We start from the raw sequence: 51,725 nt of genomic DNA, 5'->3' as shown, positions 1-51,725 counted from the left end.
GTCAGAAATCTCGCGAACAGTACTTGGTTGTGCCCAGTTTGGGGAACGTGGTTTTAATTCTTTGGGATTATCGATCGTGCTTACTGGATCATTCAGAGGCTTAGAAATATGTCTGTAACCAAGGCCATCAGTATTTTTTGCAACAATAAAGTTGCAGAGGTCAATGCTTTGACCCATTATACGATGCTTCTTGTGTGATACCTTGGTAATGAGAAACCTTTATTTATAGGCCATTGGGAATAAACCTGCAGATATTAATTTGCTCTGACAGGTGGCATGATTGTTTTCTAAATACTGACAGATTTCAGCAGGTTTCTTAGCTTTCCGTGCTCCAATTAGGGATATATTTACAGAGAAAAACATTGACGCATTAAATACTTATTTCCCCCTGTATCTGCAGATGCAAAGGTTGTTTTTCCTATCACTGATGAACAAAAGTGTTGGGCTTGTAACAATCATAATAATCAGAATCAAATATCCAAAAAAGAAATACAAATGCAAATGATATAAAATTAAAGTTTATTTGTAGTGAGTTACAACTTCATGAAAGAAAAGTTCGCACTGTGCCTTTAATTATTCCTCTGCAAATTGGGCATTTCCGTAAGGATGGTGCGCAATCCTTGCATACAACCAGATGCCCACATGGTATAAAGACGATGGACACTTCTTGATCCATACAAATTTTACAGGTCCGCTCTTCCTGCAGCCTCCTTAACTGCTCCTCCATTGGCAAATCTAAAAAGTAAGAAAAAAAAATAATTAGTAAATGCTTTTGGTAAAGTATTTGCGGGTATTATACAAAATGTCATCCGCACTGGATCTTACACTACTTGTTAAGTAGAACCCGGGCTTATCATGCTCAGGTGTAGTAAAGGAAGGAAAAAGCTTGTACCTAATGGCAGCTCCCACACATTTTTATCCCGACAGTCTCAATTTAGGCTGACAAAAGTACAGTCTGAGGAAATAGATCAAGAAACATTTCCCTTGAAAATAACTGTACATAAAACCTTTGGATCAGGGTTTCTCAACCGGTTTAACATGGGATAATGAAAAACTTTGGCCTTACTTTCACTTCAGTGAGCACAAATGCCAAACATGTGGCATACACCTCATGTGTGTTTTTTTACATTAGTATGTGTGTACTCATATTCTTAAAATTTGTTTAGTGACCCGTGTTAATTTTATTAGAACATTTGTGTCCTCTGAATTCAAGATATAATGACCACAAAGTTTGTAGGTTGAACATATAGTTGTGAAAGTTAGTGGTTTCCTTATGGCTATAAGACAAGTCAAAATGTTTACCTGAATAGTCATCTGTTGCTTGATTTTTCAAAGATTGTTCAACTGTAAAAAAACAAACAAACAAAAAGGTTAGTTTAAAAACTCCATACTACAGGAAGATATGAATATACAACACATAGATGCTGGGAGGACATGTAAACATTCTTACAATATAAAAACGGGTTTCCATATACAGTACATTTATTAAAATGTACATATTGCAAAAACTTTCTGTTAAACATGTACCTGGAAGATTCCAACAAGGGAATGTCTGATATCTGGTTTTATACAAAGAGCATGTGGTAAATGTGGTCACCAAAATTGCACAAAACGGTCCTAGATTTGTCCATGATTTATGGACACTGCTGCACTCTCTTGAAATCTTATTATATACAGGAATGGAGGCTCACAGAGCCAATAATCATCACACTGCTGTCAGTCATTTAGACAAATTTGCAATATGTCTGATTGGTACACATTTTTTTTACATTTTAATGCTTACTTAGAATGTGAAACCTTTTCACACTTATAATGAAAGTGCATATAGTGAGCTTAGTGGTGCTCTCACAAATGCAGAACCAATTCATCTGCTGTGACAACACCTCAAATTAAACACTCCGCTAAGTAACTTGTAACTGACACACAGATAAAAGGTCACTGACATTAGCTTTGCATCAGCATTTCGTTGTTTCTGGAATAACTGGAGATCCTTACTCCTGCACATCAGACAAGGAAACCAGACTTGGTTTGCTGAACACCAAGGTCTGTGCTGCTGTTATAATGTAGCACTACATACATGCAGCGTACTGTGCTACCACTGAAACCAAATGACTGCAATATGATAATCCCATAAACAAAAACTGACAAGTGGGAGACTTCTATACACAAGAGCACATAGATCATTGTATGTATTTCTTATAAGCAGGGGAGATGTCAACACTTACTGAATAATTCTTTGTAAATCTCTGGATCGTGGATATGAAGGCTCTTTTTGAAAATTTCAACTATATTTTTTCCTTTGGTCAAAACTTTATCAAGCAGATCCTGAGCTTGTATGGTAGGTGTTTTCTTGCTCTTGATTGCATCATACTCCTCATAGGTTATAACCTGTGCAGCAAGCAGATCATCCATAATTGACAAGCAGAGACAAGTTGTCAATCGCTGCGAAAGGGCAAGGTAACTTTTCCTTATTACAATGATTTCATCTGCAAAAGAGAAGAAAAATGTTTTGTCAGTTTCACCTATGCTTGTCAGGGCTATTAAAACATGACTATCCCTTTTTGAACATACATGCGTTACATTGATTCTAGTATGCTTTGTAACCATAGCACAGCAAAGCACCATGCTATTGTTTGTCATTAAGCTGAATGAGAATCTTAAGATGACCCTGATGAAGTCAGACCAAACTGCTGACATAGTGGCAGGGAAGCTTTGGAGTCATCAGTTTCACTACATAGGATGTCACCCCGCACAACTAGCACAGGCAATAGGTGATCTGTGCATTTTTTAGTCCTTCTGGATCATAAGTATTCATCCCATGCATTTTGCAGCATTTGTGCCTTTAATACCTTATTTAGTTTTACATTTAACTCATCTTACAACTGCTGCTGGGGATACTGTTACAGGGGAAAAGAATAATGCGCATTCTCTTCAGCTCTGCTTACAAAAGTATTAGCAAACCTTTTTTTGGAGTTTGACTTTACTGAAGCATAACTGCTCTTCTAATGCCAGGATTAAAAAATAAAAATATTAAATAATTAAAAAACTTTTATAAAAGTGTGAGGAAGAATCCTTTCATATTTCTAACAAGCTTTGTACCCCACTGGATAGAACCTTTTTGATTTGTTCTGTAAATTACTGTCTGTACCACATTGTTTTTAGCTTTCTGTAAGCCGTTCCCTTTATTAGGCCATGAATCATATTCACAAGTGCATTCTAGTAATTACCTGCTGAATTTTGCTCCAACTGTCTGTCTCTCTCCTCTTCAGTCTGCTCTTTCTGGGCACACAATAAATCTGTCACCAGGTCAGCTGTTTCCTTGTAACTCTCACCGGTGGTCAGGATTTTATTAAAAATAGTTTCTTTGACCAATCTGCGATTGAAGCCCATGGACAGAACATCTTGGACCACTGTAGTGTTCATGTAAGTCTCATCATCCTGGTTACCCTCCTTATCCAAGCGAATAACTGGAATAGTACAAAGACCACATTAGAAAATCGTACTTATATGACTTCCTCTTCAAGAAAAGATGACCAAAAACACATTTAATCTCAAACACCCATTTGAAGTACTTTACAATTGGCTGTTTGATTGGAGCCAAGCAAGCCAGAGTTACAAAATACCTTAGCCTGTGCATGTAAAATGGGGTTTTGGCTATAAAACCAAATTCAATTTATTGGGATTTTTTTGTGTGTATATAATAATTCTATTACAGATTATACCATTAAAGCATAATCATGTTTGCATGTAAATGTAATTCATTGTGAACTGTTTCAAGCTTTAACATCAGTGTCCAGTTTTATTTATTTTCTTCACAAAAATATACTCACTAGGTGGATACTGGGCTTCATTATTTTGAGTTTCAGACGTAGACAGCAACTAGAAAAAAAAATAAAAAAAGTAATTAAGTTGTGCCATTAAAAGTAGACAGCATGCACTTTATTTTATCGTTATCCAAATACAGACAAAACACGCTTTTTCTAATAATTTTTTTTTGCTGTTGCCCTCCCCTAACAAGATTGTTTAAAAAATTCTTGGTCTAAACCCAACACTTCTTTAGATAAAGATAACATGAACAAAAATGTACAACCAAAAAAGCCTTTGCCATTTCTGCCCCTTGATTAGTAGCTTTTCCTAACATTTTAGGATTTAGAATTTGTTAACCAGGGTTACGTGGATCCCTAGGGTTGCTCCAGTGGTTGCTAGGGGTTCTTGTCCTTGACTACCAGACCTTTATTAAAATGTCTTCTTAAGGAAAAAAAATTCAAAACTATTCCATGCCCCACATGGTGAGGGTAAAGCGTGCAGGCAAATAGATATGCAGTTTATATTTCATATCCCTAGAATGTTTAAATGACTCCCTTAAACAGAAATAAAACTTCCCAATCTTTCATAACTAAAAAGTAGTAAATTTCATTTATAAAATATACCAAAAATGCTCAAAACCTACCTGATCTAGAAGATGTGGATACCGTTCTTGAATGTCTCTGACAAAACTCTGACCTTTAATATGCAATAGATATTCACATCTAAAACGAAAAATAGCAATATAATAATTACAAATAGAAAACGTTCAGGGTTCACATACAGTGACAGGTCATATTTAAAAATAAATCTGGTTTGCTGTATACATGAACTACCACATAATAAACTGGTGTTTGCAGTACTTTGTATAGATTTATACTATGGATACCCAATTCCGAACATGTTTATACAAATGAACAAGTTTCACATTTCTAAATCACTAGCCAGAAACACGTAACCAGATCTGAAAAATCCGGAAAAAAAATAAAACTTCGGAGTAAACATAGTAGTTCTGATCTGATTGCCAATTTCTGGGCAACATAGGATCATGAGGACCAGGCAACTAGCATTTAGGAAGTCTGCCTTCATGTCTCGCCTCAAAACATTTGTACTTGAAAGCTAAAAGGATGGTTTACTAATTTTACACTGGTTAGTACACCTTACCCTATTATTATATTCCCCCTCCCATTATCTTGTTATTGCTCTCATCACACTCATTTAACACATGCCAAGCCTCTAGAAAAAAAATAAATTACAGTATTGGTTGAAGGTCCAATTGAAGACTGTTCTCACTTTAATTACATGCTTTATAAACACAGGAAATATTGTACCTTGGAAACCATTTTGCATGTTCCACCCAGGGGTCATCTCCAGATTCCCAGCACCTTAAGCCACCATCACAACAAAAGCATTTAACGTCATCATTCCGTCCTGCAATAAAAGATGAATGAATTAGAAAAAAGGAGAGAACTAAAATGGCTGTAAATAGCATGGTATTAACCCAGAATAATAGTTGTGGTTTGCTGGTCCCACTCAATGCAAATCTACAATTCAACTAAATTACACTTGCGGTGTGGCCAATATTTCAAAAAGGTAGCTACTACATGGACTCTACCTCACGGATTGCAAAATACAAATACATTTATTTATGGGAATTATTGTGAGTCTGTACTCAGATTAAAGTGCAGAGCCTTCCCCAGGACATTCGCACCAATTATACAGAGAAGGTTGTGTGGCGCCAGACGGGACCACACAGGTAAGATGGGGCTGCAAGTTATATACCTACAAGGAAACCCACTAAAGAAAGGGGGGGAAGTCCATATGACACTAAAGAAAAAAAATCAGCCTCCAGTATGTACTTTCCTGCTTAAAAGGGAACTTAAGTTTCTTGTTTAAAAATTTTTGATCGGGTAGGTCATTATTGCAAAAAGAGACAGGTGATGTAGCGTGTGCAAAAATCCCTCCTATCATCTTGATCGCCCAGTAGAAGTGTCAAAAAGACAATGCTACACATCCCAACTTCCCCTGCACTTCCAGAGACAAAATGAACCCATTCAGTCTTCCCAACCCAGCCAACCAAATTAAAAAAAGATTGTGTGGGAAAAAAAAAAGAAGTAGGAGGAAGATTGCAGTACTCTGCAAACAAGAAAGGGTGGGTTATCCAGGGTTTAGTTCTGCTTTAGTGCACAGTACTGTTACAATTCTTTTCCTAACTATTAGTAGAGACTTTCGAAAGTTTTGAAAATACTAAACTTTCTAGCAGAACTGTGTTGCAAATCAGTTGCAACATGCATAATTTTTAGCTCTTGCAAATGAATCTAATGCACAGTGCAAACTTCCAAAACAGGATGCTAGTGAACAGAAAAGGATGTGAGTACTGTATCCTTCCCAGTATGCATCCGAGGAGGGTAGTGGGCAAAAGTAATTATCACACCATACTTCCTAATTGGTTCTGTAGTGATTTTATTACATTTTTTGTAGGTCTGTAGTTCCCTAATAAGCTATTTTTACCAAGTATACCAACTCTACTTACCAACATAGTAAAAACCAGCTTCTGCTAGTTTTTTGGGTGTCACAGGGATCCTGGAAGGCCAATTCACAAATGTTTTCAGCCGAGAAGATGTGGTCTGCATGCAGACATTGGAAACATTGGACCTCAATGATGGTTTTGCACTGGCACTCACAAAAGAACAATCTGGAAAGTGTCTGCGATGTTCTGCCAAGGCATTATCATTCGGCTCCCAATTATTTAGCTTCCCATCGCAAGCAAAACAAGCTACTTTATCTCCTGGACCTACGTAGTAAAATCCAGCTTTAGCAAGGTCACTGGGGCTAAGAAATGTCACAGGCCAGTTTGTGAATGTGCGAAGCCTGGCTTCCTCGGTGTACATGTAGTTGTTGTCGTCATTGCTCCTCAGGTGGGACATATCCTCCACAGACCTTGATGTAACTGAATCATGAGGAATACTTGCATAGGCTAAAGTGATAGTACCTTCTTCAGAAGAGCAAGACTGACTGCTTAGAGAATTTGGAGGAGAGAAAGCGGAATACAACGATGCTCCGAGATTGACTGGCGATGCGTTCTGGATGAAGCTGCAGCTTGGATATAGTTTCTTGTGTTTTTCAAAGGGACTGTCCCCCCTTTTCCAATTGTCTAACATTAACCCACAGGTGAAGCATTTTACTTTGTCTTCGACACCGGTGTAGTAAAAACCAGCTTTAGCAAGGCTTCGCTCAGAGACCAGCGTATTAGACGGAAATTTAGAAAACGTAGAAAAGCGGTAAAGTTCGCATGATAATTCCAAGGTTATCATGCCCATAGCTGGGGCAGATTTCAGCAGCTTTGCCAAAAATGGGCTGCTGTTTAATTCTTCCATTATGAAGATAGGGAACATAGAAGTAGGGGAAGTCTTCCTCTAGGAGGTAGCTCTGTAAAAAAAAGTCCTCACTGAAAATGGTTCTTACAAATTCAAGCTAACGCCAGTAAAATAAAATGTCAAAGGATGCCTACATTAAACATGAAAGCCTTTGTGATACATATAATGAGTAATGAAGTTATGAATGTTGTATCGCTGCCTTTGTTATATTCTGAAGTTATTCTTGAGTCCTGCACCTCACAAGTTAAAAGCCTTTGATGGTGAACGCAAGCGTGTTTACTCCAGCATTTAATACAGGATGGCTCGCCAATGGAAAAGCAGGCCTTGAGTGGGCAAAAAAAAAACTTAACCCCAAAAAAATATAAGGCAGCAAATTAACCTTTATCTAGAAAATTATTCTGGCGAGATGTAGATAGCTTGGTGTAAGGTACTTTTTTACAGATATTGCTGAAATAATGCATCTGTGTAATATAATCTGTTTTACTACATCTATTACACATTAAACAGGATGACTCCACTAGACTGGATACTAGGCAGAACATATTGATTGGAATATAAAACTACCTCCTAGAGGGAAGACTTCCCCTGCGTGGGTGTTTAGCCTTGCATGGTACGCAAGTAGCCAAAATGAAAAAATAAAAAAAAAATGTATAGGCAGGTGGAAGGGGAGTTGTACGGTGTTACAATCTGAAAGAGAAGAGAAAAACATTTCATAAGTCAGATTCTCTATAGCGAAAAGTCGAAATTCATCTTGAGGAACGTATTGATTATTGTCTATTTACCTTATAGTAAATGCATGCAATATTATAGAGGCATTTTGTTGTAGCACTAGACTATATAGGGTGAATCTGCATGACTTAGCAAACCTGGTATGGATTTTTTAAAATCATTTCCTGTTTGACAAATGTTTTTTGACCCCATTCGGCCTAGGTTTGCTGAATCACCCAGGTTATCCCATGATAGTCAACTTTCTCCATGACCCAGATTGGAAAGCTTTTTATAAATCAGGCCTATTGGAGGGAGCTGCAACACTGCATGTGGATTATAGGCCGCCACTGTGACTCGCAATGTGTATTTATTACTCATGAGTGTTGAAGCTTCAATTTAGGATCACTACCAAGTGAGGAGATTGTCTTGGTGTTAGGAATGGACTAGCAGGTTTTCACATAACAGCTTCCTACAGATTTCTGACACTAAAGCTAAATCCAACTTCACTTTCGGCTTTGCACAGTATTAAAGACTCTTTCATTCTGATTTTACTGCATACTATAAGCTTCAGTCAGAGAGTGCCCACCTTTCTTGGCTGCAGGATATCCAGCATAATCTAAGCTTTCACAAGGTAATATCACTAGGCCATCGCACCTTGCTGCACTGGATTCTCAACTAGGATACTGCATGGGTTTCCTCCCATATCACAAAAACATACTGGCAGAGCACCTCACTCCACCCCAGAACTTTTTAGCTGGACGCCCCACCTGGCACTTTTAAGTAACCACCCGGCTGTTTTTGGGTGGTTACTGATGAGTTGGGTTCACGCCTACAGCTTCTTCCCACCCGGCTTAAAAAAAAAGTCTGGGTTAAACACTGCCCAAACTTTTGAATATAATATGAATGCTATGACTATACGTTTTGGTCTAACACAGCCTTCCTGAACCTTAGGGCTCAGGGAACCCATGCTATAATTATTATATCCACAGGTCACAGTACGTTAGTGTGGTGATCAGTGGGAAGAATGCCTTTTAAGTTGTTGGCCAGTGGGATTAATGTTACAGATAGCCACAAAAATCATTTATGTCAGTTAATCTGAGGTACAAACTGCTCATTGCTCAAGGAACCCCTAGCAACTTCTGGAGGAACCCTGGTTGAGAAACACTAAACTGACAAGTATTTCAATGTGCTGAGTAATAGGGGAATGTTACAGTATTTCAATACATGACATCAATACTGTCCCTGTCCCATCCCCTTATGTCTTTTGAACTTTTTTTCTCAAGGAAGTTTAGCAAGACTTGAATAATACATAGGGCAGTCTTACAGGAATGCTCACTCCTCCAGACCAATATCCACCCATCAAGGGTTTAAATACAAAAGCAGTTTTGTTTTTAGTGCATACCATAGCCATCAATGTAACGCTTGTTTTGTAGTTTGGTTTAAGGTTCCTAAGTCCACAGAAACTAAATGCTAAGAAAACAGCAATCCTCTAAGGTTATGGGTGTGCACCAGGAAATGGTTGCATCATCTATGTGGTTTGTATATTCATTTCTCAGCTCTGGAACTCACAGGCAGAATCACCTAAGGAACTTAATTTTCAAAATCTAAAGTTTTACACCCATCTAGACAGATACAAACCCGCATCTAACTATGCATTTGCAATTTTTAATGACATAAAAAAGCTCATAAATCTCATTTAAACAAGGTATACACACTTTAAACTGAACTGGATGTCAACATTATAAAGATCTAAAAAAGCACAAATTAAAAAAAAAATGGTAAAGGTAATGAAAACCGAATGCAAATACGACAGAGTATCATCCTCTTGTGATCCCTTATACCAGGGGTGCCCACACTTTTTTGGCTTGCGAGCTACTTTTAAAATGACCAAGTCAAAATGACCTACCTACAATAAAAAGTTGGACTAACTCCTGTGCGCGGTAGAGTTTATTTGGAAAGGCCGGCTCCCTGATCTATTCGCATTGCCTTTGCAATCTACCAGTAGATGGCGCTCCATGTGTTGGGCACCCCTGCCTTATACAATAGGTCTGGGAGAGGGAGAAACGGAAAAATAAACTCTGCATTTACATTTATTGATTTGGGGGTATGAGTACTAGCTCAAAAAACGAATTAGCTTCTGCTCAAAAATTAACCTTAGATTGCATTAATGACATATGACTTTGGTAGGGACATTAGATTGTGAACCCTTTTTGAGAGACAGCTGGTGACATGACTATGGACTTTGTAAAGTGCGGAGTTTTATGGAGGCGCTATATAAATACAAGTTAATATTAATAATACGTATCAGTTAATCGAATAAATGAAACGGCAGAGTCAATGTGTGAACAAAACTATTAAGAATTTACCAGTCTTTGCAATCTAGTAATAAGCACCTCACAGGATTAAGAACAGGCATGTAAAAGCCTACCAACAGAGCAGGTACACTTAAATGATTTGCAAAGGTGACACCTTTCTGCGCCCCAAAACCTGGATGAATACCATCACTCTGCGTTCTGACTATAGGCACATTTGCATAAAGCAACCCTGATTTTCTGCTTCTTTCCCATTTCCAAATCTAAATGCAACTGTATAGGGGGTTGCAAGAGGTGAACACCAAATCAAATTGCACTCATTTAATTGTTTAGTTTTAATTTATAATATTTGTTCCGCTAAAGGACTACAGAGAAACTTTCCTCTCACTGAAGACGGGAATCTGTTACTAAGAATATTTAAATGTGCCACCAGCTGTTGGGATTGGTTGAATCTGACGATTTGTTTTGGTTTCCATGCCTGTACCGCCTCATTCTCTGCCCCCACACGTTCCCAATAACCTATCACAGCGATGGACTGTCTCACTAGCCAACATAAATGCGCAGGAGGCGGGTGGATTCCAACATTTAGTGGAAGCAGAAGGTATAAAAAGCTGCTGCAGGTATGTGCCAGCATTTCTAGAAATTAAAAATGACATATTGCTCATCGAACAGTTATTTATGCACAGGGGACCACCTCGCATCCCATGCTGAACCCATGTACAGATTCATATTTACACCCTGTGTTAAAAAGCTTTGGGATAATCTTGCCGTACAAGTGCTCCGAAAAGGTGGCCAAAAAGTGGGCGCGACAACATTCAGTGCTCCCAGTTATTATGGTCATAGAAACCTTGTAACCCCTATAATTCTGTCAGCTTTATACCCATATACTTTCTTCTAACTTTCTAATGCTCCAACTGTCAAGTGCCCCTGTATTGTGACCCAACTTTCAGGTGATTACTGAACAATGCTGGGTGGTGCACCCAAATAAAAGGGACTGGGGAGAACAATGTATATAATCCTCATTTGCTCCTTCTAGCTTTCAATAAACTTTGCTGGGGATTTGTCAGAGATTAAGAAAATTTAACTTTATGCTGATTCAGAAAGTTTCAGAGTCTGGTCATCAGTTTCAATTTGTATAAAATTTCTATACAAGTCAAATTTTCTGTAGCTTATTAACCATAACTAGGGAGAGGGGAAAAAGTATGTGTTTACTAAATATTCAAGAGTTGTGTTTGGAAGACAAGAGTTCATTTAAAGCACCACAACCTTCCTAGTTAATTGGAATGCTTATGCAATATTGTACTTATAGAACAGAAATACCAGTTTTGTTTAAAATAAAGTGTTTCTATACAATTGTATTATGATAATATAAGAAAAAATTTTATAGAGAGGGGTGAGAGGAGAGAGAAGAGAGGAGAGGGGGGAGAGGAGAGAGGAGAGAGAGAAGAGAAAAAGGAGAGAGAAGAGAGGAGAGAAAAGGGAGAGAGAAGAGAGAAGAAAAGAAGAGAGCGAGAGAAAGAGAGAGGAGAGAGAGAGAGGAGAGGAGAGAGAGAGAAGGAGAGAAGAAGAAAAGGAGAGAGAGAGAGAAAATTTTGTCTTATATTATCATAATAAAATTGTATAGAAACACTTTGTATCTTCTGTTGATTTCCCTCCATCCTCCTCTCCCTCCAAAGTAACATCTGGTAAATCATTTAGATACTAGTAACCCTTTAGTGTCTTCCCATTGACCTCCCTAATGTGATCAGGTATTCTAATACAGTATCCTATGTCCCCTCAAGCAAAAAAAAGAAATAATACCAATATATTCATTATTCACAAACAATGCAACATTGTTTAATTCAAGGCAGAGGAGAACTATAAAGCCCACCACACACATACTACTACAATCTCCATCAATGACAACGTATACAAAAATTCTCTAATTCTAGCAAGTGATTGCTGCAGGTAGAGGACATTGCACAATATACAGCATGCACAGTGCATGATCACCATGAACCCACCCCCATATCTACAAGCTTAGAATAGGCTCTTACATACCTTCCCTCAGGTTTGCATCAGTCTACAAACATTTATGAGCGCATTCTCCAACTCACAACTCTCACAGCGACAAAAAAAAAAGGAAAATAAAGCTATTATAAGCCAAGTTACACACATACAGCTAGCTCACACTTATATGCCACACTTGCTACGCTGTGATTGGCTGCCTGTGATGACCCGCCCACTCCTTTATAACGTAACCAGCCTCTCCCTACATCTCCTTATGTCAAGATTCGTTTCTCCATTTATAATTGTGTATTTTCCCGGCGGGGTCCCCATATTCATCTGTTGGTTTTTCAAATTGCTGAGGTAATTTAATTTTTTTGTATATATTTTTATCTGAGGTGATTGGAAATATTTCACGGTCAGGGTGACTAGGACAACCCAGAAAACCAGCGGTTCTCCTCAGGATTATCCCTCGTCAGACCGGCTCCCGTTATCTCCTGCGGTATACGGTGGTTTTTCCGGTGACTTGCCTAGCTCCAGACATGGCCGCGCGCCGCCGTCTATTTTCTCCCCTTCAGCCGCTCCAAGGACACAACAGCCAATAGGAAAGGACTAGGAAGAGCTCAAATGCACATTTAAGAAAGGGGGAGATTATTAGCATTTTTTAACATTTTGAATATTTTTTAAATTTATTTCGGTATTTTTCGTGTTTTGTGGTTTTGTTTGTTCGTTTGTTTCGTGTGGGAAAGGAAACTAAAAATATGATTGAACTGCGGAATCGAAAAAAACCAATAGAGGGCGGGAAAGCACCCGAGGGAGTGGAAACTCCCTTTGTCATTGTATAAATAGGCTGTGGAAAGCCCCGACATTTTGTTGTCCGACTGAACTTTAACCCATTATTGGGACATTTTGTCTGAAGCGCCAATGTCACTTACACAAGGTTCAGTAAAGTGGTGATTCAGACCATTATGTGTAGTAGTCATAAGCATCAGGAAATAGCTTAGTGTGTGTTCACCACTGATGTCAGATGTTATACATAAGGAAATCTTGGCATAGCTATACATAATAACTCACAAAGGTGGAATAGTTTGGCAATGTGCCCTGTAACAATAGAGATAAGCTTGTAGATGGAAATAAAGTTTCTGGGTGCAATGACATACCCAGCGTGAGTAATCGCCTTGGGCCCATTCACACGGGCGTGGTGCATCAATGAACAATTTTCCGAATATTTTAATAGGATAATGCAGCTTTATTTATTGAGGATTAGAGAAGATAGATCAGCCTTTGAATTTGAATATGTTTAACATAGGGAACTCTTTAATGACTTCAGGGAATGTAGGAAGAATGCCAGCCTTATAGATAGCCAAAAAAAATCATTGGTTTGACTAAATGAAAAGGTACAAATAGCTAAAAATAAGCATAGGGTTCCTGGTTGAGAAACAATGAGATTGTCATGGGAGAACCTAGTGGGTTCAACAAACTTGGAGTGCGCTCCAGGATTGAAAACATTTGCCAACTAGTACAGGTAGTCCCCGGGTACATGTCTAAGTAATAAAGAAGGGTGTCCCATGGACCCCAGGTTTTCCAGCTTTTTTTTTATTTTCAACTCCCATGACGGAAAGAACGTTCTCAGTACAGAAACAAATTGCTAGGCCATGGGGAAAGTTTCAAGAGAAGGTCAGGTCATGGCTAGACATAAGCTTTAAGATAATTTTTTTTAACAGCTACACTTCATCAATGTCCAATTACAATAACCAGCTCTCGCGTTTTTAAAATACCCTAATTATGAAAGTGGGTAAGAAAGACCCTTACCTATCAAGCTTACTAGGAACGGTCTGTGTGAGTGGTAATGGGTTATTCACATGTAAAAATGTTACATGAATTTTCATTTTATATAGGTTCCCAGTCCAGTAAAGAGTTTGTTAAGCAAATATTGTGTGGACTTTGTTGGGTTCAGATAGCTGAGACTGGTTATTACAGGCTTGCAAAACCAGTTAAATGTGCCTTAGGTCAAAACTAAATGAATGCTGCTGTCCATAATACCTGCAGCTTTAATGCAGAAGCTAAACAAATCCCTGTTCAACTATTGGCAAATATGCAAAACAGAAGAACCCCTCAAGGACAGCTGGCCTACTTTCAAAATATTAACATCTTACATGGCCAACCCTGTAGAGTTGGAATGGACTACTGTGACCCCATTACAGGTCTGTTGGCCTACGTCTATGATGGCCTAATATCCAGTTGGGATGCACAGAGTAAAGGCTGTTTAAGCTCAAGACATTAGGAAGTTCTGGAGCCTAGCCAGACATTCATTCTTACCCATGGACTTCATAAGGTTGTTGTATGACTGTTTATATTTTTGTTCTAGAGTCAGCTTCTCACTAAAGTCCATTTTTGGCTTTTGTCAATTCCTCATGATAAAAGGATTTAACAGTATGATCGCTCCTATTATAAAGAAGTCATTCCTGAACTGATGGAAACAGTTTTCAGACAATTGGTCTTTACCGCATGGTGGAGGTCGGACAGTGTCTACAGCTCGAAGCTGTGTGGTCTTGTCTTCAGCTATATCTATGCACACACATCAGGTGATTCTTATCCGAGATGAATGATTATGCTTGTTTCACTCAAAAATCTGATGTGTACAGGTGGGAGCAGACAGGGAATTGCAAAGAGCCTGCTGCACGGGAGCCCAGACCCTCCTCAGCCAAAAGGGTCCCTTATAGGTGCCCAAAGTCAGTTCTGCACAGGGCACACTGTTGGCAACGTTCACCACTGTGTACAGAAACGCCCTGGCTTTGTTCTTAAATCTGCCATAGCAAGGCGCTGCTCACTTGTCCTCCCCTTTCCATTGATCAGATTGACACGTATGTACATCAACACATGTATGTACAGTACTCATTCATTCACCTGCCAACATCAAAAGATTTTCCAGCAACAATCATCTGACGTTCATTTGAGACTAGACGGATGAAGATTGTGACAGCAAAGTAAACCATCTTTGAACCTACGCACATCCCTCAGCGAGGCTGTGAACTACATCCTATTATGAACATGAGCTCAAGAATCTTGTCGGAAAACCCAGACAATCCAAACAAACTGAGCAAGTTTTTAGTGTGCCCAGTTCTCATTCTTGACATTGTGCTCTGTTGTGTGCGCTGGGTTAAAATAGTGCAGCATTTTGTATGCTGCTCATCGTGTTATAACATGCTACAGTGCTTAGAAATAAAGCAGACCTTCCATTTGTTTGTAATGTCGACATCCCTGCCAGACTTTCTCCAACTGTAAAATATAAAGAACATAGGTTACGATGAGGGTGAAGTCACTGCTGCAACCAGCGCAGTAAATTCTGAGAGTTTCTAGGGTAAGTTTCACATTGAGCTCCCAATGACTGATGGTAATCAAGGAAGGTTCTGCTCTTAACTATCATTAGCTGATGTTTACCCCACAAACCCATAAGATTTTCCGCCTTGCTTGAAAAGGTGAATCTACTCTCATCTTCCGTACGCCTAGGTACTTTTTTATAATTCAGTTTACATATATTTGTTTATAAATGGCAACAGAGGGGAAGTTGGTGAGCTGGTAGAGAGCGGATTTTCCAGTTGAAAGGTTCCCTTTACACTATGTATAGGAGAAACATAACCAAGGCTTTCTGCAAATCTAATCATTTTAAGGCTGGACTTTGTACACAGAGCCTGATGTGTATATTTTGATATAAACACGAGCGCACGCCAGTATGACTCCTCTTAGAACAGAATGTCCTGTACACAACATTTAATCAGCACTCCCAACCCTCCATTAATTTACAGGCGTGCTTTTCCACTGCCTTTCTTATACCTTCACTGACATTATTTTCCTGCATTATGTTCTCTCTTACCCTAAAATTTTTGGTATACCCACCAAGCATTGGATGGTCCCACTCTTCCTGTTGCAGTTAATATGATAATTAAAAATTCAAGAAGGAAAACAGAACACACTTGTGACAGCCAGGCAGTTGAATAGACCAGGGAACGTACCAGAATATCCCTAGTCTAAAAAACAACTCTTGGTTCTATTTTACAATATTCACAATCAAACAACGCAAAGTTGATAAAATATATTTCAAATTCAGGCATTTACATTTCTCCACTTCCAGATTTATTTTTCTCACGTGACTAGGTTCCACAATCTGTAATTTATCATGTAATTCCTCTGTATAATATCTTGGTAGGTTGATGACATATCTAGGTAGATGATTATTGTGGCTTTAAATTGGCCATTGAGCTGATTTATTAAAGCACGAGAAGGTTTTGGAAGTTCCCAGTAACTGAGAAAGATAAAATTGTATCTGCTTCTCCCTCTGCTTTTATTTTATCTGCTATCTACTTCTATTTTCCTATCTGTAGTTTCACCCTTATTCCTTTATGCTGATTAATTATTAAATAAAACCTTTCACCTGTTTTTAATACATAACTTATTTTAGACTCCGTGATGTCATCATGGGTGTCTATGCTTCTCTTTCTGAAAATGGAAGAATAAATGGGCCAGTGGTAGTAAGGCTATAGAAAACCAGATAATACCTGAAACTGAAGTTCCACTTTAAAATTTGAGTTCAGGCAGGGCTTTATTGCAGAAATCGACTGGCAATGTCGCACTGTGGAGCTTTCAAAATTGCTTGGTGGCAAATGACCAGCCATGCAGGAGTTATGTCATCCTGGCTCAGTCAATTTAAAATGGCCAAACATCTCAAGAGGGAAGAAGATGGTGAGAGAGAGATATAGAGAGAGATGATTATCACAGGGTTTAGTTTCACTTTAGGTTGGGACTCCACAAAAGTTGGCTTTATTGTGCTGTGGTTATTTGCACAAGTTAGTATATATAAAGTGGAACTACAGTTCTGTTTTACTATGGAAAATTGTTATATTGGAAAAAATGAGTTCATCGGAAATTGTGTGAAAATCATGAAAATAAAACAGAACAGATAATAGAAATAGAATCATTTTGCATGATGAAGAATGATTGGTAAAGAGTAGGACTTTACTGGCAAGAAAGTACTTTAATTTATTTAATACATATCCCAAAAACATTGAAAAAGTCAACCAACTGCTGTAAAGTACTTTAATGTTGATAAACAATTAATCTCCCAAAAATGTACAGTATAGTAAATTTTTTAATGATAATATTTAATGCAGCCATAGATGTTATGCACCCTCTTAAATGCATTATTAGGGTATTATACTTAAATACTCTGAAAGTACAGTCATCTAAAGAAGATTATGCTGACGCGTTTCACAAAAATACTTTCTCTGCTTCTTCAAAACACAACAGCTTGTTGACTATATTAAAAATGTTGCCAGAGATAATGTTTTATATAGCTAAAATTAGCATTATATATCGAAATATTGAAAAATACAAAACAGGTTAAAACATATTATTTTCCTTAATCATGTAGTATCCAACCTATAGTATTGATCCCAAACAAGAAGGGATGGCCAACCAAAAGACACGCAAGAAAAGGACAATTTCCAGTGTTCTCCCCGGCCCCTTTTAGCCAGGCGCACCACCCAGCACTTTTCAAGAGCCACCCAGCAATCAGACAACTGCTTAAGCAAAATGATTACACTACATTGATTACACTATTACTTAATACAGGTGATACACTCTTTACAAAACATGGAACACTAGGAATCTGGGTCAAAATAAAAAAATAAAAAGTCAATGGAAATTGATTCACGCTAAGGGTGAGGATTACAAAGTGGGTGGTGGAAAGTGGCCACAGTTATGGGGGTTACTAGATACCCATTGCAACACAGGTAGGAACAATACATTTTGTTACCCCATCCACTATTTGACCATCCAGCTATAGCTTCTCCCCACTTGGCTGAAAAAAATTCTGGGAAAAACACTACCTGTTATATTATGTAAATACTTTTATATGGAAGTATAATTCATATCATTATAATTATGATCAGTTGCGCATATTTGTTATACAATGAAGGGTTAAGGATAGGATTAAAAAAAAGTCTAACTCCATTAGTGATTTATTGATGTATGTACTAACCTACACAATTTACATCATTTACTGGCAACTGAAAGTGATAGAAACTTATTTCATTTTATCCTAAATGAAAGTAAAAGATTCCTGTTTACCGGATGATGTGTGCTGTAAACAATATTACAAGAAAAACACACAAAAGAGAAATTATATTTTAATATAATAGTAAATATATTGTATGAAAAAACTAGGTTTAAATATAGCAAACTATAATTATAGTCTTGTTTTAAGTTAATCTGTTTCCTAGAAATGAAAAATTTACATATTAATCAAGAAAAAGCACCTGGCTGATGTTGCACTTTGCTTATTAAGTCCACAAGGTGTTGCCTTTCTGAAATAATTATTAACATACAGCTAGCAGATCCTTTATAATTATCAGCCTTGCAGTTTGTTATGGAATCTTTGCAAATATTCCAGAAACAGGTGGCAAGACAGGAAGGTTTATTTTGTATTTTTTTTTTTTTTTTTTTAACAAAAAGATTGTCTATGACAGAATCTCAATGATAAACTGTGTAACGTAAGAGCCAATAATTAATGTGAATCCTCAATATTTGTTTATACCTAGTGGAAAAATAAAAGTTGATGGGGACAGCTTGGACACACTTGACCCCTACACTAAGATGTTGTTCAGAGAAATGAAAATAATTGCAACATGGAATTAAAATCACTGCAGATTATTCATAGCCTTCACAAAATAGTTATTAGGTAACATGGTCACAATATATGCTTTACACACATCCTATATTATTAACCAAGCTCAGTAAAATTGGGGGAAGGCTTAAGTTTTGCTTCCAAAGGCAGCGTGGCTCTGCAAATGCTTCACCTATATAAGAACAATATCCAATTCCCTGTGACTATATCACTTCCTGTGCTTGGGACTAAAGGTAAAGTAGCAAGAATATCCTGGGTTAAATAATCTCCTAAAGTATTTTACTAAAGGCCTTACCTAATAAAAAAAAAGCTCCCTCAATAACACAGTTCCTCATGAACTTTCAGTAAACTACAATACTTCTAGGAATGAGAGCATTATATTCTTTCATGACTCCTGAAAATCCAGAACTTGCAATGTTATTCATAACTTTTGCACACATCACTACCAGTTGTAAGTTTTCTATCTATGTAACTTTAATGGAAACTTCTTGAGATTTGTTTTTGGCCACATAATGTCAGAATGGGTCATCTACATCCACAATCTAAAGGTCATTATGAAACAATTCAAATCCAGGTCAATATTCAGACTATTAATTTCATGTATTCAGTAAGTTTCATTGTAAGACACTTTCTTCCTCTCCAGGGGTTTCCCAGACTGTTCTAAAAAACAATAAGTCAATTCTCCTAAACATGGGGAATAAGGAAGTATAGAAGCATTTGAGTAATAACAAAATGTTTGGGGAAATGGTGTAAGGAAAAAGACATAAATGAAGAGATTATAAAATCGAAATGTACATAAGGATATGCTTTGTTCACACGTCAGATGACTCTCACAGCAGATGGTCCCCCACTGTCGTTCATAATTCTACTGCAGTGGATTGATGAACGACTGATCAGGAATTACTTTTATTCAGGAATTATTTTTTAAAAAGGAGAGCACAGTGGGGTTCTGTTTGTTCATCCCCCCCAATAAACAGAATGGTGCTGTGTGCGCAGTAACCGTTCGTTCACCTGTCACTGGAAGCAATCATGAAAGATCATTTCCAGTAGTAATCCTCTAATGGGCTTTAGGGAAGAGAAGAGAGATAATTCCTATACAGAGGAGATGGCATTGATTACAGAATATAAGTCCCAGCTGAACAGCCCTCTCTGCTAGCCTCCACCTCTCCTGGACATTCTCAACTCTCAATTTATACCCTAAAAAAAAATTTTGGACCAAGAAAAAAAACCCCTTGTGGGTTTCCTCTCCTCAACATTGTAGAAATTTTTGTTAGCATACACAGTAGTTGGAAAACTTGGCTTGGGTTTACCGCATTATTGTACTTGATCCCAGAATTCTAACCCCTTCTTCTAGACCTTTTTCTTGGGGATCACCTGGGATTGTTAATACAGTCTCTACCCTCCCCTGAGGAAGCCATGTGGCAAAATGTGTTGGGCCACTGAGACAATCCTATTTCCCAACAATTTTTCTGTGATTCTGTTTTATTATTAACCTGTATTCAACTGGTTTGTATGCTTTCTCATCACTAGCTTAATCAAGCTATGTTTAGCTTAGTTTGCCTATTTGCATGTTTTGAAGTAAACTGTTTGTACTTGCCACAAAAGCCTTTCTTCTTTCATTCTTCAACAATTTCTTTCACTATTTACCTAAGGCTTTGCAACCATGTTTAGACAAAAGAAAAAGGTTTTTGGGTTCTTTCTTCCCTAATATACAGAATATAGCAGCCAATATAAGGATTCACTTTGCCTCATTGAGACCCATGACCATCTTCTGTGTATCTACAGATTCAGCCGATTTCTTGTACAAGAACGGACATACAAGTCCATTTGGGTTCTTTTTTATTTCTCTGTCTCTTTTGAACAGTTAGGTATATGTATTTATATTAATATATTTAAAAAATGGCATCAAAAATCCATTGTTGAATGGAAAAATATTTGTGAGCACAAAACCAGGATATCCGGTTTGCTCAAGCGGTGAATGCTAAGCATTGTTTTTAAACAAACATTTATAAAGCTGGAAGAACTTAAGTTCCTAAGTTAAATCTGACTAATCAGATGTATTTTATATGTTATGTCTATTCATGCTGTCACATATAACACAGGTATTGCATTTTCAACATCTTGATTCTAGCTATAGTGTTTTACCCTCTCCAAACTAAGCCTTGGTGTGACTTTTATGGCTGTTACGTCTGGTCTAAGGGCTAAAAACATTAAATACAGTTTTGACTGTTTTTAAGTATTGTAGTCTGATTTGGGAGGAGTAGAGACTAAAACTAATTTCAGACTTGCATTGTACTGCATTCCCAACCACTCCCATAGAGTTGAATAGGAGCAACACTTTGTGCATGCAGTTGGTTGCAGCACAGTTCCTGAAAGCAACAAGAAAGCAATCACTAGTTAGATTGGACTCTTCCCATCCAATGCAGGAATGTGTTACAAATGCTTTCTGGAAGATCAGCCTTTCTTGACTTTTTTAACATAAGAGAAGCCTTGAATTAATATTCAGATCTCAGGGAACCCCTGCTATAATTACTATATCCACAGCTCACAGTATTTTAGTATGGTGGTCATTGGAAAGAATGCCTCTTCTATGGAGGAAGAATGTCCCCCTTCCAGACAGTCAAAAAGATAATTAGTGTAATTTACCTGACCTGGGAGGTACAAATTGCCCATTGCTCAATGAACCCCTAGAAACCCCTGGAGGAACCCCGATTGAGCCGGAGCCGATAAAAAGCCGGAGCCGGAGCCGGAGCCGATAAAATTTGATAGGAACTAGGTCACTCAGTGTGCTCTCCACAGTGTTATGGGTTTCAGCATTCATCTCTTACTGCACCAAATATTTTGGTAGAGGGGGGCTGCCACAGTGCCTGAGAAATACATTTATTTGCTTTGTTTTTGTAGAGTGTGTCTGAACTGTGGACCAATTTTGGATTTACTTTATCTGTTTTTTGATATCTAATTGCTCTATTTTTCATTTTTTTAACTAGCAATAAAGTGTATATGTTTTTCTAATTGTAGTGTTTCTGTAACCTTTCAACTATAGGTAGTCCCTGGGTTACATACAAAATGGCAATTGAAGGTTTGTTCTTAAGGTAAATTTTAATATATGCAATTAGGACAGATGTTTGCTCAACATATTATTAGGCAGTGTGGTGTCAGTTACTGTATAATATCCTCACTGTAAGCTAATCACAAACAAAGCAAAAAAATCTATATAGAGCCTAGACATTCATTACCTTCTGGAACAAGCTGTGCTTTGATATGCAAAAAGAAACACTTGGGAGTTTGTCTTGGTCAAGAGTTACAAGATGTTACATATCAGCTCAGCTTTTAAGATCACCCACAACTTCAGCTGTGTTTACCAAAAGATTTCTTCTGCAAGTCATGCAAACCGCCCCCTCCCCCCATCAAACCTCTGTCCTGCACACGAGCTAGCAGGGAATCCCCGTTCATATCTAAGAGTCATTCGTATGTCGGATGTCCATAACATGGGGACTACCTGTACTGGCTGATTTATGAATCCCCTTTTCATGCTGTTTTCTGTTGTACTCTAGATCATTTAGCGTGAGCTTTGTTGAGAATTGTGTGAGAATCATGTTTGTGACCATGTGTTGGATTGTTGCTTGCTTACTAATATTTCTATACCCGTCTTACCTGCCTGATCATGTCTGAAATGTAAAAAAGCTGATCTGAGCATGCACAGCTTCAACCAAGGAAACCCGTCAATCTCTTGTGTGTTTCGGGGATGAATGAACTCCCACGTCCCTACACGGCAAATCCAAAAACAATGGCTGAAGATCATCCATCGGAAGAAGAGAAGACAGCAACTTGTGATAGAAAGAGGACAGGTGAACTGAGCAGCTTTAGTGCCATTTAGTCCTGCTTTTACAAGAGCAGGATTAATCTTCTTCAACTTTGCGCATCTAAATATATTGTAACAATATTATTGTTCCAGCGTATGTAAAGTTGCTGAATTATAAACCCTAAACAGCTATAATTCATTTCTTCATTCCCTTTTGCACATATAGCATTTTGTTTTTACTATTTATATGTAAACTTTTGTTTTCTGTTATTTTGTTCATTTGGGCAATGACTATTGCATTTACAAAATACAAAACTACACAAAACATACTAAAAAAGTTTTAATGCTTTCTCTAGCAATACCCATGTCTTGCTCATACCAGAAATTTAAGTTAGGAGTCATTTTAACTGGTGGGTTGACACATATGCAAAGGTGAAATACCACACTTTATTCTCGTACTTGAGAGAATGTTCAAATTTTCCATTTTCTGCTTTTAGGTTCCACCAAGTCATATAGTCTGCAATTGTGAACAGCCAAAATCGGTGTTTGTATGATTTATCATGTTCTTCGTTAAATGTGCTTATCTGTATTTACTGCGTGTTATTCCTGGAAGGGCTCTTATCTTAATGCGTGTAATTGCACAAAATAAGGAGCTTCTATTCACAAAAAAACATAAAATGGCACAAAATAGTCTAGCACAGGGGTCCTCAAACTTTTTAAACAGGGGGCCGGTTCACGGTCCCTCAGACTGTCGGGGGGCTGCCGTCCTAGTGGCTACTCTAGGGTTGGGCCTGGTACTCACAGGTAATACGTGTTGCAGTTTCCTAGGCTCTGATTTATGAAAGCTCTCCATGGCTGGAGAGAGTACACTTTCATCAGTGAAGCTGGGTGATCCAACAAACCTGGAATACATCTGGTCCAGGATTCAAAACGTTTGCTAGCAAATAGCAAATGATTTTAAAAATCTATTCAATGTTTTTTGGATCACCCTGCTTCACTTCTGAAAGTGTATTCTCTCCAGCCTTGGAGAGATTTAATAAATCAAGCCAAGTGTGCTGCCCAGTCCAGCTCCCACCAGCATTACAGCCTGCACTCGGGCTCAGATTTTGACAGCTATCAGGGTCTCAGTCCCACGGACCTAGACTTTGGGAGACCTCCTTGCAGAGACCTCCCAGTCCACAGGCTGCACACAGCCTCACCACCTGGCCTCGGGCTACCATTTACCCCTGACACAAAAGCAGATGCCTTTTTATAAATGGCCAGGTGCTCCAGATCAATTCCTAATCTCTGTTTTGGAAAAAGAAAGGCGTGCCTGGCCCACCCATTCCTTCCAGGATACTCTGGGCCTGGATCCCAAGTAAAAAACTGCAATTCTGCAGCAATATTTCAATACAAACTTATCCAGGCCCTTTAATCTCTTTTCCAGGGCAAATTAGGATAGATCATGCCAAATACCCTGTAACTGTGGCATCCTATATTTCATCCCGTCACACAGCTTTAAAGTAAAGGATGCAACTTCAGATCTTGTTATACACAGAATGAAATTGTGCAGAAGTCACATTTACTTGCAATTCATGCTGACATGCATGTGCCTTGTGATGATAGTGACTACAGATGCTCGCTTTTAATGGCTTGAGACAAACCTTTGTGATTATCTCATGGAAAAATCTGTCATCTGTGCAGTTGTTAGTAATCCAGTTTGCTTAATCACTAAATTATGTATACAAATGAGTGCTGCTGTTTTATTCCAGGGAGAATATAGTGGAACCCCTCCCTTTGTGTTCCCCCGTCACCTCTTTGTAGAATTCTGAGCTGTGTGTACAGAGCTTGTTTGTTGTTTTAAAACAATTCCAAATTCTCTCCAGACCAAATTTGCTGGGCGAATCACCTGGCAGTTTTCCCATCAGGATAGCTGGTTGTCATCACACAGCTGCTCAGTTTGGGCGTTTCTGTGGAGAGAGCTGTTAGTCAGTGTGGGCAGTCAGCCAGCTTTACTTGTAGAATCTGGATGATGTATAAATATATATAGTGTTTCTTTTCCTTTTTCTCTCCTTTTCAACACTGAAAGCAGAACTGACAAGTTGGGCTCTCACTGCAAAATCCTGGGGTAGCTAGGTGTAGGTTTGATGTATAAGGGCTAATTTGGGCCTGCATTGGGAGCACGAAGTCCTGAACAGATCCCAGTGGTTGGCACCTTGCAAGCTACTCAGTGCTTGTTCTGCAGTGCTGATTCTTAAAGAAGTATCGTTTGCAGATTTAACAGCTGTTGGCAGTGACTCAGAATTTCGTGTTTTTTCTGAGCCTACATGCAACATTTAAAGCATTTCTAAACTCAGAATTTGTACTTTACAATAAAAGGGTAGCCAACCCTTTTATTTGTGAGATTGGCATGTTTTTTCCCAATCTACGTCACTCAATTTCGTGCCTGCGCAGTGCAAGATTAGGTGACGTAGGAGAAAGAACACGTAGAAGAGAGGAGAAGATGTTGGCGCTGGTCCGACGACGGATACCGGGGCGACGTGGGACCGGATGGAAGAAACCTCCCAACAGATAGACTGATCTGCGAGAATAAAGGTAAGTGTGTTTTTTGTTTTGAGTTAGTTTTGTGATTACTTCCACTTTAAGGGTGCTTTACAGCCATTCATATAGATTTGAATTGGAAGCACTTGTTACCAGTAAGACATACTATTTTTAGGCACCTGTCCATTGCTAGTAAGATTTTTTTTTACCACTACTCTGAACTAAGCCTAATATATTACACTACATATATTACACTATTACACTACAAGTGATTACACTCTTTACAAAACATGGAACTCTAGGAAGTTGGTCCAAAAAAGGGGCACTGGACAGCTGGGACATAATACAAAGATGATGATAATACAAAGAAAATGGGACGTATTACAGAGCAGGCATTAACAGGTTCAAAAAAGTATAGGGGGCAGTACAAACCTAACACAATGATTGGGGTTACTGAATAACTTTGACACAAAGAACCGGGAGCACTAAATTTGTTGTGTGTTGTCCTGCCCACTTTTTGACCACCAGATACCCCTACCTGGGGAGAACACTACAATTACCAATGACAGATTCCAGCAACAAAACAGGCAAAAACAGACATGCATAAATAACAACAACTCAGAAATATAAATCCTCACATACAAAATACAAAAGCTCACATATGTATCTACAATTAGATATTCTTTTGGTTACAATGGTGAATCTTTCCCTGGTAACAATAATCAATATATTGCTTACAGTGTCCAGTGAAAGCTCACGGGTCATGTTTAAAATGAGGATGAGCAAATTAGAGAGAGAAAAACAAGGATCTGCTTGGCAGGATTAACCGGTGTTTTTTTAGCTGACTCATTTTGTAATCCTAATTCTGGCCTTGTCAGCACAAGAAGTACATATTATAAATTGGATAAATATTTAGGTGTCAGCTGTAAAAGTGTCAGCTGGAAGAAAAACGTGATTTTTTTAGTGGAAAACACTGTCTGGTAATATAAATTAAAAAAAAAGGAAATGTCTGCCTTAACCACTCTCACATGGTTCCTCAAAGAGACACAGTTGTTAGCTTATCACGTATATACTCGAGTATAAGCATATTTTTTCCCCCCACGAAAAACATCTCATTTTACTGATTTATACTGTGTCCTCACTTTAAGTGTATAACAAATTCTTGCCTTTGGAGACATGTGTTTGTTACATACTTTACATGAGGATACAGTGCCTCCTACTGGTTGCCAACAATCATGCACCAAAGCTTATTTAGAAGCAAGTGAACCATTAAAACCAACTGGAAACAGACCTGCTCCCCTCCTATTTCTCATGGGTTGCTTGGGTCAACAAGCTCATGAGATTAGAGGAACTAAAACTGGGTACACACGTGCAATTATTGTCGTTGGAAAGGATCTTTCTTGATCCTTTCCAACGACTAAGCACTACATTATGCATGAACGAGTGCTGTACATACAGCACTGTTCTGCTCTATGGAGAGTGAAGGGGGAGAATGGCGGAGCGCACCCTACGCTCTCCACCTTCTCTTACATTAGGACCACCAGGTTCGTCTTTCAGACAATGGTCGACGGGTGCTGTACACACCGCAGATTCTCTTCCGATATCGGCCCTGAGCCAATTAATGGGGCGAGAACCATTGGACGTGTATACGTAGCTTAAGAGCCATGGATGATGACAACAATGAGGCATTTACCTCCTGATGGTCAATATGGATGATCTACTCCTTCTCCTCCTCACTTGTCAACAGACTACATCTTTGATTCCATAGTTCTCCTTTAGACTACGATTCCCAGGTTTTCCCACCCCCATCTCCCCAACTCTCCCTGTATTATTATTGTTTTTTATCAAATGTGTTTCTTACTATGGTCCTTATTGGAAGTACAATTGCTCGCATCCGAGGATGAGAGCTGCCGAGAGCTGGGCGGGGTATTCAAATCAGCCGGGCGGAGCAACCGGCTAAAAACCTCTGGGGAGAACTATGTGCTCTATTTTCATTTTGTTCTTTCTTGACTGTACTGTTGATATTTACCTTTTGAAACGCAACAAAAAATAAATTTACCCATAAAAAGATTGTGTAAAGATACAGATTGACTATTTATTACCCTTTTATAATAAATAAAAAAATAACAAATCTTGTATGTATTTGTTGCTGTTCATTTTATTGCTATTTCTATTGATTACCAATTTTAATTTTAGCAGCGACGACTGCATTTTGTGCTCTAGGTTTATACTCGAGTCAAAGCATTTTCCTGTATTCTCAGGTAAAAACATTTTAAGATTAATTTTAAGATCAGTTAATATCTAAGTATATATATATATATATATATATATATATATATATATTTATATAAGTCTAACACTTACTAGGGAATTTTGCAGAACTGCACCTGCCTCCTCAGTCTTAAGCATTTGACACTCCCAGGTGTGCTTTATTTCTGGATTCTCTCTTTCTGTTTTGTTTCTTTTCATGGCCCTACCCCTCAACCAATATGTCACTAGTGTGTCTCTTCAGATCTTCAGTTACACACTGATGTTGTGGAAGAGTTGTAGAAGAGTAAAGACTAGATTAATCATAGGCAGTACTAGTATTAGATACATAATCTGAAGTAAGAATGAATATATTCTAAAAACAATATGATTCATTTGGTAAAGGAGTTTAGACTGTTCACTTGCCAAAGTGCATGTTCACTCTGCAAAGGATATTTCACTTAGTTTGGTAAATGCTGGAAAAAATTTCAATCAGAAAGAAATGTAAAAAAAACAAACATAAGTTTGGATTGGATGGCTGAAGTCAGCAGAGCCTTACCTCATTCTCTAAACAAAGTGAATTATCCTTTTCAGAGTGACTATTCATTTTACTAGATCAACAGCCTCAACTTCCTTTGTCTTCCAATGTCTATTTAAGACACAAAACAGCCATCTATCTGATGGATGTCAGAGGATTGTTGCTGGAAATGATCTGATGATTCATGGTCGTTTCCAGTGACAGATGAATGAATAAGCACTCTACATACATCTGCATTCTATTCACTGGAAAGGGGAGGACGAGTGAGCAGCACCTCACTGTGCTCTCCTCCATAGGTATTAAAATCGGTCATTTATCAATGCACCATGGCGAATCAAAAAACGACTTTGGGGGACTGCTGTTTGAGCTTAAATCTGAGCCAATATTCACAATTTCATTCAATGTCAAAAGATACATAAATTGCATTAGAGTAAGTGAGAGACCTTATATCTGGAAACTGCATTCCTGAAACTGAGATGCAAAAGTGATGGAAGGCCTGAAACAAAGAGTCATTATATTATTATCTAATATAGTCATGGTTAAATTTTATGTAACTTTTAAAAGTTTCCAACCGATCTAGGTACTTCCCATCAGCGTGAGATAGGAATTGTATAGGAATTTGTAGATCACATTGAACATAAAGCGATTGTATTATGAATGATGTTTTTAGCCTATAACTTTTATTTTATAGTAAAGAATATTATAAGTTACATGAAATAAAAAATATACCATGTATGGTACAATTCAGGGGCTTCTTTGAGTAAAGGAAAATGTCTAGTGCAGTGTTTCTCAACTAGGGTTCCTTCAGAGGTTTCCAGGTGTTCCTTGAGCAATGAACAATTTGTGGCTCTCAGGACAGTTTATTTGACACCCATTATATTTTTGGCTATCTGTAAAGGTGACATTCTTCACACTGGCTATGATGCTAATAAGCTGTGAATATAGTAAATGTAGAAGGGGTGCCCCGAAGACCTGAAAGTTATTTCAAGGGTTCCCCCATGTAAAAAAAGGTTTAGAAAGCTTGGTCTAGATAAGAGTTTCTTTACCTTTTTAACACTGAGGAACCCTTCCCTTCCCTTAAGACCTGAAAGGTAATTCAAGAGGGTTCCACCTTTTGATTCATATAGCACAATCTCACTTTGTCCATGTGAAAGTTCAAGTGCAGTATCATCAGGAGCCAGTCTAGAAGCAAAGCAAATGCCCTGGAACCCAATCTCCAACATGAACAGATTGAGTTTGAGCACCAAGACCTTGGCTTTTGTGGCACACCTCCTGATGAAGCGGGGCCTGATCTCGAGCACGTGCAGAGACAGATTGGGTACAGGTCAAAGAAAATGGCGTTGATGGACCTGATGTGAGGCAACTTGGAATGTGAAGGAGGTAATTATGTTTGTTGAGACTTGAAAAAAAAAAATAGGTCATGGAAGTAGGAACTTTCCCGTAAAAATCTCCATAAGTATTGTTTATAATATAATATGTGTTCTGATAGATTGGTATGTGCATTAGTAACAGATTTCAAGTATATCTTACTCTTCTGATGTCTATGCACCTCGTGGGTCCCACTTGCTCCACTTTGCTGCTTCTACTCTATACTATCACATTGCATTTGGATGCACACTTCTCTTTAATGACATAAGCATGCCATAATACTTTGAGATGCTGTAAACTGGTGCAGTAGACTGGCCACAAAGAGATGTCCCAAGCTGTATTTGTTGGTACTTCCTTTTTGCGGTTCACAGTGAGAGTCCAGGATGACCACATTGCTGCTTCCCTCCCAAAAAGGAACATGAGGAATGGCCGATTACCGGCAAGATTACCATGTAGAAAACCCCATATGGAAGTAAACAGCAAGAATAGAATTATAGTGCTGGGTGCTACCTTATTTTTTTGTGATTTTTTTATCTTTTACATTTAAATAAAATAAAAATAAATAAAATAAAAATAGTCTGTCCAGGTTCATTTTAAATGAGGTGAGGGGCCATTGAAATAATTGGTCTTGAAAACTTGTGATCGTTATGAAACTCTTGACTTTCTGTCCAGTTTCTCTAGCCACTAACAAAGAAGTTTTTATCCAATCCTTCTCTATGCACCAAGACAGAACGTTAACAAACACTCTCGAACAAGAGCAGAGAATTATAAAACAGAGAAAGAATTTGAAGTTGCTCATTGTAGCAGTGGGTGAGGGGCCATAAATAAATGGTCTTGAAAACTTGTGATCGTTATGAAACTCCCTTATTAGGAAACGTTTGTTTGCAATTTTGGAATTCATCTAGGCAGCAAAGCAGCAATGAGCTTAGCTTTGTCTAAGGCACCCCACCGTTGCTCTACATACCACAAAGCTACTATTTCAACCTTATTGCCCTGCAGAAGAAATTTTAATTTGAAACGTGTTGTGTAATCTTTTTGTACACAATTCCTAAGAAAAAGGTTTACAGGAAATAGAGGTTTCCAAGACCTAGATTACTACAACCATCAGACTTTAAAGAGACCAACAGATCCAAGATTCCTCAACAAGTAGATTGGCTACAGAAGATGCTCTCTGATTGGGTCTGATTTATTAGAGAGCATATACCCTGGATCACCCAGCTTCACTGATAAAAGTACATCCTCTCCAGCCTTAGAGAGCTTTAAAAAATCAGGCTCAGAGTGTCCAGCACCTCGATTATGAATACCAACACTACGCGTATCTGAGATCAGCGCTCTTTTTACAGTTCAGGAAAGCCTCCAATCTTGGGCATATGCAGAAGAAGCAGCCCACAGCTCCCTGGGAAATGTGACGTATGTATCCCAGGAGGCTGCCGGTTTTCCCTTTCAGTCTTTACCACCACAGCCATGAAGACAGAAAGGGCTGGAAGCTAAAAAATGTTTTTTTAAAGCTCTCCAAGACTGAAGAAGACAGACTATCATGGTGGAACCTGGGTGATCAAGCAAATGTAGAATGGGTTTCCTAAAATGATTTTGCTATTAGTTGGCAAAAACTTTCAATCCTGGACCAGATCTATTTCAGGTTTGCTGGATTACCCAGATTCTACAATAGTAATCTATATGCCCCTATCTTGGAGAGCTTCAATAAATCAGGCCTAATGTTTATATTTTGATTATAGTTCTGCTTTAAATATAATAAAACTCAAAAAATATTAGGACAGGACTTTTTTGTTGGTAATGTTAATGCTTATATTATATTTTGGCATTTAGGTTTACATTTCCAACATGACTATGGACTATAAAGCAATGCAAAAGATGTTAAATCAATACATGATAACAAGAATTGGGTTTAGATCCTATTTAAGAGTTGACAAAAGTGATGTGAGACACACATGCAGATTTTTTTTTACAAAGGAATACCCCATCACTAGCTGGTAAATACTAAATTACTGGGTTACAATAAATATATTTCCCAAACTGTAATGGAATAAGCTGTTGCTTTGTGAAGCATCAATTGTGTTTGATATTAGTTACTATGATGCTGTTATATCAATCAGAGAACATTTGAGTCATTGTCTGATTTTCTCTTACTCATATTTCCATTAGGAAGTCAGGTAGGAAATAGGAAATCATCACAATCACATTGCATTTAATAAAGCTTTCCAAGACTGGGGAATATAGACTACTATGGTAGAATCTGGGTAATCCAGCAAACCAGGCATGGATCTGGTTGCCAACTAATAGCAAATACATTTTAAATAAATCTATTCTAGATTAGTTTGCTGGATCACCCAGATTCTCCCATGATAGTCAATCTTCCCATTGCGTAAAAGGGCAGCTTTCCCTTTCTTGAGTAACTTTTTTTTAACATTTTTCAGCTGTTAGCCTCAGGAATGGGCTTCCTGGTCCTATTGGCTTGCTTAAAGCATAAACCTCATGCAATCCCTTGTAGAGCTGACTGGGATTAGGGGACAGTTTCAGGAGCCCATGGTTCAACGCATGCACTTGTACTTACAAGGGATGGGCTGATAAGAGCAGAATGAAGCAGAGTGACAAAAAGAGGTGAGATGCTGCTTCTTTAGTGTCCAATCAAACACAGTTTTCAAACACAAGAGTTTTCTGGGAACCGTTTATTTACTACTGCTTATTGCAGCAAAGAAAAGACAGGTCACTAAGATCTGCTGTGTTTTTTGAAAGGGCAACTACCCTTTAGATATTACTGTGGGAGTTCTATCATACATTCCAATATAAGGCTTTGCAGTGGACGCTCCTTTGTTTGCCAGCTTTTATGTGTAATTATAATAAATGAAAGAAGTTGTGGCTGAACCCTGTGATGGGATAAAAGCTGAATCCTTTGAAATGTATGCACTGACTAAAATTGTCTCAGGAAGAGAAATCTTTATACAGAATGTTTTTCTTAAGCTTTCTGAAGCTGTAACTTCATACATTCCTTTAAGTGCAAAGGTCAGGACATGGGCTTTAAAATCTAGTTTCCTTATATGATCATTGCTGCCCTTTCTTTTTTTTGCACCTAGTCATATATTTTCCAAGCCATGACTCACATCTTTATTGTACTTTGTAAATAAATATAAATGTATGTATAAAATGTAAAACAGCTTGTACATTGTTACAGTCAAATAAATACAAATAAAACTTGGTAATATGGTTTCTGGGACTTTATGAGTCTCTAAGCCAGTGTTTCTCTTCCTTGAGCAATGAGCAGTCTGTGCCTCTCAGGCCATTGGCATTGGATGGCGTTTTTCCAGAAGGCCAGCAATGTTAGAGGAATTCTTCCCGCTGATCACCAGGCTTATAAAGAGTGAGCTGTGGATATAGTAATGTTAGAAGAAGTTCCCTGAAGTTGAGAAAGTCTGCTCTAGGCAACACAGGTATAATATAGCTTGTAGGAGGGGTGAGCATGGTGCCGTACATTACTTCCCTATTAAACATCCCACAACCTTACCTCATTACCCCTCAGCCCTAAAGCACACAATAGGCAGGCCATTTGGAGCAGCTTTATAAATGTCAAAATTCCTGTTGGGTGGATGTCAATCTGACATAGTGGGGTACATTTGCATGCAGCATGGCCCAGATAACATGCACGTAATTCTGAGCCTTTATGATTGAGAGAACTAAAATTCAATGGATGAAAGGAGCAGGTCAGTAAAAGCTGGGAGGTCTAGAAGATGCTGGATTTCCTCCAGCCAGGAAATGGGGTAGGCTGTGTTTAACTTACTGCAGGTTCTAATGAACACTGGAAGAAATTTGCAGATTTGGAGAGGAACTGGTACGATTTTTCAAGACTCAATTAAGGGTTGGACTTCAGGTTTCACAATTACCCTTTTCCTATATATACCTTAATTTTCAGATATTCTTTTTTGGCAGTTACTGTAAGACTGTTACTGTAAGTCTTTTTCTGTGTTCCTTTTTTGTACAGAGCAAGGGAATCTTGACTAGGGCAGTTGCCTTTAAGCACCAATTAAGATTCCTCTTTCACTCAAAATGAAACATCTGGTTGCACTGGCCATGTCAACTATTCATCTCATTTACACAACACCTTTCACACATATGTATAGAATGTACTGTAATAAATCTTTATTGTGCTGTTTTGATTACTGGCCTAACAGCATTGCACAGTACTTAGCCACACACTTGTTTTTCCGCGTGCCTCTTGCATATCACTGCATCCACTGTTGCCCCAGGTTGACATATCTATTCTTACGGTCAACTGCTACTACTTGGATTTGGCATAAAGACAGTGGAAAAAAGACCATGGTTTATTCTAGTTCTGTATTCCCAGTTTCCTAAAAACTGCTCTCAGAGGCTGTATGATTGTCCCTCAGTTGGGCAACAACGCTTCCTGTGCTCTGCCATGGCCTCCTATCTATCCTCTTTAACGATCCTTCCCAATGACAAAAGACCAAAAGATGAACGAACAAGTGCTATACATCAGAGGTCCCCAACCCAGGTCAAAGGAGACATTGCAGGCTCGGAGAGGTGGACGGGAAGTTTTTTCCCCGTTGAGTGACACATGGCTCCCCGCGCATGCGTGGTCCGGAGTCCATGCATTTAGTGATCCGTAACCTGAAAAAGGTTGGGGACCACTGCTGTACATACAGTGTAGTTCTGTTCTATGAAGAAGGTAGGGGAAAGGACGAGCGAGTGGCACCCAGCTTCGCTCTCCTCCCTTAACTTCCATTGTGGTCGATCATCTTCCAACGTTCGTGGATCCACCAGGACGGATCCATGAATGACATTGGATGGCTGCTGTGCACATGTCAGATTCTTGTCTGAGACAAGCCCTGTGGCTCATATTGGAATCATCTGATTTGTGTACATAGCCTAAGATTTTATAATCTAATCCTGCATGCTGTGTACCTAGTTCTTTCCTGTCAAGAATGTTTTCTGCAGTTAGACTTATCAGTTTCCTTCTTCCTCATCTAGCCACAGAAGGGGTCATGTTAAGTGCATGCCTACAAGTAAGGTAGTTCTTTCAGATCTTTTTTTTTGCCTCTTACAAAATTCATGGAATTTTGCCAAATAATGCTTTCATTTTTCAGGCATAATTTGAGGTCACTATCTTCTTCCTTACCCGAGATGCTGGTTTATAGATGACAAGTAAATCCTGGTGATGGCTGTGTTCCAAAACCTGTTTTATATTAGGCTGCAACCTCTCACTTTGGGATCTGCTACAAAATTGCAATGTTGTAGTCTGATTTGGAGAGAAAACTAAGAAAATGCTTTCATCTACCTAGGAGATTTATATCAAGAATAAAATACGGAGCATTTCTGTAAAAATTGTATACAACAGTTGTATAGCTGACATAGAATTTATTAATTGGACTTGTTGAGTTACTGATAGTATAGTTTCATGGGAACCTGCCAGAAGGCGTTCGGGAGCTGGCGCTGTTGATTTGGTGTTTAAAGAGCTTGGCTGGTCATCCTTTTACTGTTTGACTTATATCATATAATATACGCACATGATTAATATGAAACGGACCAGGCGTTATAGCTCAGAGTGCCTGAACATAGCTTTACACAATACCCTTGGTGTTCCAACTTTTTAAGACACTATACCAAGATAGTTATACTAATTTCTGGTAGTGGCTTCCCCATCATAGTGGTAGTCCAATTTATAATGTGCTTCACCTTAGACCTATTTAACTTGTATTGTAACCTGCACTTGTACTTTTTCTGGTATGTTTGCAAATAAAGTTTTCTAATGTAAAATATAAATATAAAAGGATATGCAGGAAGGAATAAGCCATTTGTTTTGTACGAGGAACAGTCAAAATTTGTTTTACATATCACCGTGTGATTCTGGACACATTAACAGGGGCAATAATAGGGAAGTGCAAAGTGTGCTGCTGCTGCACAAGGACCCCGAAGCCTCCCCAGCCAGCAGGGGCCCCAAATAAGTTAAATGGGGCACCCAAGTTAGACTTAACATGTGTTTTAGACAATACTGTGGACTGTGTTGTCTTGTGACACATCTCTAAACTAGATTACCCTGAAAGGATGTGGGGGGGGTACTAGATAAACCTGATACTTTGCACTGAATGGGAAAAATGCACATGAACTTTAAGAATACCCATAGGTACACAAATCTCTCATCACTGGTAGGGACTGAAAAATCTGGTTCACCTTTCATTATTGTAGCATTGCAGAACTTATTTCCTATTCATGTAACCAAAAGGACTCTCCATGCATAGTAAAAAGATGAAAAAGATAGTTTATTAGTCTCAATGGATATAATTTCAGTATTAGCAAGCCTTAAAAAAGCTCACTCATTAGGCCATGCTTTCAACATGACTTTGTAGTTTATAACTCATACAAGCAGAACGATCCAGGATAGCATACCAAACATAATGAATCACAATAGCATCTTAAATGTCAATTTTGTTTTCATGGTAATCAACGCTAAACAGCAACAGCACATATCACATCCAAACAAACCAAACTACAACAGAAACCAAAGCTACAGTATATCAAGGTAATAAACCAGCACCAATGTAAATATATACTTATGCTTATTTATAATTGTGTAAAGCCCAACGCAAACCTCCTTAACTAAGCAATGACTAAGCCTGGTCTATATAACCAATGGCAGCTATTAAACAGAAATGTTTGATTTATTTTTTTAAGTACCTCTGTATTCACGGTTATATTGCATACTGAAATACAGAAAATGTCTCTTCAACTTTATATATAAGATTGGGAAATGAAACAATTAATGACTGGTGGGATGAGCCCCTTTGCAGGGACATTTAGTAATATGACCATGGATTTTGTAAGGCGCTGCGTAATATGTTGGAGCTATATAAATTCTGTGTAATAATAAGGGAGGAATAGAAAGGGGTTACATGGATCCCAATGCAAAGTAAGAGAATCCAAATTAGAAAATCAATACGGAATGATAGATTCAACATTCGTTACATTCAACAGAAACATAGCTCTTGCAATATAATAATAAAAATTATTAAATATTATAAAATTATGATAAAAAGATGTGTAACCAGGTAAGGACCTTAATGAGTTGTCAAGTTAGGTTTTATTAGGTAACATTAGGACTCCACTTGCCACGTGGGGTATTTACACTTATCTAATACCTTGTTATCCTCTTTAGCAATAAAATCATGATCAATAGATGTGGAAATTTCTCTATTTATTTCCAGCAAACTCATAAAACTCTTGCACAGCTTGTACCTTACAATGAACTATGGGGTTGACTGACTAAAAGAAATTAGTTAATTCACCTACCAAGGCATATTATCACTTTGCAAAGTATCATTTACCTAGTTTAGTGAATGTAGTGATAGTTCACTTTGCAATGAATACCTAACCACATACAAGGTAATATTAAAAACACAGGATTTTTACTTGTAGATTGGTTAGAAGTTATCAGAGCTTCATCTCATGTACTAAGCTATGTGAAATATTCCCTGCAAGGCAATAATTCCCAAGTGCAAAGAAAATATTTCCTAAGTGAAGAGCAAGTACATTTTTAGCAAATCAACCCCATGTTTAACTTGCAGCATTTTTACATTACAAGTTTACATTACATAAATCTGTTTTTCAATACACAGGTTATATTTCAGCATTTCTCAACCAGGGATCCTCCAAAGGTTGGTGGGGAAAAGCTTCTGTTTTTACTCACATCATTGAGCAGCTAACAAATAACCTGCAGTGTGGCCTGAGGAAAATATAAGCAAATCACTGGTCCTTACTTTATTTTTATGCATTGTAGGCAGACCTGGATGTGAAGACTAAAGTCTCAGCCTTAGCATGGACCTATCAACTTTACAATTGTATGTGAATAAATTCTTGACATATCAATATAAAGCTTTATAAACAATATAAAGCAAGCTAATTTTGCCATAAAAAAGACAATATCCAGCCAAGAACTTTACCTAGGTTGAAATGATGCTATCAGTCTGCTGCATGTACGAGAAAGCATTTCCTCAGTCCCTTCTCCCCCAGTATTTTTTATTTTGTAGCAAGTCAGGGTGACAAGATGCAGTAGGGGTAAATCTGAGCTGCAGACACCAGGATTTGCATGACGGTATCCCTACTTAATGTACAGCGCTATATAAATATAGTTTAATAGTAATAATGGTATCGTTTCTGAATCAGTACATCAGTTCAGAAAGTAAAAGTAACCTAAGAAAATTCCTGAAAAGAAATAGCCCCATCCTTCTAGAGATAAAAGCAGTTGAAGGCATTTCCAGGGAGTACTGGGATCTCCATGAATGGTAATAAATGACTGTCAGAGTTATGCTTACACATTAGCATGCCAAAAAATATGTAATGCTGGGTAAACTTTTAGAGAGCTAGAAACATGCCATAACTCCTCTTCACATATCGTTCCTATGTTAGCATGCAGTTAAAATAAAATCTTTCTTATATATATTATATTAGTGAAGCTGTCTCTGCCTTAGTGTGGTAGCCTCAACAGTTGTGGATCAGAATGAACTGTAAAAAGAATGCAGGGTGTGCCTGGTGGATAACGGTACAAAGATGATATCTACATATCAGAACCCCAAATCCTCACAATGCAGCTGCTGCAAGTTAGATAGTAGGGATGGGCCGGCAATATTTTCAAAATCAGTTTCACTAAGGAATTTCCATTTATATTGAAAAGGGAATTTTCATTAAAATACAGCTAACTCCCACCATTTTGCAAATTTAACATGTTGACCTATTAATTGCAAATCCCCACAGTGGTCACTAAAACTACTATGGAAGTAAGTGGGGCCAGTGGGATCATGGTAATTTATTTTTTGGAAAATTTTTGCACAGGGGACATTTACAATGAGCTTGTAAAATGGTCAGGTTCATTTCATGCAATGGCTAAAACATTTGAAAAATATGTTTTTTTGTGGAAATTTGTTTTAATATAAATTTCTAAGTTTCATTCATCCCATTACCATTGTTTTGTCTGTCCTTGTTTTCAAAGGCCTTGTTGCCCCTGTGGCTGCTCAATGCATCACAATGAACAAAAAGATCAAAAGTGTGGAACTAAGTGTGTAGATCATTTTGCTGCTAAGTAATGTCAAAATTGAAACAACCAAATTCAATTATATATATATATATATATTTACACAAGGAGTCTTAAAAAAGTTTGAAACCTATAAAGTGCACCAAAGAACTGTGTTCTGTCATGTTTGTCATATGCCACCCACATGCTAAAGCCCACATATTGGAAACAATTAAAGTGGGAGGTTATGGAACGTCTAGCTTATAGTCCAGATTTAGCTCTATATAGTTTCCACCTTTTTTGGACAACTCAGAAGAGCATTAGTGGGAAGAAGCTTTTCATATTTTCATGTGATGATAATGTGAAAGCAGCGGTACATCAGTAACTATGCTCCAAAAACATTTTTTTGCTGATGGTATTAAAAAGTTGGAGCAACACTAGAAAAAAATGCATTGTAAAGGAAGGGGTCTATGTAGAACAGTGATGTCATTTGTTTTTCAAATTCCTAATAGAGTTAAAAAAGTACAGAATTTTTTTGAAGACATATATATATATATATTCCCAACAAAATCATCCCAAGATATTGTGCTCAAAAGAGTTCAAGGATTTCAAAATGCCAATAACCCTTCTGTACAGCAAAAAGTTGTGATAAAATAATCTGAAGTGCAACGATTCCAGGACAAACGAGTACTTTCACCACCACCAAATATCAGATCCACACTCTTTGGAATTAGGCGACTGTGATAAATACCATGCACAATAATCTCAGAAGTGTCAGCCTCAGGGTTGCCTCCAACACAAACTCAATCAAGTAATACCCAAGCTGAACAGCAAGCCTTACTGCCTCCATTAAGATTCCCTCCAAAAAACAAATCCAGGATGACATACATATATTAAACAGAACCTTCCTCCCATATGCACACAGATGTCAAACACAGAAATGGCCATGTTACGAGTTGCTGTGCCATTAAGTGGTAACTTAGAGTAACCCCATAGGACTAGTTGTTTAAAATTAGGGCAGACCCCATAGATGCAGTGGTTTTGAAATCACAGACCTCATATACCCACTAGCTTTTTGCAAAGATGACCATAAAGGACCAGTGGTTTAGAGCCATAGGAGTAGTGTCCTTTTGCTCTTATATTGGTCCTGATTTATTAAAGCTCTTCTTGGCTGGAGAGGAGTGGAATGGAAGTCATTTGCTATTTGTTATCAAATGTTGTAAATCCTGGACCAGAGCCATTGCAGATTTTTTGGATCACCCAGCTTCACCAATAAAAGTGTATCTTTTCCAGCCTTGGCGGGCTTTAATAATTCAGGCCCATTGTATTTTTCTAATAAAGCTTGTTATAATATTACCCTCTAGTGGCAGCTTCATGCAATTACTTTAATCATTTTGTGAAGAACCCGGTGGTTTAATTCCCATTTCCTAGCACCTCACCATGTCAGAGCTGAGAGGTATAGCTCTGCCCACTGAACCTCCAAACCGGCAATAAAAAAGTTTCTTACCCTCCGCAGCATGTTCCACTTTTGTTTTCTCCAGATCCGGGACGTTCCAGTTTATAAACTTCATATTTCTCTTCCACCTGGGTTCATCCTCTCCTGAAATGAAGGGGCAGGTGCCACGCCTAATAAGACTTTATCCTGCCCTACCTTGAGATAGAGTTATTATGGCAGGCCTGATATGCTGCCCTTTGTTTGTTCGTTGTAAGGCCATGCTTCTTCTGTCCTGGACTTTTTTCTTCATTCAGGTTTTCTTGGGATGGTATCTGATGTGATTCTGGTTGATGGAACACTTCCTGTGATCTGCTTGGTCTCAGGCAGCCATTTTCTTGTAGCAATTTTTTCTGCTCCGCTTGTTCCCCCCTTCCCACAATTTTAATGGCTACCTCTGTTTATTAGAGACTTGGTTGCTCATGGCGGTGACTAATTCCTCTGTGGTATTCTCACTGCTGTGGGTCTTTCCTTTAGTAAATTAGATATATCATTTTTGTCAGTCTTTCTGTAGTGGTAGGACTTCTTTTTTTTGTTTGCTTGCTGTTAACTTTATGTTATTTCCTTTTATTATCTCTCTCCCCCTAGTGTTGGTTTTGTTTATCTACAGAATCTTTTTTCGGCTCCCTAAAGCAAAAGAAGACTAAAAAAAACTCATCTTTCATTTCGCAGATCAGTCAGTCCCTCCAGAGGTTTCCTGGATCAGGTCCCACATCATCTTGGAGTTCTTCTTCGCCTCGAAGCTCTGGGTGCCGTCATCTTCCTTCTCCTTTTTCCGCCTACGACATCTGAGATCAAGTAGCCTGCCGTAGATGGGGGCAAAAAAAAAAAAAGGGGTACTGATCTCATTGCGCATGCTTGAGATCGGCATTTTTCCCCATTGAAGCAAAAGCTCCTTCTGCACATGCCCAAGATCGAAAGAAGCAGCCAGAAACGTCCTAGGATATGTGACGTGAGTATCCCAGGAGGCTCTGTGCTCACTTTCACTCTTTAACATTGCAGGGAGGAGCTTAAAAAAGGTTTTAAACCCCTCCCAAAAAAAGAATGTAATTTTTACCTTTCATAAAAAAGTTGTAGTGGTTTAGGTCAACTTTAAGTTTTGTTATTACTAAGTAGCCATGTTTCTTCTAGGCACCTACCATGAGTCTGCCCAGGCCCTGGCATTTCTAGCAGGAATCTTCAACTATAAGGTAGGAGTTTGTTGTCCTTTTTTGGCTTTAAAAATGAACATCTAACAAAAAATTATGTGTTGTTTCAGACCTGCAAAAGGTGAAAATGGAAGCCAATAGAGATATGTGCTGAGAAGGGAGAAGAGAAGTAATAATGAGAAGCATAGATGCTTGTTAGGGTGGCGCCCCCTGGCAGGTGATGCGGGATTACCTGGGGTGCAGAGTCTAAGTGTCTCCCAGTCTTCACCAGAGCACCCTGCAAGGGATGATGGGCCAGTGACCCTAATGCCTACCAGACTACTTTGCTGCAGGGAGCACACCAGGTCGTGGCCCCCAGGCTCTCCCCACCAGGGAAGCGCAGGACAGGGCTCCAATGTAGAGACAATGCAGATCAGGTACTAAGTTGGATGACAGCAGTTCAGGCAGATTGATGGTCAGGGCAGGCGACAGACAAGCGTAGTCCAGGTACAGGTCAGGAATCCAAAAGGTCATGAAATGTGTGAATGGGCAGCTCATAGGTAATAAGGCTGAGGATCCAGCAACCAGAGCCTGGAATTAGGGGCTATAAAAATAGGACTAGCAGCCAAAGACAGGACAAGGGTGGAACCAGGAATTACTCTGCCCACTGGCTCCTGCACGTTTCCTGAAATCCCCTTCACCTGTGAACAGCCTCAGAGTAAGTGCAGGGGATGCCAAAAAAAAAGGCATATCTTTGCACATCTAAAGGGAGGCTGAGGATGCTGCAGGCTGCTAGACAGATGATCTGCAGGTGGAGTGGTAACATTGCTCCCCCTGCCCGAGAGCAGCCTCCAGATGGCCCTAGATGTCTGATGGAATGCAGAAACCAACCTCTTGGCATGGATATCCCTGGATGGAGCCCAGAAGCTCTCTTCTGTTCCAAAGCCCTTCCACATTTTCTTCTCTTCTCGTCAGTTCTCTGTTTCGCCTAGGACTGAGCTTATGAAAGAACAGACTGGAGAAGCTTAACATTTTGGGATATGAAGTTGATTCTGTATTGAACCCCAGGTACCAAAGACTGGGCTGGGCAATTTGGCAAAACAGCAGGATGAAATCCAAAGATGTCCAAAAACAGAGACTGTGATGTAGAGGAGTGTACAGAGCAGCAAATTCTGCCATAGAAAGGAGATCGGCCCAGTTGTCTTGAGAGGCAGACAAGAAGCACCTCAAGTATTGCTCTAATGTTTGGTTTGTTCTTTCAGTCTGCCCATTGGTTTGCGGATGGTAACCATAAGACAGTAAGGACTGAATCTGCAGCTTCTTGCAAAGTTCTTGCCAGAACCTGGAAGTAAACTGGACTCCTCTATCTGAAACAATGTCATCAGGTACCCCATGAAGACCTACCACCTCTTTCATGAAGACTCCAGCGATAGTCACTGTGGATGGGGTGCCTTTCATAGGCAGAAAATAGGCCATCCTCATGAGTCTATCAACAATTACAAAAATGAAGGTGTAACCTTTCGAGGGAGGCAGCTCCAAAAAAGGTGGCCCCTAGGCACTCCCCACCAGGTGCGAGCGGGGCAGAGGCCTTCAATGTAGGGACACTGCAGATCAGGGACTAAGTTGGATGACAGCAGTTCAGGCAGCCTGATGGTCAGGGCCGGTGGCAAACAAACGTAGTCCAGGTACAAGCACAGGTCAGGGCCGGCAGCAGACAGAAGTAGTCCTGGTACAAACACAGGTCAGGGCCGGCAGCAGACAGACGTAGGCCAGGTACAAGCAGAGGTCGGGGAAGGTGGCAGACAGACGTAGTCCAGGTACAAGCACAGGTCGGGGAAGGTGGCAGACAGACGTAGTCCAGGTACAAACACAGGTCAGGGTAGGCGGCAGTCCAAGTCCAGTCCAAGTACAGGCACAGGTCAGGAATCCAAAAGGGCACAAAATGGCAGAGTGTGAATGAGCAACTCACAGGTAACCAGGCTGAGGATCTAGCTATCAGAGCTTGGAAATATAAATAAGACAAGCAGCCAATAGCAGGACTGGGCTGGAACCAGGAATTACTCTGCTCATTGGTTGAAGCTGGGTGCGCCAGCAAACCTGGAATGGATTTCTTCAAAGTCAATCAGTTTTGAATCCTACACCAGATCTATTCCAGGTCTCCTGGTTTATCCAGCTTCTCTGATGAAAGTGTATCTTCTCCAGCTTTGAAAAGCTTTAATAAATCAGGTCCTATAAGTCTAGCTTTAGCATACATAATAGATTTTAGATATTTAGGAATTTAGTGAAAATTCAGATAAAACCCCCTAGTCACTCATACTGCAGTGCTGGTTCCTAAAAAGCCAGCATCTGCACATTTGGCAGCAGTGAGAGTTACTGTACTGCACACTGCCACCCGTAAGCTTTCTCTGAGGGGCTGCCGTGGGTAGAAGTTGCAGAATATTCCCCGAGGCAGTGGTTCACTGGCATGAGGAAGCTGTAATCACACTGCATCCTTGTTACTAGCTTACAGGTGACGAGATGATAGGAGTAACTTTAGAAAGTGGGGGTAGTGGGGTGATTAGTTCAGTGTTTTAGGTATCTGTCAGCTATCCATGATCAGGATGAAGCTTTATTCAGAACTGGATGGAGAAGTTAGAGGTGAGAAAGTTGCAGAAAGTTGGAAAAATGAAAAGCAGTCGTCACATCTACAATACAAAAATAAAAATTCAAAAGCAACCATAAATCACTGGTGGAGTTCTTGGTTAGTTATCATAAGTGACAATTCCATGACAATTACCAAGACTGATTTGCTCTGTGGATCCAATAAAAATGTATTATACAGTATACAATAATATGCCCAAATCTATCCCTCTCAAAGGGCCTAATTTAATAAAGCTCTCCAATGCTGGAGAACATTCCCTTCTATCAGTGAAGCTGGGTGATCCAGCAAACCTGAAATGGATCCAGTCCAGGATTGAAACAATTTGCTAACAAATAGCAAATGACTTTTAAGAAATCAATTCCTTGTTTGCTGGCTCACCCAGGTTCACAGAAGAAAGTGTATCCTCTGCAGCCTTGGAGAGCTTGAAAAGAATCAGGCCCATAATGTCAAAAATCTTTCTCCACTAACCACAAGTCATCACACATTTAGTTAAAGCATATGTATAGCTCAAACTTTTAGAACAGTTTTAAGTAACTGTTTGCAGTCTCTATACCATTCAGGAAATTTTCCCAGCTTGACAAAGTAGCTTGCTGTGTTAAAAATAATAAAACATAATACTAATCATGTTAAATAACATGATTTATTTATACATAATAATAAAATCAGCATTTCCAATGTTCAATGCAATACTCACTTTTCAAAGCCCTTCAGGACCAGCACTGGAGGAGAAGAGGCCAATGACCAATTTAAAGTGATTTTGTAAAACATATATTTAACTTGTATTTTATTTACTTAAGGTGTTAAATTGACGGTCATAGAATAAACACATCATAGTTACATAGTAGGTCAGGTTGAAAAAAAATATATAAGTCCATCAAGTTCAACCACTGGGGAAAAAACAAAACAAACATAAATCATAAACAGAAGATATGAATAGGAAGCTGAAATCTGCTTAATTTCACATTCTTCAATAATCTTGCATTTGCTTTAGTAAAAAATTGCTGGGACATGTCACACTTTTTATCAAAAAAAGAACAGAACTGAAGTGGCTCATGTAAGTTTGCTATATTCCCGCTAGAGGGCAGTATGGTACATGCTTATTAACTCAGTAAAACTCCAGCAGACCAGCACTTAGAGCAGAGGTGTCAAACTCAAATACACAGAGGGCTGAATTTAAAACTCAGACTAAGTCGGGGGCTAAACCTGAAATTTATTTAAAAAATAGGAAGTAATTCCTTCAAATTAAATATAAAACATTTTTATATGGAAACAAAGAGGTATTGCTTAACATGCAATCTGGAAAAAGAAAATACCTGGCAATGCAATGTAAGCACTAATTGGCCCCTAGCTACAGTTCTTGAATAGATTTGAATAAAGATGAGATGAATGAATGTTAATAATCAATTGACACCAAAAAATGAAATGAATGTTACACATGCATAAATAATGTGCTGATATCTGATATCTTCAAAACTCTTGTTAGAAAAGAAAAAAAGTTATTTACAAAAGAGACAGAAAAGAGTGACATTTCTTTTTGATGGTTTTACACAGATGATTACCTTGTACTTTATGTTTTGTTTCCTGCAGAGAGTAATCTTATTTCTCCTGCTGTGAGCTAGGAATAGCGACCGGTCTCAGAAGAGAAACAGAAGACAAGTAATGCTGGGACTTCAATTCCCAGCTTTACTTGCGTCTATGGAACAGCCCAATGCAGAGCCGCATAGGCAGAGAGCAGAGCACATTCCATAGACTGCAGTTCCCGGCATTACTTGCATCTATAGAACTCTGTGGAGGCGAGTGATGCTGGGAGTTGTGGTAGTGGCATCACTCGCTGCAGAAGGCATTGGTGGGCAGGCGGGCCAGATGCCATTCATTTTCCCAAATCCTCGTGGGGCCAAACAAAATGACTTCACGGGCCAGAGCTTGACACCCCTGACTTAGATGAATGCAGACTGAGACACATATTAAAAAATGCACGTTTTAAGCATTTAGCCATATGCTGACAATGATGGGCTTCCTTCCACTATGGCTCAGTGCTGCATTTTTGAAATGCCATGTTTTGCCTTCACATTGGTATTTGTTGCATTGGGGAAGCCAATTTATTTCAATGTGCCATGATTATGAAGCACATCCGGCAGCAACGCCTTGAAATGGTTTGAGTAAAGTGCTCTTGGAGTGCCATTAGGAAGGAATGCCATCACAGCGCTCCAACATATCCTCCCAATAAATGTTTTCCCTGGAAAATTGAGTTGCAACTTTTCTTAATATGTGCATTTTACACCTGAAGTTTACCTAAAGCAAACCTAAACTCAACATTTTGAACAACTCTAATTTGTAAAGCAAAAATGTTAATTGTTTTTATTTTTTTAAATGCAACATCCTTTTTTTTTTAAAAAAAAAAGGGTGCAGCACCTTCCATCTCAGTCTTGATCGCTGCAGAGATCAAGGCTGGAAGGGAGCGCAGAGCCTCCCGAGATACCTACGTCACACATACCTATGTCACGCAGCCCGGGAGGCTCTGGGTGCTCCACATGCCCTAATCTCGGACATGCCTAGAAGAAGCATTTTTTCAACTAAGGGTAAGAAATGCCGATCTCACACATGCGCAGTGAGATCGGCTCGCTTTCTTCTTCCCCTTGACAGTGGCTACGTCACCCGATCTTGCACCTGCGAGATCAAGTGAATCGCCAAGAAGACGGAAGTGAAGACAGAAGATGGCGGCACCAGGTGCTTTGTCAACGCCAAGACGAATGGAAACCTAGGACGACGCGGGACCGGATCGTGCTAAGGACCAGCGCCATTGAGGGATCTGTGAGATTAAAATTAGGTGTTATTTTTTTTTTCAGTTTAGTCCCGCTTTAAACCCCCAAAACATTGTATTTTCCGGAAAGCAAAGAACCTGAAAAATAAAAAAGTGGAGTTTGCTAATTTTTTGTTGCATGACATTTGTAGAACTGTTTTTAAATCTAACTCTAAGTAGGTTAAAACTGCCACTGTAGTCCTGGCCTAAATTTGGCTGGCTGCATATGAGCAGGTCTAAAGCTGACAAACAATAAATAATAAACTGGCAAATGCTTTACCCATTGACACACTAAGATTAATAAAAAGCTGTGGCTATACATAAACATTACAAAAAGTGAAAAGAGTGTTTGCCCAATATCCTGCAATATAGAAACGAGAGAGAGAAATAGCCCTATGCAGTTTACATGCACAGACAAGTGGATGGCACCCTGTTGTGCTCTTACTCATAGGAGTACACAGCACTGCTTATTGGTTGTTCATCACACCTCCATGGTGAATTGATGAAGGATGATGAGGGACCGCTGCTTTCATCTGCGGAGCTTTACAGTGAGCATACAGGACAAGAGAGCCCCATGCAGTGTACATGTATACAGGCTACTTAGGCAATTACACCCAACATACAGAGTCTGGAAGTTGTACTGTTTCAGGTCTACACAAAGAATCAAAGGAAATGTTTATATCCAGTGACTAAAAGGCTAAATTTGGTGTCCATATGTCAACCATACAACTAACTGCTCCTGGAGACATTTAAGTGTTTGGAAGTAGTTTTAACAGCAGATCACCCTGAGACACCGCATTAAACTTCTCAAAAAACACTTCCAAATGCAATCACAAAATGGAATTTTAATGGCCCATTACATTTTCATGATAACAAATGATTTGGGATGACTGGGGACTGGTTCATAATGGTGAACTGCAGCATTCCAGCTGTCAAACACCACTTGTTTGAATTTATCTTTATAAAAGAAAACAAATTGTACTATATAATGCCCATATAAAAATGTTCAACCTTTTACAAAAATTAACCACTGTAAGGCCCCGATCAGTACCGGTATTCCCCAGACTCCAGTCCCCCAATCTATGCCGCAGACGTAGCCTATAGCAGCCCCCGCTCGGGAGACTGGTTGTGTCTCCCAGCACTTGGTTGCCCCCAGGACTTGGTGCACAAAGGATGGTGTCTGGAGATACGCCGACAGCCGACCCGGCGCCATGTGTGCAGAGTACAGAGCCACAAATGCAGAGTAAGAAGTAACAGGAAATCCAAAAAACTAGCTGAGGTCAAAAACACAGGAAAGCAGTCCATCCAGCAAGTACAAAGGGAAAGGCAATAACAGAATCGGGGTCACAAGCAGAGGTCGGTCCAGGCAGAGTTCAAATGGATAGTCAGAAACAGGCGCAGGTCAGTAACAGAGAAAATTCACAAAAACAATCCAACAACAGGTCAGCCCTGCAGACGGTATAACAGGCACCTCTGACTGGGAGCAGAGAGGCTATAAAGCCCCAGCAGCCAATGACAGCCTAAAATTAGCAGGAACTACTCAGCAATCAGCTGCACACAACTCAATTCCATTCATCCCCAGTGCAGACGATGCAGAGGGAAACCTCAGCCACAGGAAAGCTGCAACCTACAGGTTACTGATCCTGCAACCGCAGTACTACCGTGAGCGCAGCTGCCGGAGGGAATAGTCTGCATGCGCCCTCCTGTGGTGAGGTATCGCCTGGAATCCTATACCCAGAGAGTGCCTCCTAACAACCACAACTGTAAAATACACACTAATTGCATTATACACTTTGACCTGATTTTTAAAAGCTCTCCAAGACTGGAGAGGATACACTTTCATTGGTGAAGCTAGGACTATTTGTCAGCAAATGTGTTCTGTACCAGATCCATTCCAGGTTTGCTGGATCTTTCAGCTTCACCGATGAAAGTGCATCTTCGCCATTCTTGGAGAGCTTTAATAAATTAGGGCCCATTGTGTATGAATCTATCAGGACTGTGTTGCAATATAACATACACCTGGTAACTGTGCAGAACTGTGGTAAAGGATATAATCCTGCAAGATCTCTACTTCCTGAAAAGTGATTGGGTGCGAGTCCCTAAAATCAGGGTGATTCCCTCAATTTTAGGATAGGTTGACATGACTGTGATACATGGACAGTTTCAATGCTGTTTATTGGAATCGATTTAATTTCTCTGCAATTTGCTGGTCAAGCCACGCCAACAACAAACAAGCCACATTCCCCATGGGCTAAGATTGGTTTCTGAAGGTGATAAGGCAATCCTACCTGGTATGGAAAAGTACAAGAAAAAAAGGGACAGACCTATGCTGGTTGGTCACAGGGATCATTTTGCCAACTACAATCTATATATAAGATTACATGTGCATTTAACATATTTTAGACATATTATTACCTGTTGAAGCCTGTCTTATGAAGACATAGTTACATAGTTAAGTTGAAAAAAAGGCAAGTCCATCAAGTTGAACCATGAGTGAAATAAACATATCCCAGATTTATAACCCTATGGACATAGTTGATCCAGAGGAAGGCAAATAAAAAATCTCTGTTATCTGTCTCTGAAAATTAAAAAAAAATCTATTATATAAAAGTAATAGTCACCCTTTTACAAAATGTTAAGAATGTGATGTCAGGTCCGCTTTAAGTTAGTAACAGGGTCCCTAGGGATAATTTGATGAAATCTCATTTCCAGGACACCCCTCTGTGACCACTATTAATAGTTTGTTTCATTTCACTTTAAACAAGCCCAAGTCATCTTTGTCTGAACAGATGCCAGTGTTAACACACAGCGAACACTGATCACTTGTCTGTAGCTTGGTTCTGTTTATTTAGTCTGGACTGTATCTGCCAAATGTATGTGATTTGCAAAGATTCGTCACTTCCAGCTCAGCTCGCATTCAAATAAACAGCGGACATATGGGAAAACGACTATAAATCAGGAAAATAAAATAAACTGGAACAGAAACTTTCCTGTGTAATATTATCATACGCAGCAAATATATTGCAGAATTTCACAATGGGTCTTAGTTTGCAAAATATTGATCCCTCGTGTGAACTTAAACCACAGACTTCATTTATGGTATAAGATCATTTGTCTTTTGTTTTACATATATAGTACTTTATAATACGTGTTGTTGGGATAAAAGAAAGAAAACCCTATATTTAACCTCCATGGCAATATGATTAATGAGTATTTTTAAATGTAAAAGCGGTACATTAAAAAATACTTATTATTTTAAATTTCTCACCTGGTCCTGCTCTCCAGCCTAAGGCTTGCGAGCAGATGCCCGGCTGGCATCTGCTTCCCCTAGCCTCACATCCTCAGCGCTCACAAATTAATCTTTGTGTAGCCTGGCAATGCCCGGTCAGGATCTGTGTAGCCTGGCAATGCCTGGACAGCTGGAGGTCACTGCGGGCAGCCCGGGCACCTCTGGAGGACGGCGCTGGAATGTGGGAACAGGTGGGACTTTAAAGCTCCCTGGCAATTCCACCCTGAGTGTGGCTCGGGGTTACCACTTTTGGCACTGAAAATGAACCCTCGATCCACACTTGGGAATACCGCAAGGGAGGTTAACCGAGTAAAGTAACACCTCACAGTCTTTAGTCTCCTGGCAAACTTCGGGAACCCCAAACTTGTTTGATATGCATAATGTGCTGTTCCTATAGAGAAGAGATTAAAGATTTAGATAATTAGATTTTTTTAAAAAAGGGATTTAATTGGCCTGATTTATTAAATCTCTCCAAGGCTGGAGAGAATACATTTTCATCAGTGAAGCTGGGTGGTCCAGCAAACCAGGACTGGATCTGGTCCAGGGTTCAAAACATTTGCTAGCAAATAAAAAATGACTTTAAGAAATCCTTTCCAGGTTTGCTGGATCACCAAGCTTCGCTGATGAAAGTGTATCCTCTCCAGCCTTGGAGAGCTTGAATAAATCAATTTCAAATAAAACAAATATAAAACAAACACTTACCCTTCTGGGCATTTTAACAACAGATTGAATTCTCGCATCTTATCATCTGCCCACATTGATCAGCACATGACTCCTTAGCTTACAATGTACAGCCAATAAAAATAATCCCTTCTGTGTTTAATATTAATCATTGAGCCCCATTGGTAATAAATATATTAAAGAATGTTCCCACTGGCTACTGGTTCTTAGGATCTATCCCCTCTGTGTTACTCCGTTAGGAATGGTGATAAGTTGGGCACTTGTAGACAGAAGATATTCTGGCTTCCATCACCCCAGGTCCTTTCATTTTCATGGCACCATTGCTGATAGGGCAAATTGGCCATATAGGTCTCCATTTTTATTATACTCCTGCACCATTTTACATTAAGTAACAGTTGTACACGTTTTCTGCAGACACATTTATAGTTCAGTCGCTTCAGTACTGTGTATATCTCTCTGGACACATTCAGGGTTTTCTTACTTTGGTTCTGATTGTGTCTTTAGGCTCTATTTATAAAACAGGGAATGTTAGATTCCCTGTTGTGTAGTTCTTTTTTTTTTCCTTATTTGTTCCTTACACAAGCATTTTGTAAGTTGTAAGTTGTGACAATACAAATCTATGATGGAAAAAACGGCAAACAACCCCTAGACATTGCATTTAGGGTCCGAATAAATTGTGCAACCTCCTACAATTTGATAAAGGATGAAAAATACAAACCAATTCAGTTTAATGATCACCTTTCTTTGCAATGACCCCCTAGCTCTGCTGAGCATTTCCTCTACACCTACTGTTTAATTCAGTACTTTCCCTGTCCAGCTTTTGTGTTAAGCTCCTTTTGCCCAGTCTAGTATTTCCCTGTCTGTTTGTGTTCCCCTGGTGTTACCTGTGTTACCTGTGCCTCTTGTCGCTTCCTGTGTCTCCTCTGTTCCCCCGTGTCTGAGGTGGCCCTGTGTCACCGATGTCTATTTCCTGGATTTTTTGGTGCTTGACCCCTGACCTAACACTTCTTGCTTGCTGCCTGCCTTGACAATTCTCCCGCTTAGTGACCGCAACCTGGCAGTAACCAGCAGCGCTATATTCTTACCACTAGAGGCTCTGGAGAAGACCTGGTTATGTTTAGACCAGAGGTAGGCAAACTCTGGCCTTTAGGCCAGATATTGGGATAGCCAGTATTCTAGTCTGGCCTAACGCCCCCCTAGTTATTTATTGTTGGATCCGGCCTAATTGAATTGTCCGGTTATCGCAAAGTTCCCGCAATATCATCGAGTTCCCGCACAGTAACCCCAATTACTATGCCTAAAGAGCAGAAGCAACGC

General features: G+C 39.1%; 1 protein-coding gene and 2 long non-coding RNA genes across 4 annotated transcripts; 2 read left to right on the top strand and 1 right to left on the bottom strand.

Moving 5' to 3' along the window:
• Nucleotides 1-502: 502 nt before the first annotated feature.
• Nucleotides 503-12,789, bottom strand: BIRC2 (baculoviral IAP repeat containing 2). 2 transcript variants are annotated; one of them, XM_072402979.1, is made up of 9 exons: nt 12,718-12,789; nt 6,338-7,868; nt 5,136-5,235; nt 4,451-4,529; nt 3,831-3,879; nt 3,228-3,467; nt 2,226-2,486; nt 1,303-1,344; nt 503-735 (listed from the first exon to the last, which is right to left on the bottom strand). In XM_072402979.1, exons 2-9 carry the CDS (start codon nt 7,197-7,199, stop codon nt 542-544), a joined length of 1,827 nt encoding a protein of 608 aa, XP_072259080.1. In that variant the 5' UTR covers nt 7,200-7,868; nt 12,718-12,789; the 3' UTR covers nt 503-541. The 2 variants fall into 2 exon arrangements, with proteins under 2 accessions (XP_072259080.1, XP_072259072.1); XM_072402971.1 differs by lacking the exon at nt 12,718-12,789 and adding an exon at nt 12,242-12,378.
• On the top strand, nt 12,508-22,915 carry LOC140324859 (uncharacterized). Its single transcript, XR_011919580.1, has 2 exons — nt 12,508-12,550; nt 21,913-22,915. It is a non-coding gene; the product is annotated as an uncharacterized lncRNA (long non-coding RNA).
• Nucleotides 22,916-40,122: 17,207 nt separating this feature from the next.
• On the top strand, nt 40,123-43,719 carry LOC140324867 (uncharacterized). The gene is made up of 3 exons (XR_011919581.1): nt 40,123-40,822; nt 41,002-41,060; nt 41,129-43,719. It is a non-coding gene; the product is annotated as an uncharacterized lncRNA (long non-coding RNA).
• The last annotated feature ends 8,006 nt before the right edge of the window (nt 43,720-51,725 follow it).

This window comes from Pyxicephalus adspersus, chromosome 1 (genome assembly GCF_032062135.1).
Source record: "Pyxicephalus adspersus chromosome 1, UCB_Pads_2.0, whole genome shotgun sequence".
In the NCBI taxonomy this organism is placed as follows: Eukaryota; Metazoa; Chordata; class Amphibia; order Anura; family Pyxicephalidae; genus Pyxicephalus; species Pyxicephalus adspersus.
Note: the sequence above shows the minus strand (reverse complement) of the source record. Positions and strands in the feature narration are given on the sequence as shown.

Coding starts and splice junctions, on each gene's coding strand:
- BIRC2 (XM_072402979.1), bottom strand. CDS start 7,199: ATGTTCCCTATCTTCATAATGGAAGAATTAAACAGCAGCCCATTTTTG. Junction 5,236..6,337: donor AGCTGGTTTTTACTATGTTG/GTAAGTAGAGTT, acceptor CTTTTATTGCAG/GACGGAATGATGACGTTAAA. Junction 3,880..4,450: donor ATCCACATCTTCTAGATCAG/GTAGGTTTTGAG, acceptor TTTTTTTTCTAG/TTGCTGTCTACGTCTGAAAC.